At 38.6% G+C, this 72,089-nt stretch overlaps 4 protein-coding genes and 2 pseudogenes across 4 annotated transcripts; 1 reads left to right on the forward strand and 5 right to left on the reverse strand.

Annotated features, from left to right (window-relative positions):
* Positions 1 to 1,771: 1,771 nt before the first annotated feature.
* LOC103934792 lies at positions 1,772 to 6,581 on the reverse strand (annotated as a pseudogene).
* A 433-nt stretch (positions 6,582 to 7,014) lies between these two features.
* LOC103926680 lies at positions 7,015 to 8,434 on the reverse strand. Its single transcript, XM_048582029.1, is given in 4 exon segments — positions 7,015 to 7,167; positions 7,705 to 7,767; positions 8,185 to 8,334; positions 8,336 to 8,434. Coding segments are annotated over 4 exon segments (465 nt in total).
* Positions 8,435 to 15,266: 6,832 nt separating this feature from the next.
* Positions 15,267 to 26,782, reverse strand: LOC103926681 (protein ACTIVITY OF BC1 COMPLEX KINASE 8, chloroplastic). Its single transcript, XM_048581897.1, is given in 21 exon segments — positions 15,267 to 15,771; positions 16,300 to 16,423; positions 16,526 to 16,585; positions 17,210 to 17,299; positions 17,383 to 17,481; positions 17,571 to 17,625; positions 17,741 to 17,801; positions 17,967 to 18,047; positions 18,912 to 19,038; positions 19,533 to 19,619; positions 19,781 to 19,850; positions 19,950 to 20,023; positions 20,529 to 20,598; positions 20,699 to 20,778; positions 20,862 to 20,972; positions 21,888 to 21,986; positions 22,755 to 22,855; positions 23,013 to 23,133; positions 23,287 to 23,453; positions 24,739 to 24,874; positions 26,157 to 26,782. Coding segments are annotated over 20 exon segments (2,274 nt in total). The 5' UTR covers positions 26,625 to 26,782; the 3' UTR covers positions 15,267 to 15,771; positions 16,300 to 16,306.
* A 763-nt stretch (positions 26,783 to 27,545) lies between these two features.
* On the reverse strand, positions 27,546 to 31,329 carry LOC103926683. Its single transcript, XM_009335497.2, has 5 exons — positions 30,964 to 31,329; positions 29,864 to 30,607; positions 29,097 to 29,506; positions 27,992 to 28,061; positions 27,546 to 27,845 (listed from the first exon to the last, which is right to left on the reverse strand). Exons 2-5 carry the CDS (start codon positions 30,601 to 30,603, stop codon positions 27,782 to 27,784), a joined length of 1,284 nt encoding a protein of 427 aa, XP_009333772.2. The 5' UTR covers positions 30,604 to 30,607; positions 30,964 to 31,329; the 3' UTR covers positions 27,546 to 27,781.
* Positions 31,330 to 45,637: 14,308 nt separating this feature from the next.
* LOC125476198 lies at positions 45,638 to 50,630 on the forward strand (annotated as a pseudogene).
* A 3,429-nt stretch (positions 50,631 to 54,059) lies between these two features.
* Positions 54,060 to 55,142, reverse strand: LOC103934786 (nuclear transcription factor Y subunit B-1-like). Its single transcript, XM_009344537.2, has one exon. It carries the CDS (start codon positions 55,014 to 55,016, stop codon positions 54,390 to 54,392), a length of 627 nt encoding a protein of 208 aa, XP_009342812.2. The 5' UTR covers positions 55,017 to 55,142; the 3' UTR covers positions 54,060 to 54,389.
* Between the last annotated feature and the right edge of the window lie 16,947 nt (positions 55,143 to 72,089).

Raw genomic sequence — 72,089 nt, forward strand, 5'->3', positions numbered from 1 at the left:
GAGGGCGACGCTCCAGCGGGACCTCGTCACTCTCGTTCTCGACGTCCTGAGAAAACCTTTGTTACGACTAGAAGGCTAAATAAACAAAAGGATGGCAGTAGAATTATACCTCTTCCAGAATGACCGTCGTTCGCTGGATGGAGGGTGCCTCGACAGATGCGGCCGTCTTCCCCACGGCAGGCGCCATGACTGGCTCCGAAGCTGGAGCTGATACGACGGCCGGATCGGCCGTAGCCTCAGTCAGAGAGACGGTTGGAGGAAGGTGGTTTGCTGAAGCTGGGGCAACCAGGACAGAAGGAGAGCTGGCAGGTGCAGTTGTCCCTATGGTGTCACTAGGAACAACATGAATCTCCCGGTCGCCTTTCTTCGCCAACTTCTTGACGCGTTTGGAAGGATGAGGAGCGTCATCCTCAGGCTCAGCTTCTTGGTGAGGGCGTTTGGCGGATACTGTCCGCTCGGTGGCAATGGTCCTTTTCGTGGGAACCAATTTTTTCGCCCTCACCACCGCGGCGACCGCTTCCACCTTCCTCGACACACGACCCTCTGAAAAAGCAAAGTAATTAACAACAGAGGCAAGTAATTGAAGTACAAAGAGCGAAAGGACAATATACCTTGGGTCGACTCCTTGGGTTGGGCCGCAGAAGCTAGTTTGGGCCGGTCGCCGAAGACTCTGCTTACCGCGTCTTCGGCCGAGACACCGAAGAAGTCGCTGGTGTACTCATCCCACCAATCCCCGAAGGTATCGGTACCCAAGGATTCAGGAACCGTCTGCCGAAGCCGGAATTTCTTACACTTATCCTAAAACTCCTGCTTCGTCGTCTTACATTCCCTCTCAGAGGAACCAGAAAGACGCCCTCGACTTAAGAAGGAACGAGAGGCAAGCAGGGGTACAGGGCAACCTTGGAGGTAGCCAAGTTGCCGGGCGACGAAGTGGGGATGATAGACCTCCCAGCTGGCTCGGCGGGCATCGCAGCCAACGGGGAGGTCGCGAGCCAATACAAATGACCCCCAATGCTGACGAAGATTAGCATCTTCGGTCTTGGCCCACGCGGCCGTTGGAAGCCTGATTGAGGCAGGGTACATCTGGCGCCGGCACACCAGAAACTCGTCGTCAGAGAGGACGTCGAGATTGAAGAAGTGTTTGAGGATCTCGTCGGCTCGGTGAGGAGGCGCTGGTTGAGAGGCCAGTTGAGGGCTGAGCGCTGAAAAGCAGGAACCTCGGGCCGAAGGGTGGAAAAGTAAACCTGCAGCCAGAGTTGGAATACCCAGAGGGGTCCGTTCTGGTACGGGTCGATTCTGTTGATGGTCGTCTCGGCCAAGCAGCGGAAGAGATTCGCCAGGATGGCCGGGCTGAGCGCCAAGGAGCGACCACTAGCCAGGGCCTGGGCCACCGGCATATTCTCTACCAGGCATTTGTTCGACCTGGTACAACAAATGAATTTGTTGTACCAGTAGAAAAGGAAGGCTTCATGTTCTCCCTTCCGTAGGCTCTCCTCGCCTCGGCCGGTGAAGTGGAGAATGAGAGTGTTATAATTGAAGAAGTTCTTGTGGAGCTTCTGAACTTCTTCCTTCGAAGGCTCCCGATCGCCCTGGCTGAGTGTCTCGACGGCCCATTCGTTGAACAACGCTTTTAGGTCAAGGAGCGAGGGGCATCCGGAAAGGGCAGCATCGATTGGGAGACCAGATGGAAAAGTCCCAAGGATGGCCCAGATGTCGAGGACTGTGGGGCCGAGAGGGCCGAAAGGAAGGATCATGTGTTGGTAGTCGAACATCATAAACTCAGGGCCGCCATGAGCAGTTCTCTATCCATGGTAATCTCCATGGTCGAAAACATGATGGCATCATAGATGCCGAGAGCTTTCCACTCTTTACCGAAGAACGCCCTCATTCGGTCAACCCAGGTAGCCCAGGCTGCAGTGGTCGAAGGCCAGGCTCCTTGAGGCCGTGCCAAGCACCATTTCGACCAGTCAAACCCCTGAAGCAAGGGTGTTAGGCATTGCTTCTTGAGAAGGTTGGTGATGCACGACGGTACTGCATCTTTGAATAGTGGACCCAGAATCTGGTGAGTAATGGCTAGGTCATTTTCGAAGCGTAGTGTCTTGATGGCGCTCCGATCAATGAAGTCCTTGCATTATTGCACTCGTCGGAAAGCTTTGAAATAAAGGAGGCCATTGGTAAAGATGAGAGAATGTGGGGTTAAAAGAGGAGGTTGCAGAGAGATGAACTCGAGGGCTTTGTTTAAGCAAGTAGGAATGGCAAAAGGAAGATTTCAAAATTTCTGAAGGCGTGGGATGCGAATGGTGGAAATTTAGGTATTTATAGGCTTTTCAGAAGGAAGATCAAATGTTTGGTATTCGAAAAGCACTAATTCGAATTGGGGGGAAATTTAACCGGGAAAAGGTCCCAATCATTTCAGATATTTTGGGAACCTGCGAGGATAGGATCGAGATTTTCGAGGATCGAGATTTTCGAGGATCCAGGACGCACGATTGCGTGTGGCGACGATTTTAATGCATTAATGAGGAAGAGACGCTTCGGTGGGTGCACGTTTTCGAGGGCCATGATTGAAAATTGTTAGGATTGGCAGAGAGTCGACACGTGGCTGCACGGCGGGAGTAACAAGGATGGTGCAATCATATCTTATAAATATGCAATGATGGTTATCAAGAAAAGCGAAGTCTGAGAAATAAAAGATGGTTCCGTTTCTTCAAGGTCGAAGCCCGACCAAAGGTCGACAGTCGGTGGCCTCAGAAGCGAGGGGACAGTGTTTGGGTCCAAAATAATATTGTTGGGCCGAGCATACGGTTAGGCTCGGTCCAAAGCTATATCAACTACTATGGGTTGCCTAATAGATTCTGGGCCAGTTAGCAGGGGCGGTCGACTACTATCCTAAGAAGGAATAATTCAAATAAACAAAAAGGTCGAGAAAGTCCTAGTGCAACCAGGATTCCCGGTCAGCGAAGAATAAGGCCTCGGAAGAGGGGAAAGTTCAAAATCCTAATGGGAGTGGGTTTGTTCGAAGCAAAGTTGGAGCGGGACAAGGACTCCCAATCCAGATAAGGGTGCAATTCGGTCTCAAGGAATGGGGGCTATAAATACAAGAAATCATGCGATGCAGAAGACCTTCGATTCAACATACAATTGCCCTACGCAAAGCCTCTCATACATCTTGAGATTTTTCCTTTTCTTTTCCGCTAACACACCTTCAGTTTGGATAAACAGCACTGTCGCCGTAGAATCAGCCGACCTAGGAGCACCTTCAGTTTGGATAAACAGCACTGCGTCGAGGTCGACTGGTTACCTATCCAAGTCTCGGCCGAGAAGGGTTTTCGAATCCTTGTTGGCAGAGGTCACCTTGTTAGCTCTCTTGGTGTAGCAAGGTGTCACGAGCTCGTTATTCGGCGTGCTGGACGCCGAGTGATTTTATGATTGGATACTCACAAGTGAGTTTCAAAGTTCGGCATTCTGACGGCCGAACTACATTCACCATCAAGACCCACATCACCTTTGAGTACTTGTGTCCGTATAGTCTGGTGTCGATTCGATGTGCTTATACTCTTACGAATATAATCACAGTGACCGAATCGGGCGCCGACGATTTGTGAACTTCTCCGAACTAGCAGCCTTGTCTTCAGGCTCTAGAACCCAAAAACCGAGAGTGTTCCTTCCTCGGTCGCAGTCGCAAGATAAAGAAGTCAACAACGTGCTCGACGCGACATCAACGAATTTTACTCCTCGGCCAAGCTCGGCCAACGACTTGGCACGCCCCTCATTCAACCAAAGGACGTAGTTAGCTTATTAGTTACTCGGCCTGTGCGCCACGTAGGTTTTGTAATTTTTAGAGTCAACACATACCCATTTCACCAAAACAAAAAATAAACATACCCATGAAGTTATTTTCGAGGTCACCCAGTTCGACTTTAGATCCATCGATGACGGCTGTCCTTGCTTGCCCTAGATTCTGCAATTTCAAATGGGTGTAAACAAACAGAGGATTACAACTTTAGTGAAAAGGGTTGAACGATTTCTCAGAATCCAAACATATTAATAAATTTCCCATAAATAAATAAATAAATTGGAAAATTGGAGAATCAGACCCCCATCTTCTTCTCACCAAGTAGCCCATAACAAAACCTTTTCCCATTTGCCCTCTTTCTGCGGCTCTTCTTCTTCTCCTTCTTCTCCTTCTTCTCTTTCTCTCTCTTTTTCTGTATGCAAGCTGTGGGGAAGAAGAAGTAGATGGGAAGGGCGAAGCAGAAGGGACCAAGCGGAAAGAGCGAAGCAGAGATGGTCTTAGCGAGTCCCATGGTTGGGGTAGGGTCTCGCTAAGAACTGCTAGCGAGGCCGAATCCCGTTTAATCTCATTTAACTTAGTCCCGATACGGATCAAACATGAGACACTAGGAAGTAGTCCAGTCCAGTTTCCCTTAACAAAACCAAACAAACATACTCTAATATTATATTTTTTACTATTACTGCCCATATAAACTTTATAACATCTCGTTTAGAGCATCTCTAAAGATTATCCTTTCCAACATAGAGTTTCTTCACCTAGACAACAAAATAGAGTAATAGACTAACACATAACTATGTACGTACGTTACACTCATTCAACAGAGAAATATAGTTGTTAGGTTTTGGGCCTCTCTGAAACAAGTTGATCAGTGTACAATTATTCCCAAACTTGCGAATATTGTTCTGCCAACAGTTAATTAATTGAAAATTATATATATATATATATATATATCTCTCTCTGCTGAGCTGACGAAGGCGATAAGTAGAAATGTTAGATCGAACTCCTCCTTCATGTCCAACTCAGTTGGCAACATATTATTTGGAAGTTCCCAATCAAAACAATGCACAAGTTGTGCCGCCAATAGCTGTACCATCGTTATGCCTAACTGCATTGCCGGGCAACCTCTTCGACCGGAGCCAAATGGAATAAAATGAAAGTCACGTCCGCAGAAATCTATACTTCTTCCATCAAACCTTTCCGGTACAAACTTTTCTGCATCAGTCCAGACATTAGGATCCCTCCCAATTGCCCATATGTTGATCATAACACGGGATTTTCCGGGTATGTGGAAGCCATTAACGTTGCAGTCCTCGATGGCTGAGTGGGGAAGCAACAATGGTGCCACTGGATGAAGCCTCACTGTTTCATTCAATACCATGTCCAAATACTCTAACTTCTCCAGGTCTGATTCCTCCAGCATTCTCTCCATGCCGACTACATTTTCTATCTCCTTCTGGACCCTCTTCATCACCTGCGGATGCTTGATGAGTTCAAAGAGTGTCCACTCAGTTGCTGTTGCTGTTGATGTAGTGCCCATCCTGCGAGCAAATCCTGCAACGAAATTGTTGTCCAGAATAAGCACCCTGGAGGTCAGTTGAGCAAGACCAGGGATGTAATCACCAAAGTTAGGGGTGGCAACTAAATGCATGCCCTCTTGTACCACAGCCTTGAAAACCCTCTCATCCATTTCTTTGTCCTTGTACTCCTTCCCAAACACCATAAGGCAACTAATGTCTGCTCTAAGAGACGAAAGCTTGGCACTGAGATCGACGGTAACACGACCACAAGCAGCCTCTTGAATAAAGTTAATCAAAAGGGCAAGCTCTTCTTTCCTCATGGATTTGAAAGAACTGATGGGCGCTAAGCAATTCGAGGGTACACATCTTACGTGTGGTTCACCTATAAGAGCCGTACTCGCCGAAGGACAAGTTCCTTTTCCACCAAGAGATATGCTTTGGAGCTTCAAGTGATCGCCTACTTGCAAAATTAAGGTCATGTGTTTTGAGAAACAACTGATCAGCAGCCTGAGGGGATGTGACAACAATGACAGGAGGAAGCCCTAAGCGCTGGTACATGATGCCGCCGTGCTTTTGAGCTAGTCAATGCAGATCCCGATGAGGGAGCTCCCCTAACATATGCAGGTTCCCGAAGCAGCGGAAACCCTCTAGGACCGGGAGGCAGTATCTTCTTTTTGTTGTTGCTTTTGGTCCATGCTTGCAGCACATAAACAAGTGCTAGCAACCCAACAATTGCCCTAACCCAATACACGGCTGAGTACTCAAATGATACTCGCTAGTATGCTGGTTCGATAGCAGTGCAAATATTTACAGCATCAATGGCATGCTTTTCTTTTTGTTGTTCTTTTTTCTTCTTTTTCCTTCTTTTTCTTGGTTGTGTTTGTTTATAATATTTGACATGAGTAGGAGCAAGTTCATGCTCTTATGTAGGGAGCCAACCATTCCTTGACAATCTATCCGGCAATGAAAAAGAAATTAAAAACAGCCACTGTGGTTCGCCCAGTGGGGACGGTGGGCAGAGGGATGAATAGCAGTAGGCTAGGTTTGAAACCCTACTTTTGTTTGTAACAAACAAAATATAAGGAAATAAACACACGATCAACATTCAATGGACATAAATAAGGGTCGGAATCTTTGTTTTCTTGTGATTAGTGAATAAGTAGTTAATTAGTTATATTCGAAGGGATGTAATTAACAAGGCAAACTTGAGATACGATGTCCTTATGATTGTAGTAAAGTATATTAAGCTGGCAGGCAGGCATAGACATATTTGATTTATTCCACCAAACCTTTTTGCTAGGCTTGTCAGTCGAACAACTTCCAACTCACTCCACAAATTAAAATGATTCCCAAGTCAACACCTTTGATCAAAGACCAAAGCCTCACGCGCTCACGAGTTATTACAGTAGTGATTGTTAGCACACACTAGAAAGTAAACTAAAGAACCTTAGATTGACAAGTAATGCTGAGTCTTGAATAATGATTCACTACTTGAGCAATTTGAAGCCAGTCATCCCTCTTCCAACTCTGTGTATCAGACCAGACCATAAATTAGAACGACACCAGAAAAGATGAACGCATTAAGTTTAAGGGACAGATTATTCTCTCCCATAAATATGATTAGTCCATCGAAAATGATTAAATGTGCCATAATGTACCAGAAGGAGAAAAGGTAAATCTGAAGATTCAAAGGCTTGGGGTTTAGAAAAAGGAATTCATACCATGTATTGCTTCCATGTTGTCTTCCCTGTAAACACCAAGAGGCGAGCCATGGACAGATACGAGCATCTCCCCAGGCTTTGGGAACCTTACCGTTTTGGGTGTCATCCCAATGGACAGCCCTTGGCTATTAACCTGTAGCATAAACCAGAGTTTTTAAGAGCACTCAACAACCTTATTGGCTAAAAAACAACTAACTACCAACTATCGTGTACTCGTCATAACTCAAAATCTTTACTAACAAAACTCAAAATCTTTACTAACAATTTATTATATTCTTCACACGATTAAAGTCACTAAAACATTATTACGATACTCTTCTCCAATTTTCCCCTTTACAAATCATTAGTGTTTATTTTTACAGGAACTTTTTTAAGTCCAGATCTCTTCAGCACATCCACGTAAATTCACCAAAGCAACAAGTTTCCCTTGTAGTTTGTTACCACAAACAGATAATCAGTTTAACGCTTCTTTTAGGTCCTGAAGATAGACACACCGATACTTTTGAAACTCATGCATTTCATAAGCTGTTTAGGCCTTCTAATAATCCCAGGTATGGAAGAATATGGAATCAAACTAAAAGCTATCAACAGAACTACACATTTATTGTAATCAGACCAAGTGTGCCTCAATATAAGCCAAATATGAAAAATCAATCAATAAGGCACAAACCCCAAGAGTTTGGAGAGTATCTTGCTTCCCTAGCATCAGAGAATTATATGGCTCCTCTGAAACCTACAACAGATATTTTAAAAAGGTTACGTACGTATACCTATGTCTGAATGTATGGATGTCAGTATCAATTTATGTGCGTGTGTATGTGCCATACGAAAGTGAAATTTTACCAACGTGTGAATGCAACATAAGCATATCACAACACATTAAAAAAATGATCCCCTAAATTTTTAGAGGGACATAAGTTATAAGAGAACATACAAGGTCCCTGGTCTGAAGATTATCAGTTCCCAGAATGCTTGTTCTCGCTGCCACAAATCAACTGAGTCAGGCGAGATATAAACAAAGCAAGAACATTGAGGATACAAAAATAAGTCCTCTGATTCTTGTTCTTTATGTCGAAAGATTAGAATTTGCTAATACCTACTTTACTAGAAAACTCAAGGCCACCTAAAGACGGGATTGCAGCTGAGCAACCAGAATAAGCCATGGACAATCGACGAAAAAAGTCCCATATAAATCTATTCCATCATTGATGGACACATTTCCGTCTTTTTCAAGCCATTGGACTTCCCTCATTCCATTTTCTCCATTTGTTACAATAGACAGGTTTTGATAGTTGTGTTTTAAAAAAATGCAATAATGGGGTTTGCAGCTGTTCCTTGGTGAAATGGGAGCGAAGCAAACGCAATTTCGTCAACAGATGTTCAAACTCCACATCACGCATACCTGCATCTTGTTTGCAACCAATCAAGAACCTGTATCTCCTCTACAATGGGGACCCGATATGGGCAATAATGCAGAAGTTCCTGATATGCTTAATGTGGGCTATGACGGGCTCCTGGAATGGGTTGGGTGCCAGTGGAGTGGGTAGAAGACTTGGTGAAGGCTGTGGTGGCGGAAGGTTTTGGAGAAACGGAGAAGGGTTTTGGAGTAAAAGTAGAGACAAGTGGTGGTTTTGCTGGGGGTGAGGGGGAAGCATTGGGGGTGGTGACTGTGGCAAGTTATGGGAACACAAGTGAATCAACGGGGGGATGGATGAAATCTTAACGAATTGAGCCAATAACAGATCTGGATCCGTGAGAGAGGGTGGAACACGGGACTTCGATTAGGTTTGATTTTATTTCCTCATTCTCCTAGACGAAAAAATCAGTAGAGGAGTTCTCATTAATATTGAAGGGTTTACACAGATACATAGGTTCAAGCATAATCATCATTAGTGAGTTCTAATGACTAGTTTAAGTACAATAATGACATTAGGGATTACTTGTGGGAGAATGTTCTTCTTTTATAGTTGAGGAGAGTCTCCAGCTTTTGTCCACGGTCGATGTGGGACTATGTGAGCTTTATTCTGACATTGACATGTGTCTTGTTATGATTGGCCTCTTGGATAGAGGGAAACTCTTATGCTTCAGCAAGGGTGCCTCAGCATGAACCCCTCAGTGGGTCCTTGAAGGTATGACGTTGACCAGTGCTTGATAGTTTCGAGATTGGTCAAGTATGGTACAAAGAGTGCTCCCCTAAGTTCCCGAGTGAGGAAAGCTTCTCGGTTGGGGACTGGAAAAATCTGAGTCGCTGAGTAATCACGAAACTTCTAAGTATCGGAGTATAGTAGCATATAGTGGGAGTCCCCCAAGTCTCCAGGCGAGGAGAGTTGCTGAAAGAGGTGCCTTACTTTTTGTCAATTTGTCAAAATAGCTAGCTTTGTTTGTGATATCACATATCTTCATATATGTCTCAACCTGAAAATATTTCAAACTAGTTTGAACTTCACAAAGGCCCAACATTTTTTTATATTTTAGAAGCCCAATTCTTTCTTGCTTCATGTTGAGAAGTACGGAAAGAATAAAATAAAAATAAGGCCCAAGTTTAGAAAGCCCAAAGCACTTTCCCCTTGCTTCAGTCCAAATTTATTATGATTTCTAAAGAAAAAATTGTGAGGCCCAAGGGAGGGGTGGCTCGCTACCTCATTAAATATCTATTCTTTTTTTGTTTTTTTTTTTTTTTTTTTTTTTTTTTTTGTAATGGGTGGGTGAGTTTATTGATTGTAGGTTTTTGGTTGTAGATTTTTGTTTGGGCACATAGTTTGTGTAGTTGAAGCTATTTCTAGGAGACTATAAATTAATTTTACTTCACACTTTCTTGATCAAGGGTATGTGAAGTTTTTTTGTTAAAGCTTTATAGGTGAAACTTTGTGGGTGAAGCCTTTAGATTGAAGCCTTTTGGTTGAAGTTTTCTAGGTGAAGCCTTTAGGTTGAAGTTTTCTAGGTGAAGCTTTTAGGTTGAAGCTTTATGGGTGAAGCTTTTTAGGTTGCAAGTGAAGCTTTTTGGTTGAAACTTTATTGGTGAAGCTTTTTAGGTTGAAGCTTTGTAGGTGAAGCTAATATGTTGAAGCTTTACAAGTGAAGTTTTTTTGTTGAAGCTTTGTAGGTGAAGCTTATATGTTAAAACTTTGTAGGTGAAGCTTTTATGTTGAAACTTAGCTTTGTAGGTGAAGCTTTTTGGTTAAAGCTTAGTAGGTGAAGCTTATATGTTGAAGCTTTGTAGGTGAAGCTTTTAGGTTGAAGCTTTGTTGGTGAAACTTATATGTTGAAGCTTTGTAGGTGAAGCTTTTAGGTTGAAGCTTGGTAGGTGAAACTTATATGTTGAAGCTCTATAGGTGAAGCTTTGTAGGTGAAGCTTTTACGTTGAAGCTTTTGTTGGGCACCATAAATTGATTTTGCTTCACACTATCTTAATCAAGAGTGTGTGAAGCTTTTACTTGTTGTAGTTGCATTCTATGTGTTGAAGTTTTGTGGGCCTTCTCCACATGTCATAATTAATAATAATTGCTTAATTAATAATTAATTAAATAATTATTAATTATTTTGATAATTATTAATTAGTTAATTTCGGATTTTTTTTAGGGGACAAGAAAATGTGGGAGAGACCACATATATAGATTTTGTGCAAGAGTGTGTGAGGCAAACCACATATTGTAGTAGATGAAGGTTCGGAGGAACCATATAAATTGATTTTGCTTCGCATAGTCTTGATCAAGAGTTTGCGAAGCTTTTTATGAGTTGTATTGTTTGCATTGTTACAAAGGGGAAATGTCTGGAGCAAATGCAAGAGGCTTGAAGAGCTTGATCTTTGTATACCATGCACTGAAGCCCTTGTTGGCTTGTAAGAAGACTTTATTGGTGACTATAACCCTTGTTGGGCATAGTGCTCCCCCAGTTGGGTTGAGTTAAGCTTGTTTATCCCTCTTTTGAGTTGTAAGGCTTGAGGGTTTTTATTATTTGTGAATGCTAAGAGTTCACATGTACAAGTTGTACCACTCCTCACCTAGTTGGTGGAAAGAATGATGAGTTGCCAAGGAAAAACTATTATTAATAGTACTAGTTGTACTCTTCATCGCCTGATTGGTGATACGAAGGTGAGTTCCCTCATTACGTAGTAAATGATCAGAGTGGCAATTGTTGAATGATATTAGAGTACGGGTTGTACCTTTCATCACCTGGTTGGTGATACAAAGGTGAGTTCCTTCATTACCTGGTTGGTGAGAATAAGGGTGGTACCAAGGCACATTATAAAAAGTGCCGAATGATAAAAAGTATGTTGACACCCCCTTCGAAGTTCAGTTAGCTTATGTATGAATGTGTTGAAATGTATGATGTTTATGTTGATTGATATAAGTGATGCTTATGAAAGTTTTGCTATGCATAAAGGAATCCATGCTTTAGATATGTGAACTATGTTGGTTGTAACACTTAGTTTCACTTACTTTGTGTCAAAGTATGCATGTTGAAGCTCTAAGTTAGAGTATAAAGGTAGGTCAGCATAGACCAAGTGTTCCAGTGCTAGGAATGTAAAAGACTCAGACGAAGTTGTCTGATTCCATCTTCATTAAATATTTACCGAATGGCTTGTGTTACAAAAGATCTCAAATGGTTGAGGGTCAAAACATTTGTAATGTGTATGCCTTTTTATAATAGCATTTCCTTCAGCACCTAATACCCCTACTTTGAAAGAATGAGGATTGACCCCATGGTTATAATAGTTGAAGGTACGTTCACCCTAGTTGTCTTGATATGAATCTTTATCCCTCTTGTTGTAATGAGCTTGCTGAGAGTAAAGATATTTCCTCTTACCAAGAAAAGAATACGTTTGGTGACTTAACGAGTAGCTAAGTGAGGCAGGAGAGGTGCAATGGGTGTCTAAATAGCCAAAACCTCTTTACTTGGTAGAACTTGACTTCCACTCTGCACGTGTTGATAGGGGTTAACCATATGAGGGTTCCGTTGGTATATCCTTGCCTCGGCAAAGGCATGATTGTAAGCTTGCATCATCACTTTAGAGTAAGTTTTCCAAGTGTTAACATTGATCATGTACTTGAAGAAGCATTCACGTATACCTCTTATGAAGGCCCTGAGTGCTGTTTTATCATCTGCCTCACCGTAATGAGCGTACTCGTGGCTGAAGCGACATGCTTATTCACGCAATGACTCGTCCGATTTCTAATGAATGGTGTATAACTCATCAGCGAAGTGTAAGTGATCAGCTTGGAAGATATGTTGAGCCACGAAAAGTCTTCTTAGCTCAGCAAATCCATAGTATTAGTTTGAAGACGACAATACCAATTGAGAGCTCCACCAAAGAGAGTTGAGGGGAATATAAGACACCATTCCTCATCATTGTGTCTTTGGTATGCCATGGTAAATTCGAAGACGTGGATATGCTCAATTGGATCTTCCTCCCAGCATATGATTGTAAGCCAAGCTTTTGTTTAGTTTTGCCTTGTAGCAGGGTGCAAATTATCCTTCTTGTTAGAGAGTCTGGCCTTGGTTGATTCCAATTAAGTATTTTGGCCTGACGCTTAGCCTTTAGCATGTTCACTTCTTCGACGAGCTGCAAGATAAGGGGGTCCTGAGTGGAGTCAGGCACCATTAGAACTTTTTTTCATAAGTTTCTCTCATTCTTTGGAAGTATAGAAGTTTGGTCAAAGGCATGTGGCCTTTCCTTGGATTCACCGTACTCGTTTCCGGGACGTGTTTGTTGAAAGTCCCTCGAGTCTCCTACACCTTCTTGTACTTCAAAGGCTTGTCGTTCCTTTCTTGGATTGGGAGCTGGCCTACTGTTGTGGTAGGGACTGAGTCCTTTGATGACCTTTAGGTATTTGATCATTGATCTTATGTGGATGGGGTTTTCTCGACGCTGCCTCAAGAAGTCTCGACAATCGCAATAAACAACTTTTGATATTTCCACTCCTTCTGCAATAAGACGTCTCCCTCCACTTCTTCTGCTTCTAGGTCAAAATAGCAAGTTAAGAAGAAGTCTTATGTTGATCAACACATTGATGAGTAGCTAACTCCTCATTAGGAATATCCATGTTGAAGACCGATGATCCCCCATGTTGGGGGTACCCAGGTGATGGTTGACGTCTATAGAGGCAATGGGCTTGTGTGACTGAGTATGCCTAGACGCATGGAGCATTTTGAAGATCTTATCATGCTGCTCCTAGAGCATTTCATTCTTCATTGCTATCTTGTTATTATGAGCCTCCAGCTCTTCGACTTTAGCTTAGAGAGAAAACTTATTTCGTTCATTCTTTCGCTGCCTCACACTAGGCATAATGGGAGTGTCGTTTTGTGTGTTGTGGCTTCCTTTGCTCCCTATGTTGGAGAGGGATGCCTAATTGAATGAGAGTGTACGAACGATGGAAGCCAGCTTGACAAAGCTGGAGAGAGTAGGAATAAGTGTCTCTTCCCACAGACAACGCCAAATGTTGATGCACAAAATCAATGAAGACTTTGGAACAACGTAAAGTGTCAAGTTTGTGACCTTCGCTCGGTTGCTCTGGTCACCTAGTAAGGATAATATGTAAAGAGATAGAGATAGAGAAACAAACGCAAGATGTATGTGGTTCACCCTAAGTTTGGCTACGTCCACTAAGTAAAGGAATTCTCATTAATAGTGAAGGGTTCACACAAATACATAGGTTCAAGCATAATCATCATTAGTGAGTTCTAATAACTAGTTTAAGTACAATAATGACATTAAGGATTAATTGTAAGAGAATGGTCTTCTTTTATAGTTGAGGAGAGTTTCCAGCTTTTGTCCACGGTCGATGTGGGACTCTGTGAGTTTTATTCTGACGTTGACGTATGTCATGCTGTAATTGGCCTCCTGGTTGGATGAAAACTCTTGTGCTTCGGCAAGGGTGCCTCAGCATGAACCCCTCAATAGGTCCTTGAAGGTATGACGTTGATCTGTACTTTGTAGTTTCAGGATTGGTCAAGTATGGTACAAACAACATTGGTGATATTACATCGTACTGAGTTGGTGTCACATGCTAGATCAGAGGGGTCATAATTCATATGGTCCGTAACACTGGAGTCTATGATCGAGTATTATCACTGTTCACATGTAAAGCATAACCACAGTTACCTGAAGACTTTGAAGATAGGTTAGTTGAACTAAAGATAGCAAGAGGATCATCTTGAGAAATTAAAGATAATTCAAACATTGAAGTTGCGAGATTGGCAACTGCATCCCAAACTTCCTTCACCATTGGTAGTCAAAGAAGATACCCAATTAAATTGGGTTCTATAGAATTAATCAACCAACCTTTCATGATGGCATTCTCTGTGCACCATATGGTGAAAACCAGATTATTGATAAGAGGTTGAGGATTATTTTCAAAACAAGTATCCCAACTTATCTTCGCCAGCAACAAACACCTCAACAATTTGAGACCAAACTCCATAATTGGCACCGTTAAGCTTAATGCCAATTGTTGCCGTAGATGAATCGTGATGGACGATTTGTGTGACAACTTGTCGGGTTCATGGTAGGAGCTTAAGATCTCTGCTTGGATACCATGCTAATTTGGGCTAATTTTGGAGTTTAATTTTCTGATAGTATTCAACTTCAAATGTGTAAAATCTATAGAAAATACAAATACACCTTAGTTACTCCTCACACTGAACAAAAAGTACAAGAGTTAATGAACCTATGTATAAGATTCAATGAACCCAATTGTTCAATAAACCTGATTAACATACCAAAGTCGCTTTAACAACTTTCTGTGAAAGATGGCTCAAGCCACCTTTGTAAGAGAATATTCAACTTACGCCAACAATTACTACTAGCACGGATACACTGATACACTAGTGTCATGTGCCTATGAAATAAAGATGTGTAAGTTTTTTTGTCCGCATAGATGTACTTTTGCAATGTAAATTGTTCATGACACTATTGTAACAAATATTGTCCAAGCGGTATTACCGGTGCAGTAGATGATTGCCATGTGTGCAGACAGTCCATTATCCATGGCGTCACCCTTTCAAAAGGTAACTTCTTACCAATTTTTCTTCAATCAAATTAAAATGCCCAACTGAAAATGTATGAGAAGAAAAAGAGTACAGAGACACTATTTTGTTCCTGAAGGGAAAGGCAAGCATAACAAAGTTGTTCTAAGCTTTACAAAAGCAACTGATATTTCAAGTGCAAAACTTGTTAAATAATCTACCAGCTATTATTTATATCCCAATTTGGCCACCTTTAAAGTGCAAAACTAGTTAAATATATAGTTACATATCAGCTCGAAAATTCAAAAATCTGTCTGATACAACATTATACAACAATTATGCACATCCCAGCAGCCCAAATTTTGATGGGAGACCACAGAATGCCATGTCAGGCTCTTAGCTATAAGATAGTTACAAAACAAATTACAATGTTATGACTGAAAGCTGCCTTATACAGTCATCGTCCTGAAAAATGACGACACATCTTCAATATAACTACATTCAGGAATGTAATTTTAGGACTGCTTGAAACAAAGTCGCAATAGCCAACCTAACCGAATAGAGTTACAAATCTAACTCTTATTAAACTTTGGTTGAATAAGACCCAGTGCTCAGCTTCTAAAAAAACCATCACAAACCTGTGAAATGGAAGTTCAGGATCATATTTGTTGCTATAAGAACCGTGATATAGTCTGCATTCCCCAGATCGACCCTAATTCTCTTCAAGGATCAGAAAGTTGACTTGTAAAACCATGAGCTGGATTTCCCTCCACTTGAAAAATGCAACATAATATGTTTATAAGAAAAAGCGGAGTGCAAGTGTATTTGTAGTTGCAAACAGCAATCACATTTGGTATTCTATTCTATTCTTGTGCGTTAATCGAGCAACTACAAAAAATTTCAAACAGTTAACGGGCAGCTGTACTCACCCATTTGGTTTCTCTAAGACCCAACTATATCATATGGATCATATATTTTTCCTGTTAATGATGTGGTAAGATCCGTTAACGATATCAGAGACAAGGTTGGTGGGTTTGACCAAGTAATCATCCCGGACAAGCTTTGATTTAAGTTCTCCCTGTTAAGTCATTCAACTTGTTGCCAAAATTCCCATCCATTACAAAACATGAAGACATAAAACTACTTATTTACTTGAGCAGAAAAGGCATTTTGGAGCCATGACCTTTAAGGACGCTCAACACTCAGCTCTCTTTTCATTTGAAACCTTGTTTCTCTATCTCAACTCTCATGGATGAAGAACTAAATAATAGATTGTATAAATAGAATAAGCTTCACTCACCAATTGTTTAAGCAGTTCCTGTTATTAATCTCTCCCGCTCATCGAACTTTTTCACCTTTATGAGGCCAATGAGAACCTGAAGACCAAAAAATGCACAAAAGACATATGCTACAATGGCAGGAACCTGAGAATAAATAGGTAGCATCAGAATTGAGCTTTGAAGAAAATCAGACAACAGGGATTCAAACACAATGCCATAGGTAACAAAAGTAATTTGATAGCTTACTCGAATGGAATTAATATACAAGATTGTTGCGAGATTTATTAGGCTTCCAGCAGCAACTGCCTGCAAATTAGTCAAACAAAAGATCAAGCCAAGCAGACATCATGTCATTATAAGATTTAGCAGACAAGAGAGACGTTCAACTAGTTGAGCTGTAAATAGTACATATCAGTAAAGTAGGATTTTCATATAAGCTTTAGCAGACGAGAGATACAGAACCATGCACGTGCACCTAGTTCAGAACTCAAGATGACTCAGAAAAGCAATCAAAACCTCTACTCTACTTCCCAAACTGTCAATGTGTGTCTTCTGCTTTTTTATTCTTTTGTTCGGTAAGAACGTTTTTGAATGCCATTCAATAATGCTACAGTTAGAACTGATTTATTTGATATCTAGATATGGTACCCCGTTGTTGGCAAGGAAGCGTTAATGTCAGTGTCACACACTTATGAGAATATGCATATAAATCATTAAAATAGACCCCTTCCATGCTTGCGGATGTGAGTAGGACAGAACCAAACCTCAGAATGGCTTTAATATAATTTGTATTATAACTAATGGAACCTCATAAAGAAAAGAAAATTCAAATCAGAACTTTCTTGTCAGATTATTATATACTGAAACAAATTCCAACAAAGATAAGTATCATGTGTGTAAGCCATTAGGTCATGAGTAAGTTCAACTCACATTTCCAACAGTCTTCTGGACAGTTGCAACCCGCTGGAATGCCCTCTCAGATTCCAAAGCCCGAACTCTAAGCTTCAGATCACCTTGCTCCTATAAATAAACAAGTGGCATCCACAACTGAGAAAATTATAGCAAGCTATTCAAAGTATTCACACATAAAAAACAGTTGGTACCAATCTTTGTATAATTTCAGCAAGCTTTTCAACTCTGTCAGCCTGTCTAAATAAGTTATAGAACGCACGAGACTGCCTGTCCCATCTATTTCTGAGGTCCTGGAACATTTATAAGTTTAGTGTAAGAATGGGGTTTGTACTAGAAAGATTGTATAATATGAAATTTAATATGGATGCAAAGAGTTTGCCTTTATAATGACTTCAACTCCAGCTTCACGAAATTTTAGCAATTCCAGTGCATAGCTACAGGGCAGAGTGTCCATGACTTGTCAAAAACAAGGGGAAGTAACAGTTACCAAATCTTAAAAGGTATTTATTTTACAACTTTGGGATGGTTTTAAAGCTAAATTACACTCACGGTTTGGCTATCTCAGTAATGTCAAATCGAGGATCAAGACCCTTCCCAATGCCATCTAATACTGAAAAGAGAGAAAATAAAGAAGTCCATTTAGGAGGATACCGATATACACATATAAATATATGCGTCTCTTTGTTTAACTACAAATAAACACATTACATAAGGCAATGTAAAATGCAAACATATTTCCAACAAAAACATGTCCACCATGTTTCTATTACGTTACCTGAAAATGCTCTAACAACAAATGTGAATGTCGCAGGAAATCTGAAGGGTTGATCTGCTGCAATGGCTAATAAATCTTCCCCTGTTAAAAGAATGCAAGGTACGGAGTATCAAACATCAATGCGCAGTGGAAAAATGCAAAAATAGCCTATGGGTTGCATCAATTAGTATTGACAACAATCCGGGAAATCCAGCCACTGGACAGAAACCAGTTAACCCTTGATTACAGTTGGAGCCCAGACTCAAATTTTACATCGTTTAAAAATGGAAATTTTAGCATAATCAAACTTGGTGCATAAACATGTTTAATTTAAGATAGCCTTAATCAGACATCAAATTTAAATAGCTCAGGTGGCTGAGCTTACACCAAAGACTTAAAAACAATTTCATGTGTAAGGTAGTAGCCACAAGGAAAATCCAAAATATTATTTGGACATTATCGAATAAATGATAATAAGAAACATGTTTAACCAGATTAGAAAATACATGAGATATGAATAGTGGACCTGGTGTCGATGATTTACTTGTTCAAGTGTAAACCAAATAAAGTATGAGGGTAACACCACATACTAACTTATACATCCCTATGGACTGAGAATTTAAATTTTGAGTTGATCCTGTCTAAGCTTGACATGGCATAAATTGGTCCCAGTATAAATGCAGCCAAGAGAAAGCTCACCAGTTCTTATTCTCTAAATTAAACAAGAAGCTGGAGACTGTAAAGGAGTACAAATCATTTCTATCCCACAAAAATGGCTTTCAATTTACTCATTTAGCATCAAAATTTGTGCAGGACTTGACTTAAGCTCTAATGCCTGACATAGGTCTCGCAAACTGAAAAAGGTCAGCCTCCAACTCTTCCATTAAATACTGAGTTGTAAGAATCTAAAACTATGTAAGGTAAGAACCTTAACATAGATAGAGGATTTTGAACAAGGTGAATTACCAATAGCAGCCAGCCTTTCTTTCTTTTTCATTATCCTTTCCTCCTTGCTCAATGGCTTTTTAAACCCAAGCTCTGCTGTCGCCAATTCTTTCTCCTTTCTCTGTGCAGCAAGTCGCTCTCAAAACTGCAAAATTTGAGCATTAGAAAAGAACTCAAGGCAGAATAAAATTTTTGGAACTACTAATCAAAGTTAACATGATATGTTTAACATAAGACCTTGCTTACAAAACCAAGAAGAGCAGGCTGTCAGTCAATCTAAATTACACCCCAGCCCAGTAAAACAATTGACAACTATACAAATAGCTCCATTCCAACCATAAATAGTTTCCATCATTCCAACTAGAACAAAAAACTCCATTGGAACCATAGCTGATACAGTGCCTTATCTAGCACCTCGCAAGTTACATATTACTAGTAGAAGTGTATATAATTCTGATTTGCCACAGAGGCATTATTCCCCAAGTAGCTCGGAAATTCCTCAATACCAGGGAATTTAAATTTTGTACAAAAAAAAAGAAAGAAAGATCAAACAAATTAATTAAGAAACGAACAATGGAAAATTCTGGAAAATTCTATTTAAATTTTCAGTTTTCTTCTCTATCAGAAGATTCAGAAGCACCTGTTAAGAAAAAATAGTGCTGTTCGTCTGACAGCTGTCATATCTCCAGTAGGCACAAGAACACCCATCTGAATCATTGCCTGAAGGACCTGCACGGTATAATTAATTTCCATCATTTAAAGATCACAACCAGGCATTTGAGCCATGGTATAATTAATGTAAGCTAACTGTAATTCCAATTGCTGATCAACATAGTAAAATGAACCGTACTTAGAAAACTAAAAAGAAAGGAAAAAAAAGATGAAAAAACCTTATCTGGATCCTTTTCATAAACTCCATAAAATGTTTCCAGCAAACCTTCTCTAATGTTTGGGCTGATACTGCAAAGTATAAATATGAAGACACATTTAAAAATACAGAAAAACTTGGAGAGCAGTGATTGGTCGATTGTAGATTAGCAAACAGAGTCAAGGAAATACCTCCCCATCATTCCAAAATCATAAAAAATCAACCTTCCACCATTGACATCATCCACAGCAATATTTCCAGGATGCTGCATTAAGAGGAAAATTGTGGATACAAATTGGCAGGGATATTAACTGCCAGGAATCCAGAAATATGTAATAAAAAAACACGAGGACTACAGCTTTCTTATGTGCAACAGGAATATTGATCCCTATAACCTTGGGAAGGGGGGCATCGAAAAGCTCACGATGGGCCATCTTATAGCTATTTGATACAGCACATATATAAGTAGAAGTCCCAATCTGATAGTAATGAGGGATTGCTTATGAATCTGAGCAGGACATGTTTCTTTTTTCAATTATGGTTTCCGAAATTGCCTTTTGGACTACAGACGCAGCCATGTTTAGTATTTTACTCCAGGACGTGTAAAAGAACTAAACAAGGAGGCCATATTGTCAAATGTGATGACCATGAATGAGGAGTAGGTATTTTCTCATGTACACCCACAGTTCTGAGATTTTCCCAGTTTTCTAAGTTTTGACACCCAAATCATGCTTTAGAACCACAAATTGAATTAAACAACAAAAACTCACAGGATCAGCATGAAAAAATCCATGAGACAGAATTTGTTCCAAGTACGATTCAACAGCATACCGGCCCAGCCTGAGGAAGTCGAATTGATAGTAGAAGCATCAGGAGTGATAAGAAGAGGTCAAAAGTTAACAAGTATTTACCCAGGCTAAGAGACAGAAACTGTACTGACCTTTGCCGATCAAGGCCCAATTGATCTATAGCTTGTATCTTGTTAATCTTGATCCCCGGGACATACTCCATTGTCAGAACCTAATAATAATATAACAGAAGTTGGATTTAATGAACAATAACATCTAGGAGATCAAAAGTCATTAGTTGTGAAAGCTCAAAACCTGTGGTGTAGTGTATTCCCATATTATCATTGGGACTTTGACATAATCCATGTTTTTGAAGTTACTTGCAAATAGTTCAGCATTAGCAGCTTCCTTGGTATAATCAATCTCCTGGAAAACTTTATAATAATTAGCTATGATTTACAGAATAGTAAAAAAAAAAAAAAAAAAAATTGTATAAAAGAAGGCAGTTTTTAAGATTAAAATGTTTTGAAAATAAGTTATCAACAATTTACTAAGCACAGAATGCTGCATGTGAAAGATGAGCATAAACTATCTGTTATTATTATTATTTTGAGAAGAAACTATAACATTTTATTAAAATAGAAAAGTGGAATTACACAGAAGTGGATAAGAAATCCACCAAGAACAAAACAAGAAAATCTCTCAAGAGGATCTGATTACAAGTAGCAAAACCTCAACCAAAATCACTTTACAGCTGCTAACATATCCCACAGTATGTAAGAAAGAGAGTAATTCTTAAAATCATTCGAATGCGACCCCCACACCAGTATAATCCTCAAAAATTCTTTTGTTACGCTCCAGCCAAATGTTCCAAAAAACTATCTGTTATTATTATTATTATCTTTACCATTTAATAGAAAACAAAAATCTATGTTTAAAAAGTCTAAGAATACTGTCAAGCTGTGAACAATAAAATTGCTTTCTTTTCAAGATAAAAAAGTCAGCATTCAATTATCCTTCTTTGTCTTTGTTGGACTGAACCATCTATATTATTGACCTCTTTTCCTGCATATGTATCACCTAAGTTCCCTCACATGACTTCATCATTATTACTCCATGACTTCCTACATCGTTACTCATCCATGTCAATATCCTTTGACTCGACATGGATGACATCTTATTCCTTGAAGCATGGTTCAACTTATTACGTAGTAAGAAAACATAAGCCACTGTGGAGAATGAGACCTTTACCTACACTAAACAAAAAAGCACGAGTTATGTGCCTTTTGGCTCACTATATGGTGCCAAAACGGTTAAAACAATGAAGGGGGATCTCAATACCTCATATAAGACATTTGCACACTCATCATAGATAGCAACCCAATCCCTCTTCGCACCATCTGACTTCGGGTCAATTTTTTGAAGATATTCTGCAATTACCTGAAAAGAAAATGACAATATGACGATGCTCATCAGAATTTCCACTGCCCTCACAAGACCAAGAGGAACCTTTCACATGTATTTCAATTTTCATCTATAACAAAGTAATAATACACAAGAAACAACCAAACTGAATAGAAAGAATATTATGAGATCTAATGACACAGTTAGCATATTAAGTGAATTAACATTCAGTATCACTTTTGAAGATCCCACTTAAATTCAATCTCAGTGACAATATCGCTTTTCTTGAGTCCCTTTTGAATGATTTGACCATAAGCGGAGAACATCAAGCGGAAATTCACAACTTTGGCAGGCCAAGGGAAGCAAGGAAAAAAAAAAGAAAAGAAGAAACACCAAAAAAGAATTCAACCATGATCAGACAAAACCATGATATCCTAAACTAGCCCAAACATTATCCATGACCTCAGCTCAAGTGGCATGGATCCATAGGGTGAGGGTAAATGGACGTTCAAATCATAGTTGCCAGATACGGATACGGTTCGAGTTCGTGATTCGGTTCGGGTACGGAATTCGATGGTAACCTAAAGTATCATTCGTTAGAGAGTACACATAGATAGTACGATATTTAGTTCGATTCGTTCTTAATTCGTTAAAAATATTTATAATATACATTTTACAATAATACCAAAGATCCCAAAATTGATAGTATTAATCAAGAACTGTAAGCCAATTTGAATACTAATCAAGAACTGTAAGCCAATTTGAATACTAATCAAGAACTGTAAGCCAATATGAGAAACTGACCCTCAGGTTCTTAAGATCAATATTGAAAAGATCCTTAAGTCCAGGCCTCTGTACTTTAACAACAACTTCCTGTCCTTTCAATCTTGCACGGTGAACCTGACCTGCATAAAGGAAGATACCATATTCTCACATTTCATCTCTTATCAAACTGTACTATAACCCAAAAAAAACACAATTATGCTAGATTCATTTTCTGATTTCTCATTCTTTTTGCACAAATTTTGCTATCAGAAACTTGACAAATGCAATCAGGAGTACCAAGACTAGCAGCAGCTATTGGTTCATAATCAAACCGATCAAAGATATCTCCCACAGGAGCACCAAGCTCTTCTTCAACAATAGAAATAGCTGTATCTGAAGGGAAAGGAGGAACTTGATCCTGAAATTAGATTAAGAAAAGATAAGCAACTGCAAGTGATTGAGAAACGGATACGACAGACAAAATTGACTCTACTGTCAGTAGCTGACTGTATAAAACAGTATACAGTATGAATGTGCAATCTTGTTGACATTAAATTAAAGAATTTCCAACCTGAAGTTCTGACAATTGATCAACATATTCTTGAGCAAGAATGTCTACCCTTGTGGAGAACTGCTGGCCAATTTTAATGAATGTTGGACCTAATCTCAAAATATTCTCCTTAAGCCACTTGGCAAGTGCCTTACGCCTCAAGGTTTTCTTCTCCTCTGTCATTCCCCCTGCACATATCCTTTTAAATTAGATACAAGCACTAAAAAATACACAGTCCGCCTGCCTTACGAAAAGAATTCTAGATTCTAAATAAAATTCAAAATATTCCGAGAAGAATTAATTCCTTGAACCATTTATTTATGAGAAAGGCCAATAAATATTAGGCAGTGTGCATACAATGCCCGAACTGCTCAAGCTCATCCACCATTTTTCTCTCACTTAGTATTGAATGGTTGATTCAAGGCACTGCCATGGGGGCAGCATTGCATCCAATTTTTTTATATTCTTTTGCTTAAGAGTTTTCCTATGGAAATTCCCAGATGACATGGATGCTACTGTGGCACCGCCACCCTCAGTTTTTATAAATGTCTTTTACATACATTCACAAAATTATATCTAAGAGAGTTGGGGTGGACACCGTCAATCTTCCTTTGTAAAAAAGGAAGGTACATCCCAAAATTCAGAGAAAGAGGAAACCACAGATTACCAAATGTAAACTATATCCCGCAACCTCTCCTGTTTCCTCACTGCTGAAAATAAGATATAAAATATGTACCTCATATTTTTGTTCATACATATAACCAACAACAGAGCCATCACACTCACTTCAAAGTAACGCTATCAAAATTAGCTTCCAATAACAACTTGTCACAAAGCTTAAGAAAGAGAGCAATTTCAACCTCCCATTTTGCACATAAACATGACTATTACTGGTACCATTGAATAACATTTTTAGCCCCCCTACTTTAATTATAATGCTACAAGGATTTACTGGAGCTATAATCCAGATTATAAACTTGTACCATGTACAGTACTCTAGCCTTCAAAATCATGTGAGATGGTGATGGAAGCCAAGAATTTGTTCTTAACTATTGAAAAGGGATATAGAATGTCTGGTACCAGGTACCAATATACTGTATATTGGGACCTGGTACCAAAACCAAACAATCTCTATCTGTTTTCAAAATTCAAGGAGAAAGGATTGGCTTCCACCACTTTATTAGATTGGTACATTACAAGGCACGTCATGATTAAGTTTTTAAAATTGTGCTGAGTATCTTTAAACCTGACAACAGAGGAAGAAGTTCTGAAGAAGAATGCTTGTTCCTAATAGATTGTAAAATTGGAAGAAATTTCCATGGGAAGAGAGAATCAAGCTCTACACTATTATTACATGGGCTTTGCAAGGGCTTCCTAATATTTCTTCCATTTTTTGGTTTACTCACATGGAAAGCCAAAATGAAAAACTCATGTACTTGACTTTGGAAATTCATTATACAGGAAGTGACTAACCTCGATAAGTAAATTTTTGATTGTCTAACCAAGCCTTTATAATGAATTTTAGAACAAATCCCCATATTTCCAAGGTCCTCTGGATTGTCGAGTAAGTTTTAAATCTACTCCAACGGCCACCAGGTGCAACAGAGACCTGCAAAAACCAAAAAGTACCGTCTTACTTTGGCACATGTGTGCACATATTCAAACTCAAAATACAAATGAAGCAACCAACAAATTTATAAAAAGAAGCGATTTCAATATTATACAGCCAACTCAAAGAAACACAGCTATATAGAGTAGATTCTGGCTCCACATACAATGTAGCAATAAAGTACTAGATGAATCTATTTGTCACTAATGCGTGAATTAGAACACTAAAAGAGATAAATGATCCCCTTTTAAGATTTGCATGAACCATTTTTTATTTTCTTTCTATATTCACTTGTTAAACATCTTTCATCCTATCCTCGTCCCATAAAACTAGGCCAGCTTCAGAGTTACCTAAACCATAAAAGCTATTAAACCATAAAAACTAAGGCTTGAAATAACCGCAAAACAGTAGCTATAGAAAATGGTAATATTGGTAACCGTAGTGAACACACACACATACATCATGTAAAAAATACGATCTCCAACATTATTAAAAGGAAAATATATCTCTGTCATTGGCCGCACTACCACAATAGGTTGCTCAGTTTTATTTTTCTCCAACAATCTGCACATTATACTTGCTGCATCTCTTAATACTACAACCAATCCACACATCTGTATTTCATGTATACTTTTTCTGGTGTTGTAGTCGATGAGGAAAAAAACAACTTTTGACCACTTAGCGTAGCCTACCAACCACATCAATAACATGATCCATTAGACTGCTAATAGTACTTTCTTCACTATGACAAAACCGCCTCAATTTTCCTGAGGTAACAGCATGTTCAAAACCTCTCTGTGAATTAGAATTCTAGTCCTCAAGTCTAAATGAAGATCAAAAAAATTTCTGTTTGTGCATGCAAACCAATTAAGATTTCAACTAAAATTCCAGAAAACCTACATCTACCATCTACATCCCAAATCAATGTCTTGTTACAAACTGCACCGATATGCATACTCGAATTCAAAAGTTGATTTTCCACCATAAAACCAATTGGCAATATAGAGAGTAGCCCAACTTACTTATACGCCCATGCAAGGTCCCTCCTCTCATCAAAGTGGGATTCATTCTCAACAATACCAACTTGTTACTTGTCATAATGTGAGCATCCAACCCTAAACCAATTGGAAATGAGTGGAGAGGTCCGCCCAAGATTATTTAAACTATTACATAAGACTTTAATTCCTCAATTTGGAATTCATGCTCTCAACATAACTTAGCACAAACACACACCACTCCTTTAAAGACAATTGAATAACAAATCAACATCACGCAATCATACCTCGACTTTTGGTAGCCCGCTTTGCTTAAACCACGCATCTTCCTTTCCAATTTCCTCAATATTCTTCCTCCTTCCTTCCTCCTTCGTCTCCAACACTTGAAATCCTTCCACCACTTCCGCTGCCACTCCATTGCCATTCACGAACTTCACCAAGCTCCCGTTACTCGCCCCACTAGCACTGCCATTGGAGTAGCTGTTGACCGAGCCATTGGACCCGTAATCGCTACCACTAGTACTAGCAGCAGCGCCATTACCACCCAACTCGACACCATTGACTTTGTTGATCGTCTCTTCAACTACAAGGCCATCCCCTTTAGTCGCTCTGATTCGGGATCGAACACCGCCTCTAGGGTATCCAATAAGAGAGAATCTAGAGAGAGAAACTCCAGAGGTAGAAAGGCGGCGTTTAGGAGTGGTTTGTGGTGAGAGAAAGGTCAGTTCCAGTAGAGGTAGAGAACAAGCAGCCATTGGGGTGAAAGAATCGAGAATTTGATCAAAACCCTAATCCCCAATTTTCATGCCCGCAAGAGAGAGAGGGAGAGAGAGTGAAGCAACAGAAGAAGAAGACAGACAGACACAGACAGACAGTCTGTTTTGGAGTGAGGAAGGAGATGAAAGTGAGAGAAACGAACGAAGAAGAAAAGGGAGGGAAAGGGTGGAGGTGGGGAGGACACGTGGCAAGTACTAGGATGAGTGTTTTCAAGAAGGAGGCTTCTCATTGGTTGAAAGGCTCTCGCGGGACCGAGAGATTATTGTCATGGACGGTTTGTGGCTGACGTATCAGTCCGAGAAATTTGTGACTGCAAAGGTTCGGGCCTTAAAACAACAATATTGGATTTGATCGAGTTTGTGCGGACGTGGGTTTAGCTAGTTTCAGAGTACTGCTTTACTTTTGCATTCAAGTTCAATTTCTTTTTTTCATAATTTAGATCGTTGTAGTGTTCTACTTCGCATTCAAGTTTAAATTCTTTTCTCTGTAGTTTAAATGAATATATGGTTACTTTGGCCTTGGCAGTGCATGTAGCATGACAATTTATTTGAAGATGCTATTATGCTAAAGATTTCGTTCTGCAGTTCAAGTTCAAGGTTATTTTTTTTCCGTCGAATTTCAACCCACAAGGCAAAGGCTTTACCATCGTCGCGTTGGATGAGTTACGACATTTCTGGAGGAAAACAGATTAAACCACGCTCATCTAGCGATAATTAATGCGGTGACAGTCTTCTCCGTCACTTAAGGAGCAAAAGAACTTTCAAATACACTTGGTGCAACCTCATGTGATTGTTCATCCAGCATTTCTCTTCCGGAAAACCCTAAAGACACCGATTCACATTAGTTGCAAATCAATCAAGTTCACAGTTGGATCTCGGCAATTAAACAAGTCTTCCACGTCTAGAAATGAGATACATTTATTTTAAATTAGCACACGAGTTAGGCTACTAATACAAATCTCTCGCTTATTAATCGTCCAAAACTAAATATTTACTCCTAATCATACAAATATGAGACTCCGATATCAAGAAGGAAACTGCCTGATTTATATTCTGGGCATAGAAAGCAAGTGCAGAAGAGCGTTTTGCAACAACATATCATGCATCATCACTGATTTGGTTACTTGATGAAGCAATCACCTGTGACGGAACTTGGGCCTCACTGTGATTACACCTGGTCTCAACTCCTCAAAACGATACCTGCAATATAACATTTCATCGTTTACACAACAAACTAAACAGTACCATTGCCAGCTTATTAGACCTGAAAAGATCAAGAAACTAAAAAAAAGTAGGTATCAATTCTGTGAATTTATAAGTACTTGCACAAAGGAAAGATGCATCACCCATTCTCGTTAAGGAAACTTCTCACAGCTGTTGGAAGTGCAGCCTGTCCTCGGCTATGATTACCTCTACCTACACGTACAAACACAGAAATCAGGGTTGCATCCTGTAACTATCCTCCCCCACCCCACCCCCCACAAGACACACACGCACCAAGAAGGAAAAAAAAACAATGTAGTGCCACATTTTTTCATTTAATCCTCTAACAAGCATTGTATTGATTCCAGAAAGACTGTTTTCCCATCTTGCCAAGTAATGACCAAGTTCCAGCAAACATATCATTCATGAGTAGATGAATTTAGGGCAAGCAATGTTCAGTCCTCTTTGGGATTGTTTTGGTAGGAAGCGGTTTTGTTGGTTATACTTCTGTTAAAAGCACATAAATTTTGAATAAAACACAACCCAATCCAGCATCGTCACAGAGTGCTTCCTGACGAAAGAACTGAAAATGATTCTCTTACTTATGTTTTCTGTAACTTATATTTCCAGTCAAACATTACTTAAAGTGGTTTTCGTTATTCACTAGCTTTTTCACCCTGCACAAGGGACTTTCACACACAGTGTTTGGATAAGGAAATTTGCAGGTAACAAAGGGATTTAGAATAATTAGTTCGAAATGAACTACAAACATTAGATAGAGGGATTTGAAATGACTTTAAAATCGCACTTATTCTCTACAGTCCTTAACCCAAAATTCAAATAACCTGAAACATTTATCTTGGCCCTTCAAATCAACCTGAAGCCATTGAAAAGCTGATGACTAGTTATATTCCAACCATCTTTTCTGTCAGCCCCTATTTTTTCCCTTTAAGTTTAAAACCTATCATTGTACATCCATGATTTTCCAAATCCCTACCCCCCAACATACAGCATATGTTTATAAAGATTGTCCTAAATGATATTAAGTTTAACTGGTTTGCTTCAATTTAATGATAATATTTTCCCTAGCAGAAAAAAATAAGGCAAACAAATAAGTGTGTCCCAAATTATCCTATGTCAACATAAAGTAGAGATTCTAGAATTTTGATGCATGAAGATAAAATTAAATTCCGACATTATTTACTTATGTCATCTGAAATTATAAATTCAATGAATGAAACATTATACCTGTGATGATCTCTAAGGATGCCGATCTTTGCGTTGATGATGCCTTCTGTTGATCCAATTTCTTTCTGTCAGTACAACTAAACGACTCATGTGATGAAGAACGTATAATCATCTTTTCCATCTTAACTCTGTTTGGTGACACAGAGCGATTAGCTAGCTCCTTTGTTTCAATTTGTTGCAGGTGTTCGTGCAAGGCTTGAATTGCTTCTGATGCATGAAGGCCATGTAAATCCAATTTCCATAAATCATTTTTGCTATTCTTGATCCTTAAAATTTCTTTGGCTGCCTTCTTATTGAGGCTTTCAGCAGCCAACCGTTCCTCTCGAGCCTTCTTTGAGTGTTGTTGGGCAGAAAAATGGTCACCTCTTGCAAAGGCATGAGTGGCTGCCTTAGAGTGCTGTGATGCTGACCTGTTTATTTAAGATAAGAAAAATTTCAATGCTACGACATAGTATGCAAAAACATAGGTTTTTCAAGAAGCACGACATATCCTGCAGATCCAATGCTATGACATAGTTTAAAAAAGCTGACGAAAACAGCAAGATAAAGTACAAAATTCTGTTGTGAAACCTAAGAAATGTTCATATGAGAAGTGGCAACAAGCAAAAGCTGTATACCTTTACTTTGGGTGGATGACTAAACAACGAGAATGGCAACACAAAAAGAAGGCAGCATAAGAACAAAAAATTATGCCAAACACGGAGAGAAAAACACAGTTGCCACTGCTTAATAGTCATATCCTGCAAGTTCATGAACAGAAAGCATACCTCATCATCCTTAATGCATCTTTTCGATGCTTCAAGTAAACATCATCCTCTTCCCACTCAGGTTCGATGGGTACAGACTCCAAACTCCCCAGAACCAGCTTCCTATTTGCTGCATCAATAGCAAGCTTTTGCACACCGTAATCATCACCAGTTAACAATTCTATCTTATTCTCTTTGAGACAGTTTTGAATTGTAGAGTTACGGTTAGAAATGCCAGAAGGAGATTGAGGAACATATTCTCTATCACTTAAAGAGACATTTGAGCTGGAGTTGTTTTTTTGAAATGCTAGTTTGGTTATTCTCTCCACAGCTGCCGGAGGAAACCATTGTTTCAATAAAATTGAGGCCTTATCCATATCATTATCCATTGCAACCATAATATCCTCAATCAAGAAATCGTCAGCCCAAGGGTAAAGATCCATGATTTTCTTCATGGAAGATGTATTATCTTCCACGGAAGTGTACTGTTTCCCACTGGAATCGCCATCTAATAAAGGTCTTTTCCCAACGCTATTCTCTGCCGAAGTTGAACAATCTACAGATGGGAGGAGTAGAGTTGAAAAAGGCCTGCCCGGAAGGTCATTATTCCTCGGTACGTTTACACGAGGATGTAGAGAAGTTAGAGTGTTCGGTATAGTTAGGAAAGGATCCTTGTAAACTTGAGGCTCGAGGCCTTTTTTCTGGCGCTGCTTGAGGTCAAAGGCAGCCCAACCACCAGACTCATCGCGAGCCCTTGACATCCGCCTACATGAACATATATATAGAATTTAAGACTACAGGTTACTTTGCTACCAACACCAGTCCGTAACTTGCACCCAACATACAAAGAAACTGGAGGGTATTATATCGAAAAACTAGCATGAAAGTGATTATGCAGCTCGAAATTTAACAACTCAAATTCATGTTCATCTCGCTACACAATCAAAATTCTGAATACTTGTATGAAAAAGCCGCAAATGGTTGTCTTATATATATAATACGAAAGGTTTCCAAAAGTTATATATAGAAAATAAGAATTTCAAGCGCAAAAGAAAGCTAAAAAAAAATGAACAGAGAGATGGAACCCATGGATTGGAATGAACAGAGCATCTAAAAAGTACCTTCCTTTATATATAAATACGAAATCCGAGAATTGAGGCGATAATCGATCCGACGACTGATACTTGGAAAGGATTGCAGGAAATACGACGACTTTCTTGGCTGATTCCCGCGGTCCAATTTCGTATCACGTATCCATAAATCCACCTGAGATTTGCAGAAATACAATCCCACAAGGACAGAGAGAGATTCTTCAAGCTGAAAAGGCTTTCTAATTCTTCTTCTCTCAAAGCTATCAGAGAGAGAGAGCAGAAAGCGGCCGAAGAACTACGAAAGGCACAAGGAAAGCTTCTTTTTTTGTTTACCAGGAATGCCAGCAACCGTGGTATATGCTTCAGAGGATGGGAGGAGGTCATAAAAAAAGAGAACATATTGCTGTAAAAATTGAACTTGAAAGCCTTTTTGGTTAAAGAGTACTGTTTGGTTGATACTTCACGTATATTTTGTACCTTTTTACCTAATATTTAGTCATGATTTTATATTAAAAATTGTTTTTTTTAAAAAAAAAAAAAAAAAAACCTCTTTCAGAAACCGAAAAGACTCAGAGGTATTTTAACCTCTTCTAACCACAATCTTGCTATTCATCAACTGCAAGAATCAAACACAGGACGTATCATGTAAAATACGAGTCAAAAGTTCATTTCCAACCATTGAGTCATCCGTGATGATTTATATTAAAAATTGTTGAGTTTAATGTGTTTTTATGCGAGTTTTGTTAAGAAAAAAAACTAGCAATCAGCACACACGTTCTACGTGTTCAACTAAATTCGTTTTTTATTCTACTCTTACTTAATGAGTAAGGAATGAGGATTTTCTCTATACTCTCTTTGTGAGGATCTCGAAGATTTTCTATTTACATCCGTTCATCATATATCGTGTGATCATAAATTATTGTAAATTTTTTTATTTAAAATTAAATATAAACAATATCTAACAAAAATTGATCACATGATGTATGATGTGAAAATTCTCGGTTCCTCACAAACTCATCCGTGTCTCTTCTCCATATTCGCACGTTCTTCAATATGGAATCTAGAATTGCAACACGCTGGAATCGAAAACAACATAACACAAAGAAGATAAAGGGAAAAAACTGCCTACGCCTCCATATTTAATTGAAAGATTGATTTATAAGGGAATTGCAATCTCAACCGACCCTCGTCTTGAAGCCCAGTAGAGAGAGAAGCAATTGGGTATTCGTTCATTATGGTAACAATGAATAACAACCCACGATTCTCATACGAAAATTCACACCCATCGAACACTTCAACCTCACAGAGACGATAAAAAAAAAAACAAAAGAACCCAAAAATTAGGGACTGAACACTGAGTAAATGTGCTGAAATAGAAATCCTACACAATATTCTCTCTTTGTTGAAAACAACGCCATGACTGCAGCAGCCCAGGACCTCATTTTTTTTTTTTTTTTTTTTTTTTAAAAGCTTGGCTTTTTAATCAAAATGATCCATGAAATTTGCGTAACACATCACTTTGATTTTTGAAATCAAAACTCAATAGAAGTAGTCCCTAAGATTGTCCACCATCCATTATTTTGATTCTTCCGTTACAAACTTCATTAATTGGTCCCGAAGCTCATACTAGAAACTTAGATTTTTTGCCAGAAGTTTGGGCAATTTTTAAAGCTTCGTAACTCAATCGTTTCTTAACCAAATTCGGCCCATAATATATCAAAATGAAAATAGGAAAGTGTTGAACAAGATTATACCTATTTGGAAGCTCAATGGTTGCCAGAGATGGCCGGAAAATAGCATGAAAGGTGACTGGTCCGCTGGAAAACTGAAAAACTCGTCGGAAACTGGGTAAACTTTAAACATTCATAACTTCTTCAATACTCAATAAAATCGAGTGATTCAAAAACAAAAAACATACTTCTTGATAAGACAAAGAGATTGGTACATTTTTCGACGGCTAACTCGCCATGGTTTGGCCGAAAAACAGCTAGAAAATGGCTAACTCGATGAGACCAGGACAGGCACTTTCGAACCGTTTTCCGGCCAAACTACAACGAGTTAGCCGTCGAGAAAGATACCACTCTCCTTGTCTCGTCGAGAAGTATGATTTTCAGTTTTGAATCACTTGATTTTCTTGATTATTGAAGACGCTATGAACAGTTAAAATTTACCCAGTTTTCGGCGAGTTTTCCAGCTTTTCCACGGACCAATCACCTTTCAGGATGTTTTTCGGCCAAACCACGACGTGTTAGCCATCGAAAAGGTACCATTCTTTTTGTCTCGTCGAGAAGTATGATTTTCATTTTTGAATCACTCAATTTTAATTGAGTATTGAAGAAGTTATGAACGTTTAAAGTTTATCCAGTTTCCGGCGAGTTTTCCAATTTTTCCACGAACCAGTCACCTTTCAGGCCATTTTCTGGCCATCTCCGGCAACCATTGGGCCTCCAAATAGGTATAATCTTGTTCAACACTTTCCTATCTTCATTTTGATATATTATAAGTCGAATTTGGTTAAGAAACGATTGAGTTACGAAGTTTTGAACATTGCCCAAACTTCTAGCCAAAAATCTTAGTTTCCGGTATGAGCTCCAGAACCACTTAACAGAGTTTTTAATGGAATGACCAAAATAATGGATGATGGACAATTTCAGGGACCATTTCTATTGATTTTCAATCTCAGGGACTAAAGTGATGTGTTATGCAAATCTTAGGGACCATTTTGGCTAAAAAGCCTGAAAGCTTCTAGACCAAAATTACGCTTGCCCAACACCTCTCCCATTTGCTCATGCCTTCAAATACCAGCGCCGCCAGTTTTCCTTCGAGCTTCAAACCTCATCTGCATATGAGATCTGTGAGGTGCAGGTGTTCAAATAGGGAGGGGATAATGGGTTGCGAGTTTGGATTATGATGGCTGAAATTCTTTTTCCTCCTCCTCTAAGATTTTTGGAACTTTGTCCCTTATGGTGCTGCAAGTTTTCGACGGGACCGGAGGGGTGGACCGTCACTCTTGAGCTTAACTTCCAGCAAAGGGAGGGGCGACTGCCCCTCCTTGCTCCTATATATCTTCGCACTGGGGGAAACCAAGAATGGGGTTACAATGGTATGAGAGTTGATGAGAGAGAGACAGGTTATATGTACCAACTTTATAATAAACAAAACTCAACATTTGTGGACCAAAACATCACAAAGCTCCTCCAATGATTGAAAAATACAACTCAGCATCCATCGTAACTGACGAAAACCGTACCACGTCCTCAACTCATCACCACCATTAGCCACCACCATATCTCTCTTCCTATCTTTCTCATTCCCATGAAAAATTTACCCAGCCACAAAATCCGATCTCTTTGTCTTATGTTGAACCATACGCCCCATCCCCACCTAACACTGCCCAGAATCTGTGACGTCGACAATGAAAAAGGTAATGGTAAATTTGTGAGGCTTATGTGAAAAACAGTAAAATTTTGTTTAAAGGGTTGTAATAATAATTTCATAGTGTTTTGGTTGAGTAATGCGTAGATTAGATGAAAAATAATTCTACTCGGATGTCAGATTTCTATAGAATTTTGCATAACTTAATTCGAAGCAACGTGAAAAACGTTACTTTGGTTTTACCACTCACAGTGGAGATTGGAATTCTCTACAGAATTCCTCAAGTTCTTCCTCCGAACTTATATCAAACGGCATACAATGTACTGTAATGACCTATGAGTTTAGGACACACACAGTTATGATCAAGTTAACTATTAAACTATCTAACGAATACAAGTCCCTTTCAACCAACTAAAAACTAAAGTCACTCGCAAAGCACTACATGACAACTTAACATTTGTCCTCCTTCACTATTAGCTTGTAATGGAAAAAGGACAGGGGCATACTATATGGTGTAAGAAGAAAAACTTAACGAATTTGAATGACTCGTACACCTTATGGCAGTTATGGATCTGGATTACCATACATGAAGAAGTCTGAACGGCATATTACTCCGGATTACTATGAAGCTATTCAGAGTAAGGTAGATCGAAGTATGCATGCCTTTGTAGTTCGATCATGAACTAAACAACTTCTAACTTGGAACACAAACTGATCAGTGATGCATCCATCATCCTATTCCGAGGCATCGTTGAGATTGACCATGCTTATTCTGCAAGAAAATTAACCTCGATCCGGTATGGAATCAGCCAAGTTTCTTATATTCTTGGAGTTCCAACAATTTAGGGATTGGCGTGTATGGATGCAAATTTTTGCCTTCTTCTTCTTGGCTGAAATTGCACCTACAAAATGATGCGAAAATTAACTTAACACACAAATTAAACCCTCTTTTGACAATTGTAGTATATAAGTAAGTAGGGATCGTTCTTAAACCGAGGATTAGGAGGGATTGCTAAACACTTTAAACTGACTCAAATAACTAAAACTAAACTTTAACACACTTAACTCGACTTAAAAGACTCAAAACAAGTTCACAAGACTCAAAATAAGCTAAAAACACTCAAAATGGCCAAAAAAACACAAACTGGGCAGATTTGACTCTAAACACAAATTTAGACGAATTTTTGGTTTTAACTTGACTCAAAACACTTGAAAACACAATCTAAAACAAATTCTAACTAGTTAGACACTCTAAAATAAAGGGGGATTTGGTTTTGGATGAAAATAAAGTCAACAAAACAAGAATTTAAACTAGGCAGATTTGCGCGAATTTGGTGAAATTAGATGGATGATGGGCTAGCTAGGAGGTCTTTCTCCACACATGACATACTTGCATACAAAACAATCTCCAGTTGCTTATTCAATGAACCATGAACCTCAACACCCCAAGTTAATTAGGTATGCTTAAATTAACCCTCAGATTTTCCTTAAGTCATTGAATTGAATGGAATTAGCGCATTGCAATCAAATTATTCTTCAAAAGTTCTCTACATGAAAGCGCATAATAAAGAAACAATCAAAGATCATTAAATTCTATGAAAATCATAAGTGTTGACGAGGCATTCGTAACTATGAAAGCGCATGATACTTATGCCAAGAATTTACTTAACATGATTATGACTAACAACCTTTACTACTCATGAATATAAGTTCCCAACGATTAGGTGAAGTTTCCTTATATCTTAGCATCAAATTTATGCATGCAAATTAAGTGTGCACTCTCAACCCACATACACAAACAAGTTTTAATTCAAATAGATAAGTAAATTGAATTCACCATTCATGAAATCACCACTGGAAGTAATCAAATCATAATGCAAATATAGCCATGGTTTCGAAACTCCCCCTAGCCAAGAAAGGGATTAGTTCCTCATGCTCACAAAGCAAAGATTCTTGAAATTAAACATTGAAAAACACAAGAAAGATTACACCTAAAATGTTCCAGCAATTCCAAGTCGAATGGCATGCACGGCTAGGGCTTTCCTTCTTCTTCCTTGCTACGGCACAAGGTGTGGGTGGTGGTTTTGGGGGTTATGAACGATGTATTCTTGCTTGGGATGATGAATGATGGCTGATTATGGTGGTAGAGTGCGGCAGGTTGTAGATGGATGTGAATGGAGTGTATGAATGATGGAGAATGGGGTCTAGGGCTTGCGGCAAGGTGTTTTCTGTATAGCATGAGGGTTGATACGAATTTGTGGCTGAAAATATGTTTATATAGTCCTAGGGTTAATTAGATTAGGGTTACAACTTAGCAGATTTTATTGGATTAGAGCCCTAGGTTTCGGCACAATTGATTTAATCCACTTAGGAGAGGGTTTGGCCCAATTAATTTCAGAAAAGGATTTATATAACCCAAATCCACAATGAATAAGGCCTAATAAATCAGAAACCAAAAGGAAAAAGGTTTAGGAAATTCGTCCAAAATTGAGCCTTCTAGAAACTAGGTGTTTTGTGGCTGATTTTGGGTTTTCTAGAAGAGATAAAAGGGGGAAGGGTGCAAGCACCCTTTTAGGGTTAGATAAGGCTTCTAGAAATCATGTTTTTAGGTCCACTTGCAGCTAGGATTAAGGTAGAACAGGATTAGGTTAGGATAGGATAAGATAAGATAAGGTTTTGGTTAATGTTGGATAAGGTTTTGGATAATGTTTCCTCTTTTGAGCTAATTCCTTATCCACTTTGTCTTGAGTTTAATTTCTTCATCTTCTTATCAGATTTCTAGCCTTTTGAACACCAAATTCTTCCATCCATGTTGGCCCATATACAAGCTATCCACTTAGTGCCCAAAACTACTCCAAAATGCACCAAAATGCACTTTCTTGGTACTTTAACCCTTTGGACCTACAAACACACCAAAATGAGTTGAAATACTACATTAACTAAGAAATAATAACACAAATGCACAAGAATAAGCTAGCTAAGTCGCCTAAATATGCTTCTATCACAAAACAATTAACACCTTAGGTCAATGCCGATAGCTTCACGCGCCCATGATGAATGGGGAAGGGGGCTTTGGCCGAAGAACCTCTGATGCCAAAGTTAGAATTTGAGGGAAAAGTGTTTAGAGAAATTTGGAGAATTTTGCAAGAAAATTGGAATTAGGTTTTTGGAGAAATAAGGTGGTATTTATAGGGGTGTGGCCGGCCCCTTTTGAAGAAAAGGGATTCGGCCACTTATTGTTTTTTTTGCTCTAATTGCAAGATATTATGTCAAAATAATATCTTGCAATCAATTAGGAAATTAATTAGAAAATTAATCAATTAATTAGGAAATTAATCAATTAATTTAGGTAATCAATCCTAATTTGAAAGAATTATTGAGGGTTACCTTGTGAGGAGGATTTGATGAGGATTGATGAAATAGGTTTTGAATAAATACCTATTTAATCACATTTGATCTTGATTGAGCCATTATTGTCCACTGTTTACGCGTGGGAGTCCCGGTGTACCTCAAGGGTAATTTTGTCTTTTTCACCCAAGAATCCATGTGTTGCCTCCATATTTTTCTTGATTATTTTTGGCTCCACAAATGCCCCCACACCTGTTAGGTTGCTCACAAGAAAAGGCAGCATGTGTAAAGATCTGCTTACTTTAGGAAACATAGGTTTGTGTCCTATTTTGACATAGATTCCCTCTTTAATTGGAAATTAGATCCTTCAAGGAAAGGGAGATAAATCACTTCCAAAGTCTATTTAAGTCTACCTTAAGTAGATGATTAAATCAACTTCAGAGAGCAATTTATTCTACCCTACAAGAGAGAGAAAGCTAGAGGATATTTGTTCCCCCTCCCCTAACAATCTTCTATACTTGCCCGTGCAAATGACCGTCTTTCGTTGCTTTCCTTGTCTTCTATGCGCCGCACCAAGATAAGAAAAAAAATTAATTTTCCGTGTCTTTTTCTTGGATAGTACTGTCACAGGGCAGCCGTCGGGGTGGTATGGCACGTTGGCTGGCAAGAGCTAAGAGCTGGCTCGGCATGGGCCGAATAGGTGTTGTAGCAGGGATCACTGCTTAGGTTGCTCGCCTTGGCTAAAGCCAAGGGCAGCTGTGCGGCTAAGACCGTGGATTCAGGTGCTGGGGTGCAGTGCTAGGTGAGCCGCATGGCTCATGTCTTTTGGGGTTTTGGACCTAACGCTGGCCAAGCCGGCGATTGAGATCAATGAAGAAGTCGCAGGCCTTATGGGCTGCTGGAATGTTGGGCTTGCAGGCCTTCTGCAGCGTCTGAGAGAAGAAACAAAAAAGGAAAAGCCATCATGGGTTGAGCTCCCCTACCAAGTATCATGAATGGCGTTGGCTGCTTAGTCTTTTTGCCAAGAGAAATATGGGTTGTTCTCGAGATAATAGATGAAAATGATCAAGGCGAATGCATTAGCTCATTTGATCGTTGTCATGGACGAATGAAGGTGGAAAAAAAATCTTCCTCACCTACTCAAGAAAAGCCGAAGACTTACTCCGTTACTCGTGAGGGTCTGCCTACTACCAATAAGCTTGTGATGACTTGACTTCTTCCAAGGGGAAGAAGATGAGGCTGCTAGATCTGAGCCAGTGACGCCTGCAGTGCCAAAGGTGGCTAGTACGATTATTGATAGGATTGCTCAGCGTAGAAGTTATGACATGCCCTTAATGCCGAAATTTATGCCAAAACGTCCATCGGGGGCTAAGTCTGGTTCACCTTTGGAGAAACTTGCTACTATAAAGAGTGATAATGTGGACTCTGCTGCTAAAGTGGCACCAAGGCCTACTTCTTCTACTGTTGAGACTAATTCGCTGTTGGGAAGAAGAAGACTGCTCATGTGGGCAGTTGTGAGAAATCCACTAAACCTGTTTCTGGGGAGGTTGCTAAGATCTATGCACTTTTGAAACCAAATCTACTTGTAGACATAGACGTTTGTGCTAAGTTTGTCAATGGCGTTAAAAAGGTTGTTTGCCCAAGTTCCTTTGCGAATCATATGGCCGAGTATAGGAAAACTATTCTACTTGCAATGATGCAGAAGACGCCTATTCTGTTAGCTGAGTCTATGCTCCTTGACCAAGAGGATACCAAGGCTGCCAAGGAGGTGGCAAAGGCTGTGGCAGCCAAAGCTTATTTTTCTGCCAAGAAGATTAAGAGGTTGGAATCTGAGCTCGTCGCTTTGAAGGGGTATAATATCTCTGCCCCTATTTTCTGTAGCTTGAGACCGTTTTCCAAAAGATTGTTGACTTGAAGACTAGGCTTAACGTGATCCAAGTTAAGTATGAAAGTGCAGAGAATAAGATCGAATGTCACATACCTCATATTCAAGATCTTAAGTGTGCCGTTTCTGAGCTTCGTTCTGCTGCTTATGCAAATGATGAAGAGTTGATTGCTGCTTATAACCAAGTGATCCACTTCAAGAAGGTCGTTGATAGGCTTCAACCCCTAAGTATTGGAACTCCAAAGTGCGCTGAAGATCAACGAAAGTTTAAAGAAAGAAGTGGATGAGCTGCAGCACCTCCATGTTGGTCTGCTCGAGGAACACGGGTAGCTAAAAGGTGAGAAGGCTAGGCTCGAGGCTTTGCTTGTTCAGAGTCAAGCCGATTTCTACAAGCTGGGTTATGTAGATCATCTCTTTGGTAGGTCGTATGACTTCGAGTTTGCTGGGAGAAACTTCGAAACCTTCTCTATTTCTCCAGAAGACTTGATTGCCTTTACTTTTAAGGCCTCCATTGGTGAAGTAGTCGGAGAGGTTGATGTCCAAGCTGGAACAGCTGGGGGTGAAGCGCTAGATGATGCCGCTGCTGGGAACGTTGTGGCCGCTGAAGGTGTGGCGGCTGAGTAGTCATGGGATGTCCAAGCTGCTGAAGGTAGTCTTTTAGGTAGCCTTTAGGATTTTCTTTGTTTTCCTTATTGCTCTTGTTTTTCTTGAACTTCTTCAACCTTTGCTAGTCGTTTATCAATTTTGCTAGAAAATTTAATAAACTTGTTTTCTTCGTTTTTTTTGCTTCTTTTGTTTACGCCAAACCTTTAACTTTTAGACCAGCAACAGGCGTGCTGTTTTTCTATAAGCAAACATGCCCGCGTAGCTATGTAGCTATATATATTGGTGTAGAACTTTTGCAAGGGTGTTAACCATAAGGTCGGCAGCCGAACACCTCACTTACAGAAGCAGACGCGTCCGCGTGACCACTTGGTTTTTAACCTTGGCTTTCTTCAATCCTTTAAGCTGTGTGGCATGCATCACAACATACTGAAGATTTTTGGATCATGAAATTCGCTGACCTTTCGTATCAAAAGTACGTGGTTGTATGAAATTTCGTAAGTAAAGTTTCAAGAGAACTCCTTGTTCTTTATGTAACCAATTTCATGGGTTGCGTAGCAAGTATCACAACATTTTAGGAATTAGTGTAGATCTAATTGATCATTCTGCGCTTGGCAGAGGTGAAGCTTATTGACTGCGTAACATGTCAGTAGTGGATAAAGCTTCGTATCTACATGCTAGCTTGTTTAACCTTTCACAAGAACGTGCGTTTGTATAAGTCTACCGCAGCTTTACTGCTCAAAGGACAAATCGTAAGTAGTCTTCCAAAAATCGTAGGCTACCTTAGTGCACTCGGTAGCAGCTTTAGGGTTCCAGGGTAGCCATCCATGGAGCGTACTGCATAATATGCCTCTTCATCTCTGAGGCCCAGTTCCCCGTGAATTAGGCCAAGAAACCCAGAATCCTTCAGTTAGCTAAGCCTTGAAAAAGACCATTGTGTTTATTTCTAAGAATCTTGGCGCAAGCCATCGTGCACCTAGTTATACCAGGGCAGCCTGACTCGTCCACGTCTGGATATCAGCGTGTAAGTTTATCCTCCCACCTTGGAAAACAGACCCATGTGGGTGTCGGGAAATTGGTTTACCCTCTCGCACTGGAGAACAATTAGTTTATCCTCTCGCACTAGAGAGCAGATCTAGATGGGTGTCGGGGAATTGGTTTACTCTTTTGCACTGGAAAGCATGGTTGATCCCTCGGAGGGAGCAATCTGTGATGAGTCCTTAAGAATGGCGCGATCTTCTTTTGAAGTGCATGAGTGATTAGTTGTTGTAAGCATTCAGTCGAGCCATGTTGTATATTACTTCTGAATTCCTCATTAAAAAACGAGTGAAACGAACGAGAACTTAGTTGCAAAGTAGGAACTGCATAACAACTAATAATCCTCGGCTAGCGAGGTGGTACCCGTCAAGCTACTTGAGTCTTCGGGCTTTGATTATAGAGTAAGGGTCGACTGGGGCTGAGTGACATGCAGCAATAGGTGGTGCTCAACTACCGGTACATGTTGTTCCTACGTAGAATCTTCTGGGGCGACGAGGATAAAACTTGCTTCCAAGCATCTTTCTAGTGTTTGTCTGCCTTTGGCGTGCCTTTTGGGCTAAGTTGTTACGTTCGTAAAAAAACTTTGCACTGGCGATGTCTGCACCTTTACCATCGCATGTTTGGATTGGGTGGAATAGTGCATCATGAGGATGACTACGTGCATCTGAAGGTATAACTTGAGCTTCTGGGTTGCAACAAATGTCACCAAAGTTAGCTTTTGAATTTCTGGTAACTGGTTTCCGCATAGAGGATAGCTTTTGAACTGTGGAATACAGGTAGTTGGGCCCCCAGCTTTTCTCGTATGAAGATATAGCTTATTGCTGCTTCAGATACGGCTGCTTGTCCAGTCAGACCTTGAATCTCCTTTAAAGTAATTAGGGACTTCATATTCAAGATCGCTCGGATTTGCCTTGAACGTGTATCGGTGAGGCTTATCCCAAAGTGCATGCTTATCTGCAGCGCGAAAAAGTCTGCCAGAGTTAAATATTCTTTCATGATCAATTCTCCAAACAGGGGGTGGTCTGCTGAAAGTCCTTTTGAGAAGGCTGCACTAGCTATTGGGTTGTTGTATCCGACTATCTTTGCCCTCTCTGCTTTGAACTTCTTCATATAGTCGTGAAGCGATTCTTTAGGTTCTTCTTAACGTTGAACAAGTGGTCGAACTTCTTCTTGATCGAGTGATAGGATGAATATTCTTTGGTGAAAACCAAAGAAAGTTCGTCGAAACTCTAAATGGATTGTGGCTGTAATACCCTGAAATTTTAAAATATATGATTATGTGGAATTTTTTTTGGGAAGTAAAATGACGAAAATGTCCTCGTTGACGAAACGTAAGTTTATAGGGACGTATTTTATCCTCATATGTGTTATCGTATTTCTTGGCATATTTGGATAGAGCTCAACCCTACGAGTTCATAGGCGAAAACCGTTTGTGAGTCTGGATTATAACGGTATAGTTACGGACATTTGAAGTCGTGTTACTAAACTAAAGTTATCAAATAAATTAAACTCCAACTAGGTGGGAAGGCGAACGAAGGAAGGGCTTGGTTTTTGTCCCAATCAGTTAATGGGAAAGGGGACAAAAAAATTAGAAATAAAGGGGGAGGAAGGAAAAAACCCACATCCCGTCAACCCGTGCACCCACAACAACCCGGTTTTGAACCGGTGAAATTTCGGGGGATTCTCAGCCATTTTTCAAATGATTCTCACCCCACTTTCACCTACAATCTCTTCCTTAACCTCTCCTTTATCATTTCAACCTTAGATTGAGGGGTTTAGGGCCCAAATTCGTGAAGGAAGACGCACGGCATCATAGGGGTTTGATTGATTCCTCCGATCCAACGAGTTTCACCACCCACCACACCACCACCCTTAATCAACTCCCCTTGGATCCAGGAACAAGACCCAACTGGTTGTTGGGGCATTGGAACACCGAGAATGTCGAATCGAATAACACCCACCTTAGGGTTTTCGGCAGGTTCGAGTCGATTTGGAGCTTTTCCAGGTCAAATTGGACATGGCCGCAGGTATAAAGTTTGTTCTACTCTTTGAGATCTTTATTTCTATAATTTTTGAGAATTTTTAAGAATAGTTGAAATTTTCCAGCAAGTTGGGGCGGCCGACCACCACCCAGGGCGACGAGTGCGGCGGCTTGTGGCCAGAGGGTCGTCGATGCTATTTTCAGGCTAAATTAGATGTCTTGAATTCAGTTTTGATATTCGTATGATGTAGGTTGATCATTTGAACCTAAATTCATTACGATACATTACTTGGTCAATTTAGGAATCGACGATACGATCATTGGATTGTCACCAAACTTTGAGACATTATAATACGTAATATTTGAGGACCTTGGGAACTTACGAATCGAGAATCCGATATACGGATCTTCCCAAATTAGATTTGTAAATTCGAAAAATAAAACGTCGACTGCCACTTGAATTCTTGATTGGTAAAGATCCGACTGCTGGATCATGATGAAAATTTAGTATATTGTTCTGGAAGCATAATGTGAACTACAATGGCTTGATCCCTTAGTAGGGTACGTAGGCAGTCTAACGAGAAGGTTAAATGCAGCCATAATAAAATACCTGAGATTAATCTTTTAGTGAAATTTGCTAAGAAAATGAATTTGGGGCCTATCTTAGTAATTAGCTTCTGAATTAGAAATTTTGGGTCATTACAGTGGGAACAGGATGTGGAACCAATCTTGCGTTTCACCTTGTAAAGTGGTGGTAAATATCTTGCACATGAGAGCGTCGTTGTTCCGATAGACGATCGTTATAGCGGAGCTCTCGGCTACCCCAATATTGACCTACTGGTCTAGGCTGCTCTTCCATGTGTTCAGCTCATCTATGTCACGACTGCGATGCACATGGTATGTCCTAGTAGGCAAGCGAGTTCTTCGCAGGCTGCCGAATTGAGTGACTGCTTCTCTCCGTCCGTCGTGCTGCTTATTCCGATGTAAGGTGGATGATGCTCCTTGCGGACCTAGCCGTGAATGAACACTTTGCTTGGAAGGTTGCTCATGTAGATTATCGGAGTGTGGTCTCAACCATAAGTGTATGATTTTTCATGGGCTTAATTAAGAGTGTACGCTTCTCCACAGGCTAGGACAGGGAGTATACGCTATCTCAGGGGCCCAGTCGGGAGTGTACACTACCAAAACGCTCGGTTCGTGGTTGGTCGAGTGGCTGCTTACCGGGACGCTACTGGAGAGGTTCTTTGTATGCCCTTGTCCTACTTCGGGACATCTCGTTTGAGGCACGATGCATGTCGATGAGCTACAAGAGTTTATTTACCAAGGTTGTCTATTGTGCGGCAGCGCTCGTTAACTCTATGACTTGTCAAGACAAGTATTGTTCTCCATTTGGGTTGGAAGAGCTTGGACGGAGTGTATCTCTTTAGGTAGTGGAAGTGTTATAGACTCCAGGGCGTGAAATTTAAGTTGGCAAATTGGGACACCACAAGAGTGGGTTGGATTGCATGCAGCGCACACGGGTGTGAGGCTAAGGCTTGGCTCGGTAACTCGTTAGGCTCGCATTAGGCTTGGATGGCCTGGGCTGGCTCGCCTTGGGCTTGGGCCTATATGGGCTTGAATGGCATGGCTTGGACCAAGGCTTTGGCGTCATGGGCCTTGCTAAGGGTGGCTGCTACAGTTGCTTCCGTGGTGGTTGCCACGGTGGGGCCTCGTGGTGGTGGTACCACTCCACTTGTTGTCGCATTTAGCCTCGTGGATCGTCGTGGTCCTATTTATTGAACGTTGGAATTTCCGTTCATCGAGATTTCTGAATCTCTTGTCATTGTACTTCTTTTTTACGTTTTATCTAAGAATTTTTATAAATAAAAATTCCAAGAGTAAGAACGTACAAAAAATCTACAAATGAATAAGAAAACGAAAAACCTTGAATCTAAGAGCCTTCTATGAGCGTGTGACTCTTGAGGTGGGCACTGGTGGGGCCGGGCCTAAATTTGAAAGGACCGGACAGAACCCGCTTAAAAAGGAAATGAGACGGGTCAGGTGGGGCATTGCAAATTTGATCACTGGAACCGGACCTAACCTGGCCCGTTTGAAACAGGCCGATTCAGGACGGGTCCATGGGTCTTCTTTTTTTTCTTTTTTTTTTTCCGGTTCTGGTCGCCTCCTAGACTCACTCATCCTCCGTATCTTCTACTCGGTCTTCGACTGTCTGACATCAAGACCCTCATCCGCTAGCCGTTTCTAAGCGATTCAACTTGCTCGTCGAGCCTCGTCCCTCACACAGACTCAAATCACTCCAAGACATCGTCTCGGCCAAGCCCAACCTGACCTAGATCCTTTGCTCGTTCCACCGCATTCGAAACCTCACGATCGACTCCTCTCAAAGCTGCACAAATCGGAGACAGAGGCGTCCGGAAAGAGTAAGAGTCACGGTAACTCAAGCGCGGGATTGGAAGAAAGAGAGAAGGGAGTGGATGGCCGTTTATGGTGCAATTGGTGATGCTTTGTGGACTGCGACTTGTGGCACGAATGATTTACGGCAGGTAAGCTGGTTATACTTTGTGAAGGTTTAGGGTAGGTGACATGGGAGAGAAAGAGAAAGAGAAAGATAGACTGTGGGAAAGAGAGAGATCGAGAAGGAAGAGATCAAGAAAGATCGAGAGAGTGGAGAGATCGAGGGAGGAGACGATAGAGGGTAAGGGTCGAATTAGGTTTGAGAATTAAGGGAGAGAGGGTAAAAGTTTAATAGACAATAAAGGGTAATCATTGAAGGCAATAAATGATCCGGGCCGGGGGCCCGTTTTCCCCAATCTTTAGAACCGGCCCTGCCCTATTATTTATCAGGAACAGGCTCGCCCCGTCCCATTTTGTATTTGTAATTTACTCGCCCTGTACCCTGCCCCAAACCACAAAGATCCGCCCCGACCCACGGGTCCAGGACCCGTTTGCCGACCCCTATATAACTCAAGCTCTCAATGAAAGCACCAATATGTGGATGCAAATTTCCGCCTTCATCTTCTTGGACAAAATTGCACCTGCAAAACAATTAATACCTTAGGTTTTGAATAAATACCTATTTAATCAACTTTGACCTTGATTGACCCATTATTGTCCGTTGCTTGCACGTGAGAGTCCCGGTGTGCCTTAAGGATAATTTTGTCTTTTTAACCCAAGAGTCCACATGTTGCCTCCATATTTTTCTTGATTATTTTTGGCTCCACAATGTGTGCTACAAGTAATCCAACACTTGAGATGATGCAATATCTACTCCTAAATATCCTATAGAATTCTCAAAAGCTTTATAAAAAATGAATGAGGAAAACAACTCGAATGCCTATCCAACGGGTGAACAACCTTGATCCAAACCAGAAATTGTCAAGGAAATGAATTTAAAAAGGGTGCAAGGTTCAAAAAAACTTAGACAACTAAATCCTTTTAGATAGTTGACAGTATTAATTACGTTCATAATTCATCATTACAAACAAGTTACAATTGTTGCCGATGAGGTTTCATGTCTTCAAAACGTCACATAATAGGCTCGTTATCAATAAAAGCAATTACATCTCCCTCAATGTAAACAACCATGCTATCACTCAACCATATGCATTGATCTTCCATTTTGTTACATAGTGGTGTTTTTCCTCATTGAAGTGATCATTCAATTTTTTTAGTTGCATATCAAGGACTTGAAAATAGAGGTTTACACGATAGTAGTGGAAGTTTGTGAGTCTTGGAGATTTACGCTTTGATTTTCCGAGTACGAAATGCAAAATCCTCCATGTAAAGAACAATAATATCATTTTCCTCACAAAACTTTTGTACACCATGAAACAAATCCTCAAAGCCATCATCTCTCAAGTATTGTAGTCTTTGCTTGCATACTTCCACTAATGTCATCACATTCACAATATCTTGATCGTTTTTTTGTAATACTCGTGATAACTCATTTGTAATTACCAATTTAAGTCTCATAAAAAAAAGGTGAGACACAGTTAAAAGTTTGTATTTCTTTGAATAACCTCTTTAGTTCACCTAGATTATCTTGATTGCAATCACCTTTAATCCATTCAAGCACATCCACTACAGGTTGAAATATAACAATAAACTAATTATATTGCCATATAATGTGAGTTCCAATGTGTATCACAAGGATGTATGAGACTATTCTCTTGATTTAACTTTTCCATATTTTAAGAGCACCATATCAAGAGCTTTGTTAATTTGTTCATGTTGTTTCTCTCTAAATGCATCACGACACTTATATGATAATCCAACAATATTAACCAAACTACTAGCATTCATGAAGAATGGCAACATCCTCATATGCTTTGATACAGCTACAAGAGCTAGTTAAAGTTGATGTGCAAAATAATGAAACATAAAATGTTTGAGGATGTTTGTTTAAAATCTTTTTTTTTTTTTCCTCAAAAGACCACTTAGCTCACATCTTGTAATACTAGCTCCATCATGGCCTTGTCCTTGTAACTTGGACATACTCAAATTTGTGGTAATAAACAATCTCTCAATTGCCTCTTCAAATTTGCTACTATTTGTAGAGGAGACATGTTGAACACCCAAAAACCTTTGAATCACTTCTCTCTTTAACGCAGTATCACCACCATTTGCACTTGAAACATCTCGTGATTCATCAACCAAAAGAGAAAAAAGTATAGCTTCCATATCCTTAGTTTCAACGACACAAGCATGGACAAGATCTCTTTGAATATTGGAAGAAATATACTTGAGATTTTTTGGTCCGTTGTCAAACATAACATTCCTAACTTTCTCATCATGATCGGCAAAAAATTGCATAAGCTCCACATAACTACCCCTATTGTTTGATTTCAATGATTAATCGTGACCACGAACAAAAAGATCCTATCACAACAGCCATCTAGTTCAAACAAGTGTGACACTCAAAAAATGTGATAAATAATGCGAACTTCATTGGTTTGCTTGATCACAAAGGTTTCAATATGTTGCTTTTATGTCATCAAATCTCTAATTTATTGTGAAGTTTTACTATGAAGACTTCCAACACATTCTTCATTTGAAGGAGGATCTAAGCATTGTTTCTTATAGGATCATTCCATTACATAATTGTAAAATGAGAAAGAAAAATGGGTCTTCTATGACTAATAACTATTAATTAATCAAACAACAATTCAATTAATCAATAATCAATTCAATTAACCAATAATCAATTATCATATATATTAAACAATAATTCAATTAATCAATAATTATATATATATATATATATATATATATTAAACAACAATTAATCAATCAATAACCATATTAAACTATAGCAATTAACCAAAATTTTATGTTGAATTATCAATTAGGGATTTAAATTTGAAAAATTAGAGATTTACCTCAAAATGATGGTAGCTGATGGTAGGCCTAGTGGCTAATGATGGCATAGAGCCGTGGAGGGCGACGACGTGTGGTTAGGGCGGCGGTGGGCTGCAATAGGTGTGGTTGACTGCTGCTTCCAAGTTCTAATGGTAGTGTCTCCTTAATGTTTTTGTCTACTATAGTCTGTCTATCTAGTTGTATTCCTTCGTGTACATGTGTGTGATTTTTTTTTTCAGGTCCAAAACGACATCATTTTGGCATGGGTGTTTAAAAATAATAGAAACGCAGCATCGCCGCTACAGAGCAGTAATAGCTAGCAGGCAAGTTGACACCAGTCAACTTTCTTTTCTTCTTTTTTTTTGTTAGGCACGTGTAACACACGCGTGAGAATAATATTGTTTACAATCATACTAGGTTGTAATGCTATATTTTTGCCTTGTATTTGAAGTAAATTATTGAAATTAGATAATCATTTTATTTTCATTGAACAAATTTTCAAAGCATAAAAAAAAAAATTACAAATTGCTTGTCTTTTCTAAAGGCGTGGAGTTGCACAAAGGCAAGTACAATTGAGAATAAATAGTGAGGACAATTTACATGCCCTTAGAGCAAGTCCAGCAGTCCCAAAGTTCCCCTTGTAATTAGGTTAAACTGTCTTTGGACCAAAAAATCTGACTTCAGTGGTCCTAAAAGGGGAGAGCAATTGGACCAAGGGCTTGTGCCCATTGGACTGCCCTTGCAATTGGCACCTAAGCTTGCACACGCTGGTAATTGGAATCGACCCAGTGGGGCCCCCTCATGTGCGCAGCCTAATGCCAAATGGCTCGTTTTGAGCTTTTGAATTTCCAACAGTCAGTTGATCTGGACCGTGGGAAATGCAATGGTAAAACAAATTGTAACTTTTTTGCAGCTGCCATGTGGTGAAATCTGAGGCATCCAACATAAATACTTTTTTAAAATCAACAATCATGATTATTTTAATAGTAAAAATAAAAAAATTACCAAAAACAATTTTAAAAATACTCAAAAAATTTCTTCTATAATACCAACCACCTCCTTCATTCTCCACACATAACTCAATATTTATTTTAATATCCTTGGTGTGTTGTAATGCTATGCTTTTTCTTTGTATGTGAAATAAATTATTGAAATTAGACAATCTTTTTATTTCCTTGGAGCAAACTTACAAGGCATATAAAATTAAAAATATATATTTATGTATAGTGCCCTTACCCTTGCCCTTCACAAATGGATGGACTTGTACATAGGCAATTACTTGTTGAGCGTGAATACTAAAGGCAATTTCATTGCCCTTGCCCTTGCCCTTGCCCATCGCTTTCTTCCACTCCTTCACCTGCATCAACAACCTACATAGGCTCGCCGGTGTTTGGCTCGCTTGGCTCCAAAACCTCACCGTCTCCTACGTCCAAGTCAATGCCTCCGAACTCTCGCGCAAGATAAGGGGACTCTGTCAAAGAGGCACACTCATCTCGATGGCTTGATTCTCGCCAATTTAATAAGCGTCATTCCAAAACACTTGATTTGATTCTTACCCACTTCGATTTTTCTAGCAATAAGCTTCAAGGAAGGGAAGATTATCCAATTTCCTATCACTCCTCGAAAAGCCTCGAAAGCTTAAATCTTTCTTCCAATTCCATCAATGGCTAAATAGCCTCTTCATTCGAGGACCTAATTTCACTAAATAATGTATCTTTGTCCTCGAATTCTTTATCTGATAGCAATCAATCTCATATTTAGTTCATCTCGATCTCAGCTTAAATCAATCTGAATGGAACAATCCTAAGGTTCCTTATAGAAATAAAGAGCTTGAAGGACTTGAATCTCGCAATCGAGTTCTATGGCGTTCTGCCGTTCAATGAGTTGTTCATAGGTGGATTGCAATTGTTCAAGATTAGTAGGAATAGAAACCTTTGCTATAGCCACTATGTCCTATCGACTGTATCGAAGTTGTGGAATTTGCGCTATCACATACATGGATTGATTGTGTCAGTTCAACCAACGATAGATTATGATTCGTCCAGGTATGACAATAGCGATTCAGACTACAATGATAGTGATGGTGGAAAAGGGAAAAGAATGAGATGATAGATGAATTTTATAATTTTGATTTTAAAAGAATTAATTGTTTTGTATACTCCATTTGACATTATATTGTTGTGGGTTTTATATACGTGTCACACCAACACACTAACATAATTACTGACAGACTTCTAACGGAATGATCACATTGATGTGCTGCAGTTAATCTAACCCCAAAATCAATCGATTTTGAAACTCAATGACCAAATTGAGAAGTTGTGTCAATCTCAGGGATCATTTGCAATAAAAACCCATCTTTTAAAGCTACAATTTTAGGGTTTTTCTATATAGCTTGTTAAATCTTTAGAATTTAAGAATTTGTTTAGTCATGTTATATTTTAGGGAGCTTTAATGAAAATGATTTAGATTAAGTTTATGTTAACTAAAAACCATTCTATAACTTTATTTAGTGAAAAAGACTTAAATTTTAATGAAAATGACTTAAATTCTAATGAAAAAGACAAAAAGTTAATATAATAAAAAATAAAATAGGAAAAGTAATAAAAACCTGACACACGTGCGTGTCATTTGCACACACTATTTCTGAAACTAAAGGATACTACACTATTTCTGAAACTGAACGATACTATACTATTTTTGAAACTGAACACTATTCTAAAAACTAAACACAATTTCTAAAAAGTAAACAGTAATTTTTTTTTTTTTTTAATTACACCCCAAAACTACACTATTTTGGAACAGAACACGATACTACATTATTTTTGAAACTAAACATAGGTACTATTTCTTAAACTGAATATGTTATCTCTCTAGGAAGTTTAACGACCATTCTTCTCTCTCCTTTTCTTGCATTTTCTTAACACTTTCTCATCTTTTAAACATCTTTCTTCTTCTAATTTTCTTCGATTCTCATCAAATTTTCTTTGAATCTCTTCAATTTCTTAGCTCTTAAGTTTAGATCCTTGTTAAGGAAAACAAAAAGCACGATTAAGTTGGGCCCAGCACTTCTTAACCACATCAACATTCCCCCAGCTTGCTTTATAAAAGCTTCCAGTTTCCAACCTTGAATTCCAGTTTCCAGCTTGCTTTATTTTTCTAATTATTTAATCTTATTAGTTTTTACCTATTTATGTTCTTTTATTATTATTATTTTTTCTTCCACACATTAACACAAAAATGGATACCACAAGTGCCACATCATCAATATAACAGGTAATGTAATGGCCAATCAGACTGAAGGTTAAATTGACACAATTCTAAAATTATACGTTGTAAATTGCTAGAAATAAAATTTCGTAGCCCATTTTAAAAGCCACTCCCAAACCTTGATGTGTCAAAGGCAGTATTATTTCCATTGGAGAAACATGATATGGATGAAATATGATGTTTCTCCACCACATGCACTAACACCAATAAGTTGTCTCAGGAGTCGAAGTCTTGGTTGAGATGGGAAGCCTGGGTTCCAATGGCATCGTTCAACTCACAGATTCATGTTCTGACGTTTGAAAATCCAGCTATTATTTTTTATTTAATAATTATTATGTCACGTGTCATTTATTTATTGGTGAGTACTATCAGCTGTCAATGACCCGTGGTGGTATTGTATCATCTAATAATTTCTCTGCTGTTGGAGATCGTTAACAGTGTTTTTAGTACAATGACATATTTTATACAACAACGATATATTTTATAGTACAACAATATGCCGATCTGGTTAAAGAGGTTTTTTTTTTTTTTTTTTTTTTTTTTTTAAGTTCAATGATATAGTTTATATTAACAGGAGATTGTTAAGTCACACAATGGACAATCTAATTTGATATCAAATTCGCTATATACAATATTCGAATTTAAGACTTCTCACTTACAAGTGAAGAGAAATATCACCAGACCGTAGTTAATTAGCAGTTAAAAATTATTGTTAGGTTGATACTTTTACGTATTGTACCTCTTTTACCTAATATTTAGTCATGATTTTGTATTAACTTGTTGAATTTAATGTGTTTTGTGCGAGTTTTGTTAAAAATGATTTGAGAACAAAACATGACTCTCATGGTTAATTTGGGAAAACCCGAAGATTATCGAGTTGCGCGCATGACTTTGTAGGACCGGTGCAATTATTGGAACTTGGGCCTTCAAAGCATTCCAAACCGTGTGAAATGGTTAGCTCAATTAAGACGGATGGTGTAAGTTTGTCATTAATTGGCTAGTCCAATTGGTTTAGGCGACAAGGAATTGTAGTTTTCCGGTCCTTTCTTTCTATATTTTCGAATTCTTACATTGTATATTTTAATTTTATCATGAATTAATTCCTTTTGCTAAGACTAGGGTGGCTCTTATCATGAACATATAATTGGTTTAGGCGACAAGGAATTGTAGTTTTCCGGTCCTTTCTTTCTATATTTTCGAATTCTAACGTTGTATATTTTAATTTTATCATGAATTAATTCCTTTTGCTAGGACTAGGGTGGCTCTTATCATGAACATATAATTCTCGTTATTTATATTAATCTTAGTTATTGTTTATGTTGAGTAATTGTTATTGTGCTTTGTTGTTATTAAATAACTGGCTATTATTTGTGTGAAAAACTAAATTGCAACTTACAAGTTGAGTTTAGTAGATTGCTTTTCATAACAATTACCATGAATTTCATAGCCGAGTAGACATACTGGTATGATTTCTGAAGTTTCGTATAATTATCTATTGAGTTTAAAGGGTTTTGATTATCTATAACTATGACTAGACATAGCATGGGTAGATAATTAAAAACACAAGTAGTATATTCTGACAAGAAATATTGACGAATTAAGGGATAATTTCTAGCAACATGGGAATAATTTGAGGTTAATATGAATGACGGGATTAGATGGGATTGAGAATGAGAAACCTGATGTCCTAGTGTTTTCATACATTAATCTTTTATAATTCATTCACTTTTACTTCGTGTTAGTTCAAAGTTAAATCGTAATAGTAAAATGAGGTTCATCCGATCCTTATTAGAATAACACGCTACTTATCACCACTAGTGGAGCCACATTGGGGTCATTGAGCTCACATGACCCCAATAACTCAATGTTTTCCCTCTTGTTTTTTTGTCTTGACCCCTATCAGTTTGGGAAATAAATGGTTTGTAGGTTAGCTTTTTGTTTCTCAACGGTCTCCTCTATGCTGCTGCTGCTTCAATTTTCTTCTTTCTATCCTCTATCTTCTTCTTTTGTGGTGCATCTTCTTCGTAATTCAGATTTTTTTTCTGTCTCTTACAATGTGCTTAACTCAAATTCTTATTAATTGACCAAAAAAAACTCATGTTCTAATTTTCACTTATGTCCTTGACTACATATTTCCTTGATGTATTGACTTCTTGATTCGTGGCTTATTGCCATGTGTGGTGCTTGATGTTTTCTTTTACTTTTTGTTAGCGCTTTACATATAAACAAAAAATACGATATTACTACGTGGACAAACTATAAACAAAAATATGCTTAATTTTACACTTACTTATCATGACCCCATTGTTATATAATTCTGGCTCTGCCACTGCTTATCACTATATTATTTGGATGATGTTGTACACTTCCAATTATCACAACAACTATTAGTGGCTAACTACCGCATCCAAAATCTCCTAATAAATTAAAACAACTGCATCACAATACTGCTGTATTGTCCATGTACAGACTCCAGAACTGTTACAATAACTAATACTTGGTTCAAATGTGTGTAAACATTCCAAATTAAGCTTTAAGAAGCCAACTAAATGCAACAGACAAAGATATGAAATTAGACATATATAAATATTGCAGTATCTACCATCCTATCCCGTTATGAAGATGATGATGAGCTGCCAAATCTTTGTTTGCACTGCCATCTCCACTCTCATGAATCCTACTGAAATTGTAAGCGCCATGACTACTCGCCAAATTGTAATTTGAAGTCATCACTTGCTGCTGCTGCTGTCGTCCCCCAACTGAATAGAAACCTTCATTGGAAAAATCCATCTTGTTACTTAAAATAGTGTTGGTTTGACCATTAGAACCATGAGGGTGGTCTTCTTCTCTAGCCATGGAGTTCTTATCTCCCTCGGTCTCCCTGTACTTGTTGAGATACATTTTCAAGGGTCCAACATAATTTTCGAATCCCAGAGTTGTCATGGCCCAAAGTAGGTCATCCCCGTTGATAGTCTTTCTCTTTTCTCTCTGGCACTTGTCCGATGCTTCGCCCGTGATGAAGCTTATGAACTCCGATACACATTCTTGGACCGTCTCCTTGGCTTCCTTTGAAATCTTGGCATTTGCAGGCAGGGACTTCTTCATGATACGGCTCACGTTCGCAATGGGGAGGAACCTGTCTTGCTCTTTGGAACTGCTGTCTGAGACGTTCCCAGACAGCGGGCTTCCAACCGGGCTACACGTTTGATTTCTTTTTCCACTCATTGTGGTTAGGTTTTTTCCCTCTCTTCCTCTTCCTTGCGTTGAAGTGTTTATGTTGTGGAATCTATGAGGAAGAGTTGGGGGTTTTTAAGCTAACAGAAGTGGGGGGAAAAGAACCTAGAAGAATATTTTATTTTTTAAAAGAAAAACGAGTGGAAAGGCGGTTTGATGTGGACAAAAAATAAAAACAAACACTGGTTGATTAGAACAAATGCAAGGATGGTGTGTGAAGGTATGGAATCTTTGGATGAGAGAAGAAGAAAAAATAATATGTGGTGTTAAATAATAACAAGCTACTCAATACTATTGTCTTGTGGTATTTATCTTCACTTGTAAGTGAGGGATTCGAATCTCGTAGATGATGAATTCGATACCAAATTAGATTTGTTATTGTATGACTTAGTCGAAATCATTCCTCCCGTATAGTATAAAATATATCGTTATACAAAAAAAATAATAATAATAATAATAAAAGAACATCAATAATAAATTGACACTGTGACCTTTTCTGTTACGGAAGTTCCATGGAACCAAACATGAAAAATTGAGTTGGGACATGAAAAAACAAGCAATCCCCTTTCCGAATATTGGTTTTTTATTATCTGTTTTTTTAATCTCTTTTGTTCCATAGTGTCAATTTCCTTTGTGGCTTTTGACTATAATTTAAAATCGATAAACCGAATGGGAACGAAAAATATAATTTCAGCCTGCACGGCAAAGGGGAGACCTTAAAACTGTTGAACACGTCAACCGGCAACGGATACCGCGTTTAGTAAGTTATATCTTGTGACTCTATTAATCAAAGCTAAAGTCCAATTTTGTTTTTAAAAAAATTAAAACTAAAAGTCCAATTTTGTAAACTCGAGAATTTTATTTATATTTTCGACTTTATTTTTTTTTCTTTTTTGAAAATTTAAAGTAGTTACTCAACGAGTTTTTAATTTTCATAAAATTAAATACTATACGGTTATCAAATGACTCTAAGAGAGTGAAATATATAAGTTGCTTAATTTATACAAAGATGTGCAAGTGCAAATGACATTCCTATATTGCCCTACATGAGTAATGCTACACTTACTACCTATTTGTACTATCTCTTTGATGGAGGTAGGCTCTCTCTGATAGAGATAGAGTCGGTCAACTGAATGTGGGTCTCATCTTTATTACAAATATGATACAAATGATAGTACAAATAAATGATAAAAATAGTATTTTGACCCTACATAGGCTGCGACACCCCCAATTGCCTAGGATTTGTTGGCACCAAACAACTCGTGCCACATCGATGCGTGACAATTTTCGGGACCGACATACATGTATTGTTGTCGACCAAAGAATCAACCACGTCGTTGTCCGACAGTTGGCCTTGTCTCTACACTATAGCACCTAGGTAAATTTAGGTGGCATATATGCTAAATAAAGTTTAGGGTACCATTGATAGTAGCCAGAAACCACACCATGTTCCTGTCTTCAACAATCCTTCTTTGTAGATACTTTGTTGATTTATCTTTAGATTTCATAAAAAAACTTGGACTGCAATTTTATATCCAATGAATCACTCGGTATCTTTGTACGGCTTAAAAGGGCATAGCAAATAGTAGAGTGGAGCACATTAACACATGTATATTCATATATATATATATATATATATATAAAGGTCTTTAAAGAAAGATATCTCCATTTTTAAAAAAAATAGGGATTAGTTGTGAGGACTATATCAGATCGAACCTCAACGATTTGAATCGTCTATTTTTCAAGTTGGACCTCATTAATCATCCTTGTACAATATTAGCCAAATCGAAAATATTTGAGACATCTAATTGAGTTCAAAGAAATTGACGAACATTTTATTCTATAAGAAACAATGAAATTACATTGTGATAATTAAATAGGCAAATGGTTTCGGATTAAATTGAATTTTTGTAAGGATGATCTATGAATTAAGATTTACAAAATAAACATCTCGAATCGTTGAAATTCGACATTAAGTAGGCTCAAAAGACCTGTATATATATACACACACATATATATATTGCTCGGCTATGAGCTATTCCTACTTGTCTTTCCAAGATTCTCTCTACCGATCACATCTCTAGACCGTAAAGATTATCATCTGCCTGCCATTCTCAATCTTTCTTTAGTTGAATATGGTTTCCCCTTAATTATTAGTTAAAATAGCCTATATGTACGCATACGTAAGCCCTTCGCGGGCGTATGAGGTTTTTTTTTTTATCCCAATTTGGGTGACTTAAAATCACAAACAAAGACTTACTCATTTTAAAATAAGTGCTCAAGTTTAAGGTCATAGTTAGATGATTTATATTGTAAAATGTTTGTAGGTCAAATAATCATGCACGAGAGATCTTGCATCCGATTATTAACTCTGTAATATCGCTTGTATTAAATGGTTAATTACGGATACCAATATGGCCTAATTCATGAATTGTGGTTATAGTTAGATGATTAATCGTGCAACAAGTTTATAGCTCAAGTAACAATGCGCTCAAAGTTTTATTTGATCAATAACTCTGTAATATCGCTTGTATTAATGGTTAAGTAAGGATAACAATATGCCTTAATTCATATCTGCAATGTGCCTTAATTTAATAAAATGATTTGCTTTGTACTTGCTTAATTATTTTAATGCATCAGACGTTGTCCCTGATATGTAGTCTACAGCGTAGCTTTGAAAACAGTATAACTATCATCTTACAAAAAGGAAAATAAATGTATAATAAAACACACTAAACATCTTTTGATATGTTTTTTATTTGGTCAAAAGCCATCTTTTGATCAGGCTTGTGACAAATGGCTTCTTTATCAACTGCCTCGACCTGCCCCTCTCTACAGAGAATTCTGGACCTGTCCATGCCCTGCTGAATCGCTGACTTGCAGTCCTGCCTTTTTAAACTCAAGGTTCTAAAAATTGTTAAATGCTAGTCGGGCGATGGATAGCGACCTAGTACTTACACGGTTAGACGGTTAGAAGGATTTGTATTTTTTTAAAATAAATTTATTATATAACATATTAACATATAAATATACATATATTCACACTTTGATAAACCATACTTGTATAGAGAAATTAGAAGAAAAAAAATGTAAATTAAAAAAATACATAAAGAAATATTTATTATAAAGAATAGTGGGCTTAGTTTTAAATCAAAATAGACCTAACTTAAAAGAAAAGCTCATTTTTCAATTAAACCAATTAGGACTATTACATAAAAGCTCATTTACAAACATTATCTCACAACTACAGAATAAGTACAACTAATTAGGACTATTACATAAAAGTCAACATTCTCTGTGTTTCTTTTATTTTTATTTTTTTTTTTATTTGGGGAGAATGGAATATAACTAGATCGGGAAAATATGCCAAAATATTACAAAAGGTATACCCCGAGGCAAGTAGTCAACACAAACTACTGTGAAAGAGTAGTGTAAGGAGGTACAAGGAATCACGACGCCTCATCTAATGCTAAAAGCATCCCTCCTCACACCACCTACTCATCTAGGGGGGCCAGAGAATGCCGTCATTACACAAAACCTGTACCAGGGAAGATGGTGGTCTGTCGACCCAAATTACATCACATACTTCCCTAAAACGCCGCCACACCAAAAGATCCGCATCCGAGTTGGCCAATCTTGGAACCCAAGACCAGCGGCAATTTTGAAAAGACCTCCCCATCCTGTAGCAATTTACAAGAATGGGAAAAGCTTCCCAACTGCCTAACTTTGCTCGATCCCGAAGCTAAGAGATGGATTTGGAGGAGTCAAATTCAATGATTACAGAATTCCAGCCCTTAATAATCCCCAACTTACAACTATACAGGATAGCCAAAGCCTTTGCCATTACTACATTAGTCGCCTTGACACCATATCTGCATGCCACCAAGAACCTCCCTTCGTCATCCCTCGCCACCACACCTATAAACCTCATACTCCCTCTACCATCCAACTTGCATTCACATTTATTTTCACAAAACCCTGACATGGAGGACACCAATGGGTGATATTCTCCAAGATAAGAGAGGAGGGCAATGTCCAAATACTTGTAGAAGATGTAAGCCTCCTTGAAAGCATTAACCGAGTGTGAGGTGGTTGCCAATACCTGCCTTGGGTATATGGGTTTCTAGTTAAACAGGAAGTTGCACCTGGCTAACCATATCTGCTAGCATGAAAAAGCAATATATGATAACCACATACGCTTCTCTTCCTTTGAACCAATGATTGATTTAAATGTTTCCTTCAGCCACATTGCCCATGTGGAAGTGTCCATCTTGTTAATACTTAAGTTTATATTCCCCCCAAACCAAACCACTTTCCACCCACAGGCATTATAGGAAGAGGTGTTCAATTGTTTCCTCTTGCAGATTACAAAGGGGGCAGGTGGGTGATTGAGATGAACGTCTTCTATATAAATTGGCCATTGTTGCGATGGCCCCATGCAGGGACTTCCACAAAAAACACCGTATCTTAGGCAGAATCTTCAAACTCCACAGACACTTCCACAATTCTCTAGGAATAGAGGCCATCGAGTGATTGAAAATGCTTCGAGTGATTGGAAATGCTTCGAGTTGGCTGGTTTTTAGCTAGCACCCAGTAATATTCGGATTTCACCGTATAGCTTCCTTCTTTCACAGAATGCCACATAAGCCGGTCCGACAACTCCAGGTCACCGATGGGAGTCTCCAGGATAGCCTCATACACCAGCTCCTCCACAAAAGGTTTCAGGAAAGCAATGTCCCAAGACCCGTTATTTTGATCAATGAGCAAATTTACCCTTAAGTTTTTTGAGACCTGCACCATGCCTAAGGGAGAAGAAAACCCGAGGGAATAAAGGGGATCCACCTATCAATCCAAACTCTTACATTAATACCGCTCATTATCTTCCAGTGTGCTCCCTCCCGAAGCAGATCTCTTCCAACTAATAAGCTTGACCAGGCCCAAGAGGCTCTTCCCCTCTGATTCGAATCAAGAAAAGAGCAATTAGGGAAATAACGAGCTTTAAGCACCTTCGCCCACAAAGAATTGGGCTCCATAATCAATCTCTGACACTATTTCGCCAGCAAGGCCTCGTTGAACTTTTCAAAACTCCTCAGACCAAGCCATCATTCCTTTTTCAATCGGCCCAACTTCTCTCTAGACACCCAATGGATCTGATTCTCCCCATCTTTTTGCCCCCACCAAAATTTAGAAATCAAAGCATCTAATTCATTGCAGAATGTCATGGGAAACTTGAAAAGGTTCATTGGGTATGTCGGAATTGCTTTCGCCACCGTTTTAATGAGGACTTCTCGCCCTGCCTGTGAAAGAGAAGATTTATTCCATCCTTGAAGCTTACCCAATAACCTTCCCGTGACATAAGCAAGCCCATTTTTCTTCGAGCATCCCCAAATGGTCGGAACCCCCAAATACATACCTGGGTCCCCAACCCTCACCATACCGAGGGTGACATCCAGCTGATTTATTAAAATGTCAGTCCCATTAGATCCCAAAAAAAAACACTCGATTTAGAAATATTAACCTGTTGACCAGAAGCCGAGTAATAATCATCAATCATATGAGTTAAATGTCAGCAATTTTCCTCCTCCGCCTTGAGAAAAATGAGTGTATCATTAGTGAATAATATGTGAGAAATAGGTGGCCCCGTTGGGTTCATCTAAACTCCCTTGATCTAAACCTGATCACTGGCCTACTGATTCGAAGTGAGAGAACTTCATTGACTAAAAGGAAGAAATAAGGGGATAAGGGGTCACCTTCGCGGAGCCCCCTTGATGGCACAAATTTAGATCCTGGTTGTCCATTCAAGAGGATGGCGAAATTGACCGATGAAATGCAACACAAAATTAAACTTCTCCAACTACTGTTGAAGCCCATCTTCTCCATTACTGCCAAAAGAAAATCCCATTCCACCCTATCGTAGGCCTTATCCATGTCCAATTTGATTCCCAACTCAAATATGCGTTTTGTACTTCTCGTGTTGAGGAAACGAAAAAGCTCATAAGCAATGCCAATATTATCTTGAATTTGCCTACCCACCACAAATGCATTCTGGGTTAACGAAATCAACTCCAGGAGAAACAACTTGAGACGATTAGCCAAGACCTTTGAAAGCACCTTGTAAGAGTAGTTGCATAAACTAATTGGACGAAATTGAGAAACAGACTTAGGTTTTTGAACTTTAGGAATCAATACCAAGTGGGTAGCATTGATTCGCTTAGGATTCTAGGACCCATTCATCATTTCTCCAATTATTTCATTCATATTTACCGTTATAATATCCCAATGTGCTATATAAATATCATATGTGCCTAACTTATCTAAGAACCTAGAAAGCACTTGATCTAATACTACCTTCATAAGCATATCAGCTAACTAATCATTTGTCCTGATTGTTGCTACTTCAATAACTTTATCTTCAACTTTCTCTTTAAGTAAAAAACAATCAACCTCAACATGTTTCATTCTATTGTGTTGTACCAAATTTTAAGCAATATCTCGCGCAACTTGATTATCACAAAATAACTTCATCAACTGATTAGGTCCAAAATTCAAATCTTTTAGTAATCGTTGCAACCATATGATCTCGCAAACTCCCAATGACATTCCTCTAAACTTTGCTCTTGCACGTCGAATGAATAACTTGCATTCTACTTCTTGCTCCTCTATGTAACAAAGTTTTCCTCTACCAAGGTAAATTAACCTGATGTCGAACACCTGTTATCAATTGAACTTGCCCAATCTGCATTAGTATATCCTTTAACTTTGAGATGTCCATTCTTTGCAAACAAGATACCTTTTCCTTTACTCCCTTTTAAATACCGCAATATCTTCATAGTCGTATTCATATGTTGCTTTCCAGGATTATGCTTAAACTGACTAACCATACTTAAGGCATAGGCAACACCATGCCTAGTGTGTGCCAGATACATTAACTGTGGGACCCATGATTTTCTAAGACCATGACACATGGACGTTGGATAGCAAGAAGAACATGAATGCCCATGTTCATGACCTATAGTCGGACATCCTTAGTCCTTGAAGATATTACTTGTCTTCCAAGTAAAGAAGTCTTAATTTAAGTCAAATTAGGATATCTTGAGGATTAGGCAATGGAATCATAATTCTAGGAGAATTGGATATCTTATTCTAAATTCTCTCATAGATAGTTTCCCGACTTAATTGGGATTACTTTCCTTACAATGATGCTCCAGATCTCTATAAATACTCTAGCTTAAATATTTATCAAAGGACAACCATCATTAATTATCTAAAAGAGGACGATTCTTCATTTTCTCCACAAGACTATTACAGACATATTGTCTCTACGCCTAACAAAGGCCCATCCTGCATACACGCCACAGTCTACACATAGTCACGTCCATGAAGAACTCATCTCCTTAGCGCCTTGCCATAAGCTATTCGTCAAGGATGGTTCACGATGTATTGCACATCACACCATTCTTGCTTTGAAATACACTAGTGGTTTGATTCTCATTCCTTAAGATGTGTTGACAATTCTACTCAGATGTCAAATTTCTATAGAATTTTGCGGAACTTAATTCAGAGCAACGTGGAAAAAGTTACTTCGGTTTTACCACTCACAGCACATACTGGAATTCTCTATGGAATTCCTCAAGTTCTTCCTCTGAACTCATATCAAATGGCATACAACATACTGTAATGACCTATTAGTTCAGGACACACACACAATCATAATCAAGTTAACTATTAAACTATCTAACCAATGCAAGCCCCCTCCGACCAACTAAAAACTAAAGTCACTCGCAAAGCATTACATGACAACCTAACACTTGTCCTCCGCCACTACTAGCTTGTAATGGAAAAAGGACAGGGGCATACTGTATGGTGTAAGAAGAAAAACTTAATGAATTTGAATTACTCGTACACCTTATGGCGGTTATGGATCTGAATTGCCACACATGAAGAATTCTAAACAGCATATTACTTTGGATTACCTTGAAGCTATTCGGAGTAAGGTAGATTGGAGTAAACACATCTTTGTAGTTCAGTTATGAACTATACAGCTTCCCACTCGGAGCTACACAAACGGATCAGTGATGCCTCCATCATTTTATTTCGAGGCATCGTTGAGATTAACCATGCTTATTCTGCAAGAAAAGGAACCCTGATCTGGTATGGAATCAGCCAAGTTTCCTAAATTCTTGGAGTTCCAACAATTTAGGGATTGGCATGAGCCGCAAATAATCCAACACCTGAGAGGATGCAATATCTACTTCTAGATGTCCTTTGGGATTCTCAAAAGCTTTATAAAAAATGAACGAGGAAAACAACTCGAAGGTCTATCCAACGGGTGAACAACCTTGATCCAAACTAGAAATTGTAGGGGGAAGGGAATTTAAAAGGGTGCAAGGTTCAAAAAAATTTAGACAACTAAATCCTTTTAGATAGTTGACAGTATTAATTATGTTCATAATTCAATACTACAAACGAGTTGCAATTGTTGCCGATGATGTTTCATGTAGATGAGACATGTTGAACACCCAAAAACCTTTGAATCACTTCTCCTCTTTTGTTCACATAACGCAGTATCACCACCATTTGCAGTTGAAACATCTCGACATTCATCAACCAAAAGAGAAAAAAGTACAACTTCTGTATCTTTAGTAATTGTATCAGTAGTTTCAACGGCACAAGCATGGACAAGATCTCTTTGAATATTGGAAAAAATATACTTGAGATTTTTTGGAGCGTTCTCAAACATAACATTCCTAACTTTCTCATCATGATCGGCAAGAAGTTGCATAAGCTCCATATAACTACCCCTATTGTTTGATTTCAATGATTCATCATGACCACGAACAAAAAGACCCTGTCACAACAACCATTTAGTTCAATCAAGTGTGCCACTCAAATAATGTGATAAATAATGCGAGCTTCATCGGTTTGCTTGATCACAAAGGTTTCAATATGTTGTTTTTATGTCATCAAATCTCTAATTTGTTGTGAAGCTTTACTATGAAGACTTGCAACACCTTCCTCATAATCTCAAAAATTTTAGGTCCTTTCCTCCAATTTGTAAACCCTTCCTCAGTGAAGACATCGTTGTGACATTTGAAGACATCAGTGAAGACATCATTGTCCTTCCTCATAACTTTTCTTGCCATTTTGTGGGTTTTAGGTTGACAAAAATCATTTTGTTGATAGTGTTAAATTGCTTCACGATAATTAGGCTAATAAATCAATCATTTGTGGTCTAAGTCCATGGTCTGTAGGAGGATTAGTCAATATTTCATCCAACTTAGTGACCTCACTTTGTTATGAATTACTCGAAATATTAGAGGAGGATTTGGACTAACCGGAATTTTCAAAGGAAGACTACCTAAAACATTTGATGGAGGAATTAAGCATTGTTTCTTATAGGATCATTCCATTAGTAATTGTATAATGAGAAAGAAAAATGGGTCTACTATGACTAATAGCTATTAATTAATCAAACAACAATTCAATTAATCAAGGGTTGTTTTATTAACACCCCACATATTGTTGAATACACCCCGACATACTAAATACACCCCACATCTACTTTTTCAATCAAAATTTATCTTAGTACACCTCACACACTTTCCTATACTACCCTCACACCCCAAACTTTCTACATTCACCCCACATTCTTCACATACATTCAACATTCATTCTCACCACACCTCCAAATTTCAAGATTCTAGCTAAACATGTAACTACTAACTATGAGGTCGACTACATGACATTCGACTGTTGGTTTATTTTACTGGTAGAGCACAAATCCAAAATTTGTATCCCTCTCTGTTACTCCTCTAGAGTCAATCTCACAAAATTTTGACCAAAAAAGAATGATAGGACATGAGTGAATTTTTTTGTTTTTTCAAAATTATAATGGTTTCAATTCTTTTTACTGTACAAAACTTAAAAGTAGTGCCAACAGCCAAGCTTACCACTTAGAGAAAAAATTTGTTTATATAATAATGGATTTATTCTATTCTTTTTTTTTCTTTTTTTTTTTTTTGGAGAAATCAAAAATTTGTTTTAGAGTAGTTATAGATTTTGATAACAAAATAATGTTGTAGCTCTTACAAAATCCATAATGAAGTACGCCTGGTTACGAATTTGTAACATTTTTTTATTTTTAGGGTTTAAGCTTCTATCAATTTGGGGATTTTTGTCAATTAGGGGTTTTAGGATTTTAGGGTTTGGGTTTAGACAACCAATTTAGAGTTAGGGTTCATATTAGTAAATAATTTGTGTATTCAATTTCTTTCAAATTTTTTGGGGCTAAATAGTCATTTCATGTTAAGATACATGAGTGATTTAGAGAACTGTTATTCCCACCCCAATATATTATCTTCCCACCCACATTTTTATGAATTTTTTAATTACAAATTTGTCAGTATGTAGAATGACTAATAAGGACCTTAGTTACTCCCTTTTGCATTACTTTTTTTTTAATAAAAAATAAAACAGAAAAGTTTGGGCGTGATAACTCTCACGCTATGTTTAGACGATTTGTCTCCCTTAAACCGTAACTCATCCTTCCCATCTTCTTTCATTCAGAGAAAGCAAAAAAAAAAAGAACTTAGAAGATGATGTTTCTATGGAAGAAGTAGATGATTATATTTCCCTCGAAGAGGTAAAAGATAATTTTATGTGGGTCATCTTGATTTGTCGACATCGTATAATTGAAGCATAGCTCTGTGACCTTTTATCTCTAATTATATATATATATATATATATTAAGGGTTATTTTAGGAATAATAGTGGGTGGGAAAATAACATTTTAATTTTTTAACTTTTTATAGTGGGTGTAAAGATAATGTGGGTGGGAAAATAAGACAACGGGGTGGGTCTAACAGCTCTCATGATTTAATAATACATATTTATGTGGGGTGTATTCAACAATATGTGGAGTGCTAATAAAAAAACTCATTAATCAATAATCAATTCAATTGACCAATAATCAATTATCATATATATTAAACAATAATTCAATTAATCAATAATCATATATATATATATATATATATATATATATTAAAAACAATTAATCAATCAATAACCATATTAAACTATAGCAATTAACCAAAATTTTATGTTGAATTATCAATTAGGAATTTAAATTTGAAAAATTAGAGATTTACCTCAAAATGACGGTGGCCGGTGGTGGGCCTAGTGGCTGATGATGGCATGGAGCCGTGGAGGGTGACGACGTGTGGCTAGGGCGACAATGGGCTGCAATGGGTGTGGTTGACTGCTGCTTCCAAGTTTCAATGGTAGTGCCTCCTTAATGTTTTTGTCTATCTAGATGTATTCCTTTGTGTATGTGTGTGTGTTAATTTTTTTTTTTCAGGTCCAAAATGACATCATTTTGGCATGGGTGTTTAAAAAAAATAGAAACGTAGCATCGGCGCTGCAGAGCAGCAATAGCTTAGCTGAGGGTCAGAATTCTTTGTCTTAGGAACGAATTTCGGCAAACGAAGGTGCGGCCGCACCTTTTTTTACCAATGTGTCTTTACCACTGATCTGAATCCCGACCTTGTGCCAGCAGGCAAGTTGACACCAACCAACTTTCTTTTTTTCTGTTAGGCACGTCTAACACATGCGCGAGAATAATATTGTTTACTATCGTACTAGGTTGTAATGCTATGTTTTTGCCTTGTATTTGAAGTAAATTATTGAAATTAGATAATCATTTTATTTTCATAGAACAAATTTTCAAAGCATAAAAAAAATAAAAATTGTAAATTACTTGCCTTTTCCAAAGGAGTGGAGTTGCACAAAGGCAAGTACAAATAAGAATAAATAGTGATGACAACTTACATGCCCTTAGAGCAAGTCCAGCAATCCTAAAGTTGCCCTTGCAATTGGGTTAAACTGTCTTTCAACTAAAAAATCTTGCTTCGGTGGTCCCAAAAGGGGAAAGCAATTGGACCAAAGGCTTGTGCCCATTAGACTGCCCTTGTAATTGGCACCTAAGCTTACGCACGCTTGCAGTTGGAATCGACCCAGTGGGCCCCTCCATGTGCACAGCCTAATGCCAAATGGCTCGTTTTTCCTCCAAGCTAAGCTTTTGGATTTCCAATAGTCAATTAATATATGTGACGACTCGTCGCTAACTTTTCTATGTAATTTCTCCCCGAGTATGTGAATTGACTATTATGCCCTTAGAGGCAAGTGATGTGGACGTGTTTATTTCTTTCTCAATTTATTTTCTCACTTCCGTAATTAATTTGTACACACTATTATGAGTGTACGTGAATTTTTAACAGTGTAGAAACATTATTACAGATAGATTTCGATTTTCTTTTATTGTAGAAAACCTAAAACCCTATCCCTTGTATTCTTTAAATCTACCTATGCCCTCTCTCCTTTTTCTTCACTCACCAATTAACTCCCTCAAATCTCTCACCAATCCCATCAATTCCCTCTACACAGCACCCAATCATAAAAGCAAGAAAATATCCCACTTTTTCTCTATTCCTTCTCTCTCCCTCTTAAAGCTCTCTTTCTCTGCAACTGCCATGAACGAACACCAAAGCTTGTAGATCGAGCTTAAAAACCTCACCATTACGTTCATCTCATCTTCACGAACTCAACCATACTAACCAACCTTTGTTTGACTGAGTTTTGGACGTCGAACTTGGAAGGTCCGAACTCAGTGAGTTTGTGTTCATCAATTTTTAGGCCGAGTTAAGGAGTTTTGATCGAGGAAGCTTTCCCACAACTTCCCAAGACCTCTAGGACAATTTTGAAGAAGCTTGGACATCGAAACAACCGAGTTTCGAGGAGTTCACTTTTGGCCGGAACTTTCAAGGTGATTTCTACCACCTCCGTCCACTTTTTGGACTCCAAAGAGGTATAACGCAATTCTACTCTTTATAAGCTTCAAATCCATATAAAGTAGGTCGAAAATGGTTGAGAAATGAAGAAGTTATGCAAGTTTAAAATTTTTCCAGAAACCAGCGAGATCGAGTTGCAGACGACGGCGCCGGCGGTAGAGGACGGAGCTCACTAGAGAAGACGGAATATTCTAACGACGTCCAGGTAACGCTGTTAATCTCTGTTAAGCTTTTAACGGAATATTGCTAACAGCGTTAGTCACACTAACGGCACATGCTTGTGCATGGAAGCGCGTCTGCCGTGCCTTAGCCAGCGTGTGCAGGGTCCAAAAATTTATATGAAAATTTGTGTAGGTTCATGATGTCGAGTAGATCGATTTCATGTATTTAAACCCTAGGTTTGAGCAAACTATTGGGGGGGGGGGATTATTTAAGTTTCCGTATATGCGCTTTAATTAATTCTATTATAGTTATTTCACATATAGGGGAAATGTATCTCAAAGACGTACGGGGCCAAGCTAGACTCGAGGGCTACGACCCTGCGACGTACTTGTGAGTGGGCAGTTTATTTTATACCTATACATATTTATAGTTTCCCTAAATGTGTAGTTACTTCACTTTTACGCTTATATTCCCAAGTATTCGTTATTGTGATATTAAATGTGATAAATGCTGCTATATAGTTGGGATATTACTGTCATGGCATTCATACATATCTGTACATGCTCATCTTGCTGCACCGGTGTTAGTACTTACCCCAGGGCTAGGGCCAGTCCTTCACGTGTATGTTCACATCGCACCGTTCGTTCACCTTGGATCCAAGTTAGGTGCCAATCCTGTCGGGCATATTGCACTTGGCAATCCGACTTGTATGTGACCGTGCTTCTGCACCAGCCTTCACGTGATCGTAGTACTAGAGCGTATTGATTACACCCAATCATGTTTGTGTCAGGGATTATCTATTCGAACTTAGGTGTCAACTTAGATGGATGAGCACTTAGCAATACTTGATTATCACATGATTATATTACTGTGGCATTTGATTATCATGACTTGGCATATTTCTAGTTATATTGCTGTTATATTGTTGTTTACGTACTTACGTAGTTTGTTTTAAGGAAACTATACTTGTTTTACAGCGAAGGTTAGTATGTTCGAAAATAAAGGTTTTTGTATAAGCATTGTTTTGCTAACCTACTCAACTTTGTTTTTCGCCCCTCCAGGACCTAAATAGCTGATTTGTTCATGGCACTCGAGGAACCTTTGGCAGTTTTGACATTATCTTTGGTTTAGACGTATGAACTTATCATTGTTGTGTAATAAGTGTACTTTAGCTGGTTGGACTACTCATTGGTAGTTGTACTGTCTTTTAAGCTTTGAATAATTGTAGTGGGTTACTCCCACGATTGTGCACTCTTCCACTGTTTAGTATAGTTAGTTCTAATTAGTTTTAAATTTATTCACTTTTTCACATCACTTACCCTTATGGTTATGTCACCTTACAGTGATGGCCAGCATGCGTCAACCTTCCTCGGTCGGGGTGTGTCAATATGGACCATAGGAAATGCAATGATAAAACAAATTGTAACTTTTTGCAGCTACCATGTGGTGCAATCTGAGTCATCCAACATCAATAATTTTTAAAAATCAACGGCCATGATTATTTCAACGGTGAAAAATAAAAATAAAATACCAAAAATAATTTTAAAAAAAATAAAAATACTCAAAAAAAAATTCTTTTGTAAATACCAACCACCTCCTTCATTCTCCACACATAACTCAATATTTATTTTAATATTTTTGGTGGGTTGTAATGCTATGTTTTTTCCTTGTATTTCAAATAAATTATTGAAATTAGACAATCTTTTTATTTTCTTGGAGCAAACTTACAAGGCATAAAAAATTAAAATATATATTTGTGAATAGTGCCCTTACCTTTGCCCTTCACAAATTGATGGACTTGTACATAGGCACTTACTATTGAGTGTGAATAGTAAAGGCAATTTTGTTGCCCTGGCCCTTTTAAAACGGATGAACTTGCCCTTGCCCCGTCGACCTTATTGCCTTCTTCCACTCTATCACCTGCATCAACAGCCTACATAAGCTCGCTTGCCTCCAAAACCTCATTGTCTCTTACGTCCAAGTCAATGTCTTTGAACCCACACCAATTTAACATGCGTCATTCCAAAACACTTGATTTGACCCTTACCCACTTCGATTTTTCTAGCAATAAGCTTCCGGGGAAGATTATCCAATTCCCTGTCACTCCTCAAAAACCTCGGAAGCTTAAATCTTTCTTCCAATTCCATCAATGGCTAAATAGCCTATTCATTCGGGAACCTGATTTGACTAAATAATGTATCTTTGTCCTCGAATTCTTTATTCAGCGGCAATCAAACTTAGATTTAGTTTATCTCAATCTGAGCTTGAATCAATATGAATGGAACAATCCTAAAGTTCCTCATAGAAATAAAGAGATTGAAGGACTTGAACCTCGCAATCGAGTTCTATGGCGTTCTGTCGTTCAATGAGTTGTTCATAGGTGGATTGCAATTGTTCAAGATTAGTAGGAACAGAAATGTGACGTCCCATATCGCCCAGATGAGTGATCCTTATATGTATATTCTCATCCGTACCTAGCACGAGGCCTTTTGGGAACTCACTGGCTTTGGGTTCCGTAGGAACTCCGAAGTTAAGCGAGTAGCGCGCGAGAGCATTCCCAGATGGGTGACCCATCGAGAAGTTGCTCATGAGTTCCCAAAAACAAAACCATGAGGGAATGGTAAGCCCAAAGCGGACAATATCGTGCTACGGTGGAGTCGGGCCCAGGAAGTGGTCCTACCCGGGCCGAGATGTGATAATTTGGTATCAGAGCCTAACCCTGGCCGCATGTGTGCCCACGAGGACAGTCGGGCCCCTAAGGGGGGTGGATTGCGACATCCCACATCGCCCAGGGGAGTGATCCTTATATGTATATTCTCATCCCTACCTAGCACAAGGCTTTTTGGGAGCTCACTGGCTTTGGGTTTCGTAGGAACTCCGAAGTTAAGCGAGAAGGGGACTAGAGCAATCCCATGATGGGTGACCCACTGGGAAGTTGCTCGTAAGTTCCCAAAAACAAAACCGTGAGGGAATGGTAAGCCCAAAGCAGACAATATCGTGCTACGGTGGTGGAGCGGGCCCGGGAAGTGATCCGTCCCGGGTCGAGATGTGACAAGAAACCTACTACTACAACCACTCTATCTTGTCGACTATATCAAAGTTGTGGAATTTGCACTATTACAAACATGGATTGACCGTGTCAGTGCCACCAACAATAGATGATGATTCGTCCAGGTATGACAGTAGCGATTCAGACTACAATGAAAGTGAAGGTGGAAAAGGGAAAAGAACGAGATGAAAGATGAATTTTATAATTTTGATTTTAAAAGAATTAATTGTTTTGTATACTTCACATGATACTATATTGTTGTGGGTCTTATATACGTATCACATCAACACAGTAATATAATTATTGACAAACTTCTAACGGAATGACCACATTGATGTGCTGTAGTTAATTTGATCTGACCCCAAATCGATCTATTTTGAAACTCAATGACCAAACTGAGGAGTTATGTCAATTTTAGGGATCATTTGCAATAAAAACCCGTCTTTTAAAGCTACAATTTTAGGGTTTTTCTATATAGCTTGTTAAATATTTAGAATTTAATAATTTGGTTAGTCAGGTTATATTTATGGGAGCTTTAATGAAAATGACTTAGACTAAGTTTATGTTAACAAAAAATTATCATATAACTTTATTTAGTGAAAAAGACTTAAATGTTAATGAAAATGGCTTAAATTTTAATGAAACGGACAGAATTTTAATATAATAAAAAATGAAATAGGAAAGGTAATAAAAAAACTGACACGCGAGCGCGTCCATCGCACACACTATTTCTAAAATTGACGGTACTGCATTATTTCTAAAACTGAACGTTACTACACTATTTCTAAAACTGAATGATACTACATCATTTCTGAAACTGAACACTATTTCTGTAAACTAAACACTAATTATTTTTTAAATTAAACATGAGTACTACCCTATTTTTGAAATTGAACACGGGTATTTCTGAAACTGAATACGGGTATTATTACTGAAACTGAATACAAGTTAGCATGCATTGACTATTTCTTAAATTGAATATGTTATATCTCCATGAAGTTTAAC

This window comes from the organism of the source record quoted next, unplaced genomic scaffold, assembly GCF_019419815.1.
Source record: "Pyrus x bretschneideri cultivar Hongxiangsu unplaced genomic scaffold, Pyrus_bretschneideri_v1 Contig18, whole genome shotgun sequence".
NCBI classification, from domain to species: domain Eukaryota; kingdom Viridiplantae; phylum Streptophyta; class Magnoliopsida; order Rosales; family Rosaceae; genus Pyrus; species Pyrus x bretschneideri.

What these genes read in the sequence shown, in the direction of transcription:
- LOC103926683 (XM_009335497.2), bottom strand. Translation starts at nt 30,603, where the DNA reads ATGTCAAGGGCTCGCGATGAGTCTGGTGGTTGGGCTGCCTTTGACCTC. An exon ending in ATCCTTAGAGATCATCACAG is followed by an intron (nt 28,062 to 29,096) that starts GTATAATGTTTC and finishes TTGTACGTGTAG; the next exon opens with GTAGAGGTAATCATAGCCGA. An exon ending in AGTTTCCTTAACGAGAATGG is followed by an intron (nt 27,846 to 27,991) that starts GTGATGCATCTT and finishes GTTATATTGCAG; the next exon opens with GTATCGTTTTGAGGAGTTGA.
- LOC103934786 (XM_009344537.2), bottom strand. Translation starts at nt 55,016, where the DNA reads ATGAGTGGAAAAAGAAATCAAACGTGTAGCCCGGTTGGAAGCCCGCTG.